This window comes from Dendropsophus ebraccatus, chromosome 12 (assembly GCF_027789765.1).
Source record: "Dendropsophus ebraccatus isolate aDenEbr1 chromosome 12, aDenEbr1.pat, whole genome shotgun sequence".
NCBI lineage: Eukaryota > Metazoa > Chordata > Amphibia > Anura > Hylidae > Dendropsophus > Dendropsophus ebraccatus.
In genome coordinates, this window is record NC_091465.1 from 16314491 (window position 1) to 16386579 (window position 72089).

At 46.0% G+C, this 72089-nt stretch overlaps 1 protein-coding gene across 2 annotated transcripts; it reads right to left on the reverse strand.

The window, feature by feature from the left end:
* Window positions 1-21894: 21894 nt before the first annotated feature.
* On the reverse strand, window positions 21895-42922 carry ETS1 (ETS proto-oncogene 1, transcription factor). Of its 2 annotated transcripts, none has more exons than XM_069947794.1 (8): window positions 42789-42922; window positions 30995-31114; window positions 30516-30716; window positions 29887-29961; window positions 28959-29207; window positions 27751-28011; window positions 23485-23603; window positions 21895-23003 (listed from the first exon to the last, which is right to left on the reverse strand). In XM_069947794.1, the coding sequence occupies exons 1-8, from the start codon at window positions 42868-42870 to the stop codon at window positions 22788-22790; spliced, it is 1323 nt and encodes a 440-aa protein (XP_069803895.1). In that variant the 5' UTR covers window positions 42871-42922; the 3' UTR covers window positions 21895-22787. The 2 variants fall into 2 exon arrangements, with proteins under 2 accessions (XP_069803895.1, XP_069803894.1); XM_069947793.1 differs by having other exon boundaries at window positions 29887-29964.
* Window positions 42923-72089: the final 29167 nt, after the last annotated feature.

Below are 72089 nucleotides of genomic sequence, written 5' to 3' on the forward strand. Positions count from 1 at the left end.
CCCACAGGAGTGGTGCAGTTTCTGCTAGAAAGCGGACATTTTTTTTTCAAGCCTGAATAACCCCTTTAAGTATTGTGGCACTATCTGTGTCACTAGGTCTCCTCCACCATAACATGCCATCTGGCACACGTCAGCGGCGTCCCCCTCTCTCGCCTCGTGTTTGCCGTCTGCTTCTTGCTGGATTGTCATTTGGAGCTGGATCAGAAGCTTTGCAGATGTTTCCTCCTCATGTGGTGGAGACAGTCAGCAGTAATGTTACATAACTTTCTCTACATCCTGACATCTCCAGCACTGGACGGGGAGCCGCAGCCCTCGCTCACGAAGCGCCCAGCTAAATAAACATTGTGCGCAGAGAAGGCGGCCACAGGTGCTCGCCTCTGCTTCATCTGCACCGTGATCTCATCTGAACCGTCAGCAGATGAAGCAGCAAATATTTCCCTCCCATTCATTCTGTCACCATTCTTTATCTCTTATTGACCTTTTAGTGGGCACAAAAGAACGAAATCCGTAGGTGAAAATGGTTTCTGTGTCAATGAAAAGTTCAGTTTTCTGATGGACTCAAGTCAAGAGGCTTTTGCACCTTATACATCTTAGGGTCCTATTACATGGGCTGACTACGGCCTGATCATTGTAGTAAACGAGCGCCAATCTGCACTCGTTTACTAGACCTATTAGACGGCCTGGTAATTGGGTAGTAAGGGCTGCATGGACATTGTTAGCGATGTCCATGAAGCCCTTGCCCAAACACCTGATACCTTACCTCTCCCCGCTTCTGGTCTTCGGTCCTGTGCTCTGCAGTCCCCCGGTCCTGGTGTCAGCAGCGTCTGAGCAGCCTGTCAGCTGACAGCGGACTGCCGCTCAGGTGCTGCACAGGAGAGATCGGGGAGAGGTAAGGTGTAAGGCGTTTGGGCAATTGTCATCCGTGCCGGCGATTTTAAATCCAGACCTAAACCAACGATCAGCTGATGATCATTTGATCGGTTGATCATTGTATCTATTACAAGGAGCGATAATCCTCCTGATTTGACTGATTATCACTCCGTGATTTATATATAATTTATATGCTGATCCCTCTTCTATCTCCCTCCCATGATGAGTTTCTTCAAGGATAGTAGGGTAGCAGTGGTAACCTTTGCCCTCATATCCGCCGTCGCCCCGTCCTCTACAGGGTGAGCTTTGGCTATTGTTGCTGTAGTTTGGATCCATTATATACAATATAATTCTGCAGCCGCAGTGAAAAGAGAAGTGAGAGTTTCACATAAGAGAGAAATGAGAAGCGGTCACATCCCATAGGCAAATTGTCATTTTCTGGAAGTGGGTGTGGAGCAGCGTGTGAGCAGTTTTATCCTCACTTTCCAGCTCCACCACAGACACCAAACACATCAAATCTGATTCCGTCACCGTCAGGGGTTTATATGTTATATAATGTGCAGAGATTTATACTTTATAACAAGGGTAGGGAACCTTGGCTCTGCAGCTGTTGCAAAACTACAACTCCCATCATGCCTTGACAGCCAAAGCCTTAGCTTTTAATGTAACAAGCAGTGGGGCGATGATATCAACATGTTATAGTGTTTCTAGCAAAATATGGTTGCTGCAGATTTTCCAGTGAAAAAAAAAAAACAGAAGCAGGATACATTGAAGTGTGAACTGTAATAATGTAAGGTTGATGTTAACGGAGGTTCTTTTGGAAACCTGGATTCAAGGTGAGATACGGCGAGGCATGGTAGATACAGATTTTATATTGTATCCCGCAGCACATTTGCTCACAAATGTTACTGCCGGGTCAGTAGGTCCTGCACATTTTGTAGGTTGCCAAAGCTGGTGCGTCATCTAGTCCTGTTCACGCTGCCGGCATATGCACATGCCATGGCCAAGGTTGCTGGAACTGATATTGGGCCTGCTGGTGGGTTCTGGTGTTTTGGAGGCTACTTGTCACAGTGGCCAGGAGCGGTAACACCCAGCCCCAGACACACGGCAACCAAACTTTGGTAAGCACTATGGCGAGGTGTAGGTGCAAGTACGAGAGCAGAGTCCCATTTTAAGCAACTTTCAAACTTTACGTAGAAGTCAAAAATGGCCACAAACAGTGCTCAGGTACTTAGTGCATAAATAATCAGCAACAATACTCCAACAGGTAGATAGGTGGGCCCTTGCCTAGTGTATTCTGCCGGGATGTGGTGAAGTGTCTTTAGAGTGTTTAAAAAATCCTCAGAAGTTATCCGTCCTTTTTCTCTAAGGTGGTCGACTGTCCTGTTTTAGCTGTATGTCCTCGGCTTAGGCAAGGGTAAAGACTCCCTTGTCTCCAGTTTCCCTAGGGGTCTTGTCTAGTGACCCTGAGTGATTGGGTAACTAGTGGCAGGAACAACTATTTACACTTCCTGCCTGGCCTATAGCCAGGCACAAACTAACTAACTACTAAAGGTAAAGGTAAAGGTCGTCACTATAAAGGAAGTGTGTAGCTAGACCTAAGGTTAGCTGCAGCTGTGAGAGTGCGACATCTAATGGTTGGAGTAAGGAACAGCGGTCACCTGTCCTAACCTGTGACACTAAAGAGATACACACTAAGGTGTAAAAAGAAAAGAAAACAGGCAGTGGGACACTACATACTCCCCCACTTAGGAAAAAGCTGTCCCTAGCGTAATAACTGGGAAAAAGTGGAGAAAGACAGTGACACAACAAAGGTTAGCATACACAATAATAGACCTATAAATAAACAAAAAGGCAATAGTACAATCGTCCATAATGCAGGTAGTAACACCACTAGCCAATGGTTTGATCGTCCATAGTAGGGCAGAAACTTGAAAAAAAGACAACAATACTAGGCAATAGTTAGATCGTCTATAGTAGGGCACATACTTGAATAGAGGAAAAACAACAATAGTACATCATGCTGTAGGTGCAGGTAGAGTCTCTCTTTATTACGATGGAGGCAATCAACACCATCCCATGAAGGCTCTGGTAGTACACAGTTTTCATGAGGTGAAGAACTTGGCACCTGGAGACACCCATGGTAGAGTCCGTCTCCAGCAGTACAGTGACCCACAACACTGCACAGTGGAGGCTCTGGTGTAGGGGCTGCAGCAAAAAAAACAAAAAGGAAAACTGTGGTTGTAGAGTCCTTTCAGAGATGGCTATAGCTAGGTGAGAGTCTAATCCTCATTGATGCAGTGCCCACTATATAAAACCAGGGCTTTTCTTTAACAGACCTAGTCCTTTCTGAGATCCATGCAACACAGAGTCCATAGCATTGGAGCAACTAGATGCATCAGTCCATTTGTGTCCTTGAGGAAACTGTGATGCGTTAGTCCCTTTAAAAAGCCAAGCGTGAGGTAGCTCCTTCCTCACAAGAAAGTGGTGGAAAGGGAAGTTGAAGTTCTCAGCAGAGCTGGGCGCAGGATTCTTGAACCTTTTGCAGTGATGAACTGGGGAAACATAGCACAAAAATGGCCAACGGGGCTTAGCTCCAGAAGACCTTTGTGTTAGTAAAGACAGCAACAGTGACAGCTTTACTTAGCTCCGGTCAGCTAAATGAGACCTCTCCTGCGAGGTTTATCTCTTCTGAAGGACACCAAATGTGACGGTCTTGCAGCCCCACACCCATAACAGGTCACGCCATAGCCGCCGCATGCTGTCTCTCCTCCGCCATCTTACATGTGAGTGGGGGCAGTCACTTCCAGTAGGCGGCTTCTAACAACTCTCATGTGTTCCTATGGGGCTGGTCTTCAGCAAGATGGCTGCCAACGGTGACGTCAGCATAGAGGGGAGCAACTTACTCAGGGTTCCCATGAGGAACTTTTCTTGGCTTTTTGGTTCTGCCTGTGTCGCAGTTTGGTAGATTGGCGGGGATGCTGTATTTTATTGGGCACTTTTGTAGCTTAGCGGGAACTTTTTCCGCTTTTCCCACGTTTGTTTTCCCGGGTGATCTGTTAACTCTTGGTGTCATGGCAAAGTCTCTGTGACGCAGCAACTTTTGCAGAGCAAAGCCTCTTTAGGAACAAAAGGTTCCTCCACTTTAGAGAATCTCACTTGGGTATTGGATAAGTTGAATCCAGTCTTCTGTACAGCAGTCAGCTCTGCGGTACCGCGCTTGGGATTAAACACCGTAGAATGTATACTTTCTTGCATTGTTACAGGCGTCTTCACACTAGTACAAAAATAACGCACTGAATAGGCACAAAAAACGCCCTTCAGCAAAAAAATTGCAAGTGTCCTACAGTCTACATGACAGCAGAGCCTTCAGTCTTACCACACGTCTTGGTTGGAATCATAGAATTTGGCTGGACATGAGTGGCTCAGTGCACATTGTCATAGACTTTGGTCTGTCTGTGGGCCATGGATGTTCTCTATGCAGCTTCCTGTAGACAGTAGATGGCGGTTGAACTTGCTCCATTTTGTCCTTAATTTAATGGAGCAAAGGCTGATCCTCATTTACCTTAATACATATTAATAATTGGCATAAATGGTGGGTTGTAGACATTCTATCCTCAGCTTCCTATAGACATTGGATGGAGGTCGAATGTTCCCGTGGACCATAGATCTTCCATCGATCAATCAGGGTTCAGTCGGCTTCTCGTCTTCTGTAGCCGCCAACACATTGGACATATCTGACTTCTCTTTAGTTTTTCTTGGCTCACATTTGTCATGGACTTGTAGACCTGAAGACTTTGTCTGGAACCCCATTTACCAGAAGGCTGTGAATGAGGCAGCAGAGCTGTGATGGCTTCCTCTCTGCTGCTCTGCAGATGTTCTGGGAGGGTGAAGTTATCTATATATAGCTGGACGCAGCCGAATGTGACAAACCCCAGCTGTGAGACATCACCCTGCCCGCTGCCTTGTATTTATACGTTCAGAAGGTTTCACAAGTTCTTATCTCTGATTTATGTTAAAATATTGAGAAGTCGGGGAGCGGGACATGATGCAGATTACAGCCCAGAACAATGTCCACAAGCCATATACCCTCAACTCACACAAGATGCATTAAATTACCCTAAGACTAGGACCATAAAGTGTGTCGGCTATTATAAGCCCAGCATGAGGACCCCAGAGATATGGCCTGTACCCCCTAGAGTACACCTACTATAGGGTGTGAACCAGGACACAATAGATAGACCCCCCAGTTACATGGCCAATACCCCTGGGGTGCACATACCATAGTGTGAGAACCAGGAAAAACCATAAGGCTACCCAGAGACATGACCTGTACCCCTGAAGTACCATACCAGTATATGCATTGTAGTTAAAGGGGTTATTCAGCAAAAAATGTTTTCTTTCAAATCAGTTTGTGTCAGAAAGTTATATAGATATGTAATTTACTTCTGTTTAAAAATCTTCAGTCTTCCAGTACTTATCAGCTGCTGCAGGAAGTGGTGTATTCTTTTCAGTCTAAGGTGGGTTCAGACTACGGAACTCTCGTGGATAAATTCTGCGGAATTCCGTCGCCTGTACTCGCTCACGGCCGCGTGCCTTTCCACCGGCTCCATAGACACCATTCTATGGGCCGGCTGATTCCGCATTCCGCCGAAAGCATTGACGTGACAATTCTTTCGGCGGAATGCGGAATCAGCCGGCCCATATAATGGTGTTGAGGGAGCCGGCAAAAAGGCGCGGCCGTGAGCGTGTACAGGTGACGGAATTCCACGGAATTTATCCGCGAGAATTCCGTAGTCTGAACCCGTCCTAACACACAGTGCTCTCTGCTGCCACCTCTGTCCATGTCAGGAACTGTCCAGATCAGTAGAGGTTTTCTATGGGGATTTTCTGCTGCTCTGGACAGTTCCTGACATGGACAGAGGTGGCAGCAGAGAACACTGTGTCAGACTGGAAAGAATACACCACTTCCTGCAGGACATACAGCAGCTGATAAGTACTGGAAGAAGTAAGATTTTTAAATAGAAGTAAATTCCAAATTTATATAACTTTATGAAACCAGTTGATTTACCCTTAACCCTAAACCCCATATATTGCCATATTCTACACTGCTGATGTATATACCTTACAGGGTATGTGGAAAGCTGGGTGCCCATCCCTGTGGGCTCTGGAATGGGAACAATTAGTGAGTTTTCATTTAACATCTGTTCCCTATTTTGAAGATCAAGGGGATGACAGAATGCAAAATTCAAGGACCTTACATGAGACGGCCACTCCTGGACTGATGTCCGTATCTACACGATCAGTGCTGGTAAATGTGTCACTCTTAGAGTCCAGACTATCGAGCTTACAGAGGATTGTCTAGACTGGATGTAATGATAACAAACCCTCAGCTGTGAGAAGTATTGTGTCAGGTTTCCATATGTGAATGTCCATTAGAAAGTTCCCGATTACTGACTCCAGGAAGAGATGTTGGAAATGGTGAGGAACTAAACATTAAGTCTACTAGAAATCTGCATAACATTTCATTTTATTTTGATGACCATGGCCCCTTAATGGGCACCATCATTACAAACACCTTCCCTCCATGCCATAACCTATGTGATTCCTGATCTTTAAAAAATTTCATTAACCAAAATTGACACCTCACCACTGAAAAAAAACAAAACACACTCTAAAGTCTTGACCACTAGATGTCTCACTTGTCTGCAATCTGCTGTCCACTGTCTGTTGTCAGGAGAAATTTGTCTCTAGTAACAGATAGATCAGGACAAATTATAGGAAGTAGGGGCAAGATTTTCAGTGTTCTACCGTGTGTCTCCAAAAATAAGACCGACCCTAAAAATTGGACATAGATTAATTTTGTGGGATTTTTAAAAAGGCCCTACTCAAAAAGCAAGCCCTATCTAAAGCTGAGCAGATCCCTGACACTGGGTGCTGGGCATCAGCCAATCAGACTTGTTATGCCCCCTCCCCCCCCCCCCCCCCCCCCCCCCCCACCTGCTCAACACAAGCTGCAGGCAGGAGGTGCACAATAGGAGACATTGAATATGGCGGGGGGCAGGACGGAGGGTACATGGGCCAACTACAGGGGGGGCGGGGGGGCACTACCTGCAAGAGAGGGATGTATACAGTATGGAGGCCTAACATATAGAGTAGGGCCATAAGCATAACTAGAAATGGCTGGAAAAACTTTTACCATGTTACTACTATTAAGAATTGATCCAACAAAACCATGCAGATTTTAAAACTACATGTATGCTTTAACAGGCATGGCTCATGTACAGCTGCAGCCCCGGCCTCCTCCTTGCAGTTATCCTGTTATCCAGCAGCGGCCATGTTATAGGGGTTGACACCTTATTAGAGACTTTTCTCATTAGCCCAAAGTAGAGAATGGCTACAAAGAGTGTCTTTCTCTCTGGAGGACCAGTCCTGTCCAATATTACACTGATGACACTGTGTAATGCTTTATTTCCCCTGTGGTGGCGCTGGAGAAATATAGGACACTTACTGCCATCACTGCCCTACATAGATTGCAGCTGACTGCGGGGGTCCCACTAAAAGAAGACTTTGTGATCAGCTTATTGTCAGGGGACCCTTCTAACAATTGCCAAAAGTGGACGGTACCATTAATGCTCTTAGGTCCTGCTTCTGCTTGCAGTTCACCTGATCCTGCACCTAGAGGCCCGGAGGCTGATCCTGCACCTGGAGGCCCGGGGGCTGATCCTGCACCTGGAGGCCCGGGGGCTGATCCTGCACCTGGAGGCCCGGGGGCTGATCCTGCACCTGGAGGCCCGGGGGCTGATCCTGCACCTGGAGGCCCGGAGGCTGATCCTGCACCTGGAGGCCCGGAGGCTGATCCTGCACCTGGAGGCCCGGGGGCTGATCCTGCACCTGGAGGCCCGGAGGCTGATCCTGCACCTGGAGGCCCGGAGGCTGATCCTGCACCTGGAGGCCCGGGGGCTGATCCTGCACCTGGAGGCCCGGGGGCTGATCCTGCACCTGGAGGCCCGGGGGCTGATCCTGCACCTGGAGGCCCGGGGGCTGATCCTGCACCTGGAGGCCCGGAGGCTGATCCTGCACCTGGAGGCCCGGAGGCTGATCCTGCACCTAGAGGCCCGGAGGCTGATCCTGCACCTGGAGGCCCGGGGGCTGATCCTGCACCTGGAGGCCCGGGGGCTGATCCTGCACCTGGAGGCCCGGGGGCTGATCCTGCACCTGGAGGCCCGGAGGCTGATCCTGCACCTGGAGGCCCGGGGGCTGATCCTGCACCTGGAGGCCCGGAGGCTGATCCTGCACCTGGAGGCCCGGGGGCTGATCCTGCACCTGGAGGCCCGGGGGCTGATCCTGCACCTGGAGGCCCGGGGGCTGATCCTGCACCTGGAGGCCCGGGGGCTGATCCTGCACCTGGAGGCCCGGGGGCTGATCCTGCACCTGGAGGCCCGGGGGCTGATCCTGCACCTGGAGGCCCGGGGGCTGATCCTGCACCTGGAGGCCCGGGGGCTGATCCTGATGGATGACGCTGATGATTGGTGTGGTCGGGGCCTTTGATTCTGTTCCCCATGTGTTATAGATGATAGATGAGAGGCTGCTGTGGAGAGTTGGCGTTCCGGCCCTGTCCGCAGCCTTCCAGGGTCCTGCACACGGCAGAGACCCCCACTGCAGCAGCGATATCTGTGTTAGAGGCCTGGTATACTTTCAGGACCAGCTATGGTGGGACTACCCCTTTATAAAAGTGGGTTCCCTCCATAATTCTCCATAGACATGAATGGGAAAGTTACTGGGGATCAGCAGTGCTGGGTTTCGTCTCTTCTGTCTTGTCATTTTACTAAATCTGTCTGGTAGGGAGTGACATAGAGCTCCTTCACCCCAGCGGCCTGTGTCCAGCCTCTGACCATGTGTTTCACTTGACCTCTGGCTCCAGATTCCCTCCTGAGTTTTGTGTCTCCCCAGGGATCCCCTTTTGTGCGGCTCCAGCTCAGACTTCTGTGTCACATCTGCTTTTACTTGTTGCTTCTGGGTCAGTTCTGCAGCAAACACTGGCCTCTAACCTCCCCTCCTCATTGGCAGGTCATGGCCTCCTCCCTCCCCAGACTTCTCCTCCTCATCATGTAAAGATACAGGATCCTCCTGCCTCTCTGTACCCTGATGCCTGACCCTGTGTATATCTGTACAGTCACGTGATATAGAAGAGACTGTGCCTGTGTATTATAGGTGTGTAGGCCCAAAACAGTCCGCAGAATAGTGAGTGCAGCTCTGGAGTGTAATACAGGATGTAATAAAAACAATACATATAATTTTATTATTTTATTTTTTTATAGTTGTAGGTTATTATTTTTGTATAATGTTTAGTTTTAGTTTATTTGTGTAATGATGTCTTGTTTAGTTGGTGTTGGTTTGTATAGAATTGTTTCTGTGATATTAGGTTGTGCACAATGCAACTGGGCCAGGGGGTTCACATTTAGTTATTCATATAGGTGTATAGTATATAGTGGTGTATTGTATATAGGTTTGTATATAGTAGTGTATATAGGTGTGTTGTTTATATATAGTAGTGTATATAGTTTATTAATATGTTTAGCTAAAATTGTTCATATTGTGTATATATTGTATATAGGTTTATGGGTTGTCTGTGTGGGGATGGACCAGTGGTTTATGTTATGGTTATTTATTTTGTTTTGGTAATTTTTCTATTTATTGTATTGTTCTGGTCAGATATGGTGTGTTATTTCTGTATTTATTTATTGTTATGTTTAAAATTTTAATAAAAGAAATACAGGATGTAACTCCGGATCAGTAATGTAATGTATGTGCACAGTGACCCCACCAGCAGAATAGTAAGCGCAGCTCTGGAGTATAATACAGAATGTAACTCAGGATCAGTACAGGATAAGTAATGTAATGTATATACACAGTGACCCCACCAGCAGAATAGTGAGTGCAGCTCTGGAGTATAATACAGGATGTAACTCAGGATCAGTAATGTAATGTATATACAAAGTGACTCAATAAGAATATTCATAAGTAAAAGATTTAGTCTATGTCCTAGTGCTGTATCTAAATTACTTTATGGCGCCTCCTATTGGTACACATCACCTGGGGCCCCCTGTTCCCTCCTCTTTTCTCCCTAGTATTGGGTTCATGTTCCATCTGTTTGTTCTTTATTTATTTATTATCCTTAATTTTTGGGAATATTTCACTTTTATCCAGAAATTCCCTTTCCGTCATATTTCAGCTTCTAATTATCGTTATTATTTTTCCATAATACATAACTAACTGGAAATTACTTCAGGTTCTTAGATTTAAGTCATTTTGGGTTTCTTTTTTAGTTTCCAGTCCTCCCTCAGCGTCTCCTCCTCCTTGGCTTTACCCATTCATGACTTTTCGCCGCCACATTGCTGAGCTTGGCCTTTACTCAATGAAATCCTGGTGTGAAATGCAAAAAAAGGAATTCTCATGGAAAAATTGTAAACTCCCCTTATTTAACCCGTTCAGGTCTGGACGGCCATTGGATTGTTTCCAGTCTTCACCGCTGATCTACATATGGATCTCATTACCCTAAGTCATTGCTGCGGCTCATTAACATCGCTGAGATTATGAATCCTGATCATGGAGAACACAGAACCTCTGCCGTCTCCTGTCTGGTACCTGGGCCGGGACTCTTAGAGGATTTCCATGATAACTGTGTATCATTAGAGGAAAGGTTACATGTCCACATGGCGCTACAGGTGCTACAGGTGCTAGATGCTGGTGAGATATAGGTACCCAGGGTCCACACTGTCACGTCCTTCTTCTTTGTGTCCATAAGATCCTCATGTTCTGAATGGATAGTTCTGGACCTCTGTGTCCTGTGGAGATGTTCCTAAACCTTTGTGTTGTGTAGGGACTATTGTGGATATCAGTGTTTAGATGGTTTTAGACCTCTGGTATACTGTTGGGATTTTACTAGACCACCATGTTGAGTAGGGATGGTTATGGAGCTCTGTAGTCTGTAGGGACAGTTATGGAGCTCTGTATTCTGTAGGGATGGTTATGGAGCTCTGTATTCTGTAGGGATGGTTATGGAGCTCTGTATTCTGTAGGGAAGGTTATGGGGCTCTGTATTCTGTAGGGATGGTTATGGGGCTCTGTATTCTGTAGGGATGGTTATGGAGCTCTGTATTCTGTAGGGATGGTTATGGAGCTCTGTATTCTGTAGGGACGGTTATGGAGCTCTGTATTCTGTAGGGACGGTTATGGAGCTCTGTATTCTGTAGGGATGGTTATGGAGCTCTGTATTCTGTAGGGACGGTTATGGAGCTCTGTATTCTGTAGGGACGGTTATGGAGCTCTGTATTCTGTAGGGACGGTTATGGAGCTCTGTATTCTGTAGGGACGGTTATGGAGCTCTGTATTCTGTAGGGACGGTTATGGAGCTCTGTATTCTGTAGGGATGGTTATGGAGCTCTGTGCTTAATGGAGCACTACGTTCACACATCATTACCCCAGCGTTCCGTGCCGCAAGAAAACGGTCTGCATTACAACATGACGGTTTTTTTTGGCGGCGCGGATCGCGGCCCCGTATACACGTACGGATGTGTGAACGGGGTCATAGGATAACATTGGTTTCATGTTCTGTCTGAAATTGTGTGCCCGCAATTGCGGACAGAACAATGGATGTGTGAATTAGGCCTTAGATTTGAGCTGATGTTTCGTGAACAACACCATTGTGTTACGTACCCTGTTCAAAATTCCTTAGTTCTATGTAAGTGTTCTGGACCTCTGTGTTCTGCATGGATGTGACCCCTGTTTTCTATAGGGTTGGTTTAAGCGTCTTTTTTTCTGGGTTTCTTTTTTCTTTGTTCTGTATGGATGTTCTAGACCTCTGTGTTCTGTAGGGATGTTCTAGACCTCTGCGTTCTGTAGGGATGTTATAGACCTCTGCGTTCTGTATGGATGTTCTAGACCTCTGCGTTCTGTAAGGATGTTATAGACCTCTGCGTTCTGTATGGATGTTCTAGACCTCTGCATTCTGTATGGATGTTCTAGACCTCTGTGTTCTGTAGGGATGTTATAGACCTGTGTGTTCTGTAGGGATGTTCCAGACCTCTGTGTTCTGTAGGGATGTTCTAGACCTCTGTGTTCTGTATGGATGTTATAGACCTGTGTGTTCTGTATGGATGTTATAGACCTGTGTGTTCTGTAGGGATGTTCTAGACCTCTGTGTTCTGTATGGATGTTCCCAGACTTCTTTGTTCTGTATCGATGTTCTCTGGGCCGTTTTGCTTGTCTTGGACACAGCCAGTAATCCATTATACAGCAGTTGGCACCACATTGTGTTTTCAGCCCTTTCACTGGCAGATAAAGACCCCCCAGAATCCAGACTTGTGCAATTTCTTTTTTTGTTTAATTTTTTTCATTATTATGATTTTTATTGTCATTTTCCTGGCAGAACCCCCCCCCCCCCCCCCCCCCCCGACAAGTGATGGAGCCGGGAGCTGAGGGTAAATATTTGTTTTGTTTGTAGTGGGCACTGGAGGGAGATGGGCACGCTGGTCAGGACCTGGAATCGCTGGCACTCAGGGAAAGTTCTTGGCTGCAGTTATAATTAGAGGGTTTGGCAGAGGCGAGCGCTGACGGAGGCTGGAATAGGAACAATTTGTGATACAGATGCCCTCACAGTACAAGCTTTATATATACACCCAGGGTTTGGTCGGGGACAGTGGCTGCACTGATGTCTGACTATAATACAGGGTCTCTGGATGGGACTTGGCATCCAGAGCTCCCGTGTAGGGATGAATATTATATTCGGCATATTACAGCTGCACTGAGTGACCATCATTGGTTCAGGCTTTTTGCGAAGCTGCTGCAGCCGGATCAGGGGACAAATCTCTCCCAGCTTCTCAAAACTGAGGAGAGGCGTCTTACAGATCACATTGTGTAATGCAAAAAAGGAGAGTTATAACCCTAACCTAACCCTAAGGAGAGTTATAACCCTAACCTAACCCTAAGGAGAGTTATAACCCTAACCTAACCCTAAGGAGAGTTATAACCCTAACCTAACCCTAAGGAGAGTTATAACCCTAACCCTAAGGAGAGTTATAACCCTAACCTAACCCTAAGGAGAGTTATAACCCTAACCCTAAGGAGAGTTATAACCCTAACCTAACCCTAAGGAGAGTTATAACTAGAAATGAGCGAACCGGTTAGGTACGTTAGGAACGTTCGGTATTTGATTAGTTGGGGCTGCTGAACTTGGATAAGGGTATATTCACACGGACGGGCTCGCAGCGAGATTCTCGCTGCGAGCCCGGCAGGTCCTGGCAGTTCCCATACACTACATACTTGCTGCGGTCTAAACGACTGCAGCGAGTATGTAATTATACCTCCCTTAACCCCTTCTGCTCCCCCGCTGTAAGCATACTTTACCTGTCCTTGCTGCACAGGTCCGGCGTCCTGCTCTCCCGCCCGGCCAATCGGTGGCTGCGGCTGAGCAACACACTGATTGGCCGGACAGGAGAGCAGGACGCCGGACCCGTGCAGCAAGGACAGGTAAAGTATGCTTACAGCAGGGGAGCAGAAGGGGTTAAGGGAGGTATAATTACATACTCGCTGCAGTCGTTTAGACCGCAGCAAGTATGTAGTGTATGGGAACTGCCAGGACCTGCCGGGCTCGCAGCGAGAATCTCGCTGCGAGCCCGTCCGTGTGAATATACCCTAAAGCTCTAAGGTTGTCTGGAAAACATGGATACTGCCAATGACTATATCCTTGTCTTCCACATAGCCTTAGGGCTTTATCCAACTTCAGCAGCCACCGCTACTCAAATGCCGAAAGTTCGGGTTCGGATCGACTCGAGCATGCTCCAGGTTCGCTCATCTTTAGTTATAACCCAAACGAAAATGCTGCACTTAGAGGATGTCACCAGCTTTATTACATCATAGCTAACCCATAAACCCCTGGTATAATAATGAAACTGTAATGGCTGAACATTCTGCTTCATAAGACAAGTCATTTACAGCTGGGAGATCAGCACCGGATGGACATTAATCCACTGGATCCCATTCATGTATGACTTCACACAGCAGGAAAAGGTGTGGAAGTCCTACCAGTCACAGTGCAGCCCTTGAAACTTCTGTGTACAGACACAGCTGACGATGGTCATTCAGGTTGCTATGGAAATGTTCCAGGTGTCAGCAGGTTCCGTGCATGAGCCCTTTGAGGGCACAGAACCCCCTAGGACATTTCTACAGCAACCCAACCTTCCGCCTGCACGTGTGCGTTTCACGGGGGACAGGTAGGTATTACGTTTTTTGAAAGACATTGAAAGTCTAAAGTTGTACTGGCGACCCCTTGGTGCACATTAGTGACGCTTTCTGAACCAAATTTTTCTTCAGGACCATAAATAACCTGGCTTTTAGATTTGAAATGCATGACTGATGTGCACCCTGGGGTCTCCAGTATGATTTTATGTCTGGTCCGCACCTTCCTGCTGCCAGCTGAGATCTCATCCATGCACCGTGGACGATTACTACAGCCAACTGCACTTTGGTGAGTGATTACTTCATTTTCTTCTATATATGGCCAGTGCAGGACCCATATGTATAGAGGAGGTGGTGGGAGGCTGAGTATAGCTGTGGAGTGTGGCACTGTGGGCTTCTGTGCTTACCTCTATGACACATTGTGTGTGCTGACAAGGTGCTGTGTCAGGCTCCAGCTCTGCTGACTTCTGCAGTTCTCCTGCATCTATAAACCCATATTCTGGTTTGCAGCGGAGCAGCGGGGGTCAGTGACTCATAGCAGCCGCATGTCTAGGCCCTGAGTGAAGCACAATGAACACTAGAGAAATAAATACAAAGAGACACTTAGAAAAGTGAGCAGCTCAGGGCATGAGAGGAACATCCAGCGGAGGGACGGCAGGGAGGAAACCACATGCTGCAAGTGTTTGGCCTGGAGCTACCCTGGCATAGTCATAGAAGCATCAGAACCCAGACAGTCAGGGCCAGAGGTGAGGTCAGGGCACAGGCTACTGGTATAGGTATCATGGTGTCTGCCTCTGCCGCCTCCTCAGGTTCCACCAGTGAGGCCTCCATCATGGACGGCTACACTGACTTTATCATCATAGTAAACATGTTGGCAATAACCAAGTGCACCTTGCCTTGTCTCCACTCTAGATTAGATGTGTAGGCCTTAGCTGGTTCATGACTAGGGATGATCGAACATCGTGATTTTTCAAGTTCGTTCGAACTCAAATCATCAACTACCCATTAAAAGTGAATGGGAAGCCAATGGTTCGAGTAGGAACGAACCTGAAAAATCCCGATGTTCGATCATCTGTATTCATGACTTCAGCCACAACTGGAGATGCAACTCAGGAATGTATATCAGAGGATGTTCCTTTAAGATGACCCCTGTATGTATACCCATCTGAGATTACATGGGCATTGATGGGCTCCCTATGATGACCCAGAGAAGAGAGTCAACAGAAGAACATGATCTGTGGCCATTAAGTAATATAATGTTAGTGTACACTGACAGCTGATCAATGGCAGTCTCTCTGGGGATCACAGGGGTGGTGATGGTTGGATATTTAGTCTCACTTTACATGTAATTCATTATATTTGTCATTTAGATATATAAATGTTTGAGGCTTTTTTTATCAGGTTCCTAAATCTTTGTTGTAGTGAAAAATTCAGGATGATCAGTAGATGTTAGAAGATGATGGATACGTGGAGCATATATTCTTGTTGTCTAGAGTCTAATTTTTTGTTTTGCACATTGCTTTTATGGCCCCTGGTGTCCATAGTGGTGTAGGAGCAGGGGCGGCTTCATACACTTCTGTAATCCTTATGGTTATGTGATTGGACGACTTATAGGACTTCAGCCCCTGATTGTGAAGGATAATGCTGCGTTTACACGGAGCGATAATTCGCCCAATCGTACGATTAACAATTTCGAAAGAACAATGTGTTGTTTAGAACGATCAGCGTTAAGACAGAACAAATCGTATTGAAAAATTGTATTGCGATCGTTTTACGATCGCTTAAGCCTATGTCACACATAGCGTGAATTGGCGAAAGACTGTTTACATGGAACGATCTGCGAATTTTTTGCGAACGACGATTTAAGAACATGTTGTAAGATCAAAATGAACGATTTTTCGCTCGTCGCTTGATCGTTCGCTGTGTTTACACGGAACGATTATCGCTCAAATGCGATTGTTATCGTGTAAATTCACACGATAATCGTTCTGTGTAAACGCAGCATAATTCTGTATTGTAACTAAAACGTGAGCATGGTGTGATTGTGACTCATTGGATGGTTCTGTATTACGACACCTTTAATAAATGTAAGACCTTTAAGCAACTGTATTCACACAGCATTTTGAGCCTTTGGCCTGAAAATTAGCGATTTGTTTTTTGAAGTCGCCATTGAGTCTTTACACATTTGTATGATCATAATCAGTCCCACCCGACATCAAGGACCCACCCCCACCGCCGTCACATCATTGTGCGACATCTCTGACGCTCTGACCTCCCCCAACCTCACCCCAATTTCCTTATCAATGTATTGTCCATTGTCCGACAACTTCCTTCAAGATTCTGCTGGAGGAACTCAAAGGACTTATCTGTGAAATGCATCCATCTGAAGCAGCAAATCCTCCTCATTCCGCAGCTCGGCTCCTTTGTCCTAAATATTTTCTGTGTTTACATTATTAATTACCAGTCACTTTTATGTGAGAAAATAGGAAAACTCCATCATGGAGTTGAAGAAACGCAGCAGGATTTGTGGTCGAAGCTATTGTTCTGCGGTGTCTCTTAGATCTTTATATGATGAGACTCAGCACTTTCAGCACTTGACTTTATTAACTACCAAGAGTTTTATATAAAAGCATCTTTTGTATTAATGAAAAAAAGACTCCAATGTCCCTATGTCAACACTTACCAATTGGAAGTCAAAATATAACATGTCCTATCATTCCCTCCCCTGACATCTACCATCAGGAAGGAGCAAGGGCGCCACTTTGCACATTAGATGGTTGGCTGATCCTATTAAAATTGGCAGGTTTGCCGTCCTTTAAAGGGGTATTCCACTCAAACATTACTTTTGATATGTTGCTGCCCATGGTGAGACTAACAATTTCTTACATACGCTGTGTGATCATCTCTAGCCACGTACCCGTACCCGAGAATACAGGAATGCTCGGCTGTACCAAATGCTTGTGTGTGCGTAGGATGGAAGAGATTACCGACGGCTGATCAATCGTTTGTTCGCCCGTCAGTTATTGAAGGTGTATGCCCACCTTTAGGCAGGGAAGGGGAACTTGTGGTCCTCCAGCTGTTATAAAACTACTCCATGCCTAGAAAGCCAAAGCTTTTAGTTATACAACAGCTGGAGGGCTGCAGGTTTTTCTTCCATGCAGGAAGGGGAAACTATCTTCCATAGGTGGCGTCAGTGAGCAAGCTCTGTGCTTAAAGGGTACTCCAGCGAGGGGGCACTTTTTTTGCTGGGACCAGGCAGGAGGTGGCGCATCGCGGTGCTCTGGTGCCCGGCCGCTTCCTGGTGTCTGACGTGGGCCCGAGACGTGATAGTCCGCTCGGCCAGTCAGTGATGGAGGCGGGATCCGTTTCAAGTCTGCGCAGATCCCGCCTCCACCACTGACTGGCTGAGCGGACCTGAGATGTCACGTCTCGGGCCCACGTCAAGACACCAGGAACAGGCCGGGAACCGGGCACCGAAGCGCCGCAATGCGGGACCCGCTGCTGGAACCAGGGAGGTGAGTGGACGTCTTTTCCCTCAGCCACCTCCTCCCCAGTCTCAGCAAAAAAAGTCCCTCCCCCCCCCCACTGGAGTACCCCTTTAATATCAAAAAGCTGCTTTGCTCCCTACACCATTATGGCGGTCTCCCCAATGAGACGCACTACCCCTTTGCTCTTGCTGTACATATTTGGTTCAGGTCCTCCCCCCAACCTTACACTTACAGATAACAGCTCTGTTGTAATCTGCCTCAGTCATGTGATATCTATAATGTGATCTTTATGATCATCTGGCATCAGCTGACAATCACCACATAATGTCCACAATCAATAGACAAGTTCTTTATTCATAGACAAGAGACGTCACAGTTCAGCATGAGAGAAAAGGTTTTCATGCTTTAATGATGAGAACCGTAACAATGTATCAGTGCAGCTCTGAGAATGTTGCCTCTACATAAACTTTTCTACTACTGCGTTTTTTGCAAAATAAAGGATGAAAAAAACCGATGCATTTGTGTGCATCAGTTTTTCCATTGACTTCCATTGTAAAAAAAAAAAACGGATCAAAACGGATCCGTTTTTTTTTTTTTTTTTTTTTTTGACGAACACAAAACCGTAGCTGACACTACTTTTGTGTCAGTCAAAAAAACTGATCCGTTTTGATCCGTTTTTTTTTTACAATGGAAATCAATGGAAAAACGGATCAAAACTGATGCACACAAATGCATCCATTTAAAAAAAAAAAAAAAACGGATTGCAAAAACGCAGTGTGAACCTAGCCTTACCGTAAATTATCTTTCCTGTAGCTTAGAGCACAAGGGAAACATTACTTATCCTGTACTGTGTAATACTCCAGAGCTGTACTCACTATTCTGCCGGTGGAAACATTTTACTCCACATGAGTTATATGAAACATATAATATTTCAGAACTTCTTGAATGCAAGGAGAATTATGACTGTACTGGAAGTTGTAGTTCTTAACATATAAACTATAATAGAATTATCATGTCCAGTGGTTTGGGGTTGTAGTGCCTTGTGGTCAGCTATGTATAGCTATGTTCGTACAGGGGTGTGAGCTATTTGTGGTGATGTTTCGATTTCTGCTCCGGATACATTGTTGCACGGTTCTCTGTAAGTTTGATGTTTATCAGTTTCCATAGCGACAAGGAAACAGTTTACTCTGAATGTAGCACTTTGCAGGTTGGTTGTTGGCGGGTGGCCTAACATGAGCATACAAGGGGCTGCCGATAAGGGGATCTTATTTACTGGATACAACCCTCATGGTGATGTGCACATAAATACTGTTTATTCTATGTGGATTCTTCCCATTACGTCCATACATTCTGCCCTGACGTCAGCGCTTAGAAACGGATTTCTATGCTTAGAAAACATTCAGTGTGAGAGCCCGTCATCAGCAGGAAATAAGATATCAGCAACTAAAAATAAAATATCAGAGATTTGTAGTTCTAGGCCAGGGAAAGGGGAACCTTCAGCTCCCCAGCTGTTGCAAAACTACAATTCCCATCATGCCTGGTGAACACCAAAGGCAATGTTCACACTGTGCAGTAAAGTACTACTAAATAAGAAGCCTCTGCAAACCTTAACATTAAGGGCCCTTATGCTACATTTACACAGAGCGATAATTCGCCCAAACGTTTAACGATTTTGAAGCAATGATTTGGTGTTTATAACGATCAGCGTTTACACGAATAAATCGTTAGAAAAATCGTTTGAAAACTCGTAAGAAAAATCGTTTTTAAGATCGCTTAAGCCCATCTTTTACATAGGGTAAATTGGTGAAAGACTGTTTACACGAAGCGATCTGCAAATTTTCATCGAACGACGATTTGAGAACATGAACGATTTCTCGCTCGTCGTTTGATCGTTTGCTGTGTTTACATGGTACGATTATCGCTCAAATGCGATCGTTTATGCGAAAATTCGAAAGATAATCGTTCCGTGTAAACGCAGCATTACACGGAGCGATAATCTGCCGAATCGCTCCGTGTAATAGAGACAACGATCATCCGCCAATTGTTGGTTTAAGTTTGGACCTAAAATCACCAAACACTGTTGCCGCCGGGACCGGGAAGCTGCGGAACACAGGAGAGAAGAATGGGAGCGGGGAGAGGTAAGGTATCAGGTGTTTGTTAGTGATGTCCATACAGCCCTTGCCCAATGTCCATGCAGCCCTTAGTGCTTAATTATCGGGCCGTCTAATAGGTTCAGACCTATCTAGCAGATCTGCACTAGTTTACTAAAATGATCGGGTCTTATGGTCCATTTACACAAAGCAATAATTCTCCCAATCAATCGTTTAATGATTTTGAAGCAACGATTTGGTTTTTATAACGATATCGTTTATAACGAATAAATTAGAAAAATCGTTATTGCGATAGTTTTTAAGATCTCTTAAGCCCATCTCACACATAGGGTGAATCTTTGAAAGACTGTTTACACAAAGCGATCTGCAAATCTTTAGCGAATGACCAACGTTGATTTGAGAGCATGTTGAAAGATCACAAAGAACGATTTCTCGCTCGTCGCTTGATCGTTTGCTGTGCTTATCGCTCAAATGTGATCGTTATTGCGAAAATTCGAACGATAATCGTTCCGTGTAAACGCACCATTAGTCAGCCTGTGTAATAGTACCCTTAGACTTATGCAGCACTCATGCTTTTTGTGCAAATGTTTGACTTTTCCAGAAAACCGGCATGTTTGCCATAACCCCACACCCCCCCCCCTCCCCCAATCTGTATTTGTGGCCACAGGCCTCTTGCGCCCCCTCCCCCATATAGACCAAAAAGAAAGAGCCAGCCTTTGTATAAATGCTTCATTTAATTAAAACATTTTTAACAGTAAGAAATGGAATTGCTGAATATAGATTCACATATATAGAAAAATATTTATCAGCATTGATGGTCCTGCATCAGTAAAAACTACAGGGAAATAATAAAAAAAAAACAAAACAAAAAAAAACTGAAAAAACAAATACCTCTCATCTCTGGGCCATGCTCCACCAGGATCGGGACCCTTTACATCAATTTTATACCAGAACATATAACAGTACATGAAATGCTACATTGTCAGTATAGAGACCCCGCAGAAGCCTCATAAATTACGAAAGAAAGAGAGAGAAACCGGCTCAACCGACGTATTGACTGCGGCGGCAGCAAGATACAGCACAGGAATGTGTATACGGGGAAGGGGAAGCCGGTCAGACATCCACAAATGTGTGCATCCCTATGTCTGGCATAGGGATCTATCTGTATATTACCTAAACACGGGATGTCTGGGAGACTGAGGCACTCACCTGCCGTTGGTCACTGCTGAAATGTATTCACCCATCGCCGAGGAGCCTTCACTTTACCCAGTAGCCACGAGGACCCCATATCTACCTGCAATACCCTTGTAGTCTCTACAGGCAGGAGATTTGCATGGAGCAGGGGGACAGCTGAATCCCCTCTGTCTTCACCATCTCATGGACACCAGGCTCTGCCCAGACCTGGCTTGTTTATGGGCTGTATGGGATCTCTAGTAGGACACTTACGACCTGTCACAAGATAACTGGGATCTTTGAAGTTGATGCTTCTGATAATCCTTCAAATGAACCAGCCCTGATGTAACTAATAAGATGTCTGGATAGAGTAGAGTTACAACCCTTACCCCCTAATAGCACTAAAAAAAAAAAGGCACAGAAACTCCTCACCACTCCACCCACAATGCTTAACAACCACAAGTAAGGTCCTGTTGTCCCCTATGGAGACAGATCTGGTTTGTCCTGCACTTATGTAAATGTTCTATATGATTGAGCTGAGTAACACTTGTGTTGTATAAACAGCGATTGTCCCTAATTCTGCAGTCTCAGGTTACTCCATCACTTGTAACACCTGACTAAGCAATCTTTCCTATAGAATCCCCGCAGATTGTCCATGTGCCCCCTTCCCGCCTTTGATCAGTCTCTTTTCCTTCGCTCTCCACACGGATGCTGACGTCTTAATAAATCCCCTTTAAAGCACCAGTTTACTCTCATCCCGACACCGACGCTCTGGCCAAACAGACTAAAGAATCTAACGTAGGGAGGGAAAAACATTCGGATGTCTGGACGTGGAGTGTGTTCATCATCCCCTGGAGTCATAAGAGAAACTGGTGCTTTAAAATTATCATTTTTATTTTTCATGTATAATAATAAAAATAAAAAAAATTTACAAACTCAAGTATCCTTGATGCCTGTCAGTCTGTGTGGAATGTATTGTGCTGCCCCTACCATCTGACACCATTGCAACCATTGCAGAGGCAGTTCCACGATGGAGCGGCACATTCACCTCGGATAGTCGCCTCCGGTGGAGTGTACCCCAGTACTCCCCACATTACACAACGCATCTCATGGACCTGGCTGTCCAGACAGTGAATGACTGAGTAAGGGCTGAACCCTTATGGACTGGCAGTGTCCTTGCTGCATCTATCAGCTTCTGCACCCCGGATTGTCCTAGCACGATCACACATATTAACCCTCTTTGGCACATTTTAAAAACCAAAGCTGTACAATAACCTTTTACAAAAATTTTTTTTTTCTTTATAAAATATATACATATATTTTTCTTTTTCTATAAAAATACAATCTGGGTATATGCAAGATGGCAGGCAGGATGTGGGTGCAGCCCTAGTCTCAGAGGCTCAGCATAAGAAGGCATAAGTTAGCAGAGAGCGAGAGTTTTGCGGAGGAAGGGCTGCGTTTGGTCGCTACAGTTATGAATTGTGTCCTGAGAAAAGATTGGTTATGTTTCTGTAACCTGAAACACTCAGCTTCATGATCAAAAACAAATATAAAAAACTTAAATATAAAATCTACCCCTTGTATGGCAGCGCCGCGCTTCTGGACAGAACCCTCCTCCACCTATAGCTGCTCACTGTCCCTCCACAGCCGATAGGAGGAGAAATACTGGCACAATGTCTGGAATGAATCTGCTCGCTCATAGAAGCTATCATGTTGCTCTTCTTCCATTTTAGCCTTAAAATGAGAAACGACTGTCTGAGACCTTCAGTAACCAAGTCTCGTAGTCAGCGTCCACCTCTTCCCAGAATCCTTTGCGTCCAACTTATATAAACAGTTCTGGGCATGGAGGGTGGAGTTTGGGTCCAAAGGGTTTGTCTTTGATATTCACCATCCCCCACCCATGTCCTTATTCATCAGAGTCCGGCTTCACATCCAACATTGCATGAAGCTCTTCCGGCACATATCCCAGGAGACTTTGCAAATCACATACAAAGCGGTAGACGTATCGCTTTCCAGCTGTCTTGTGAATGATATTCTTGTCGTAGTAATACCGCAGACCGCGACTCAACTTCTCGTAGTTCATTTTCGGCTTGTTTTTCCTTTTGCCCCAACGTCTGGCAACCTGTAAGAAAGAAGATGGTTGTGACCCATCTGGCAACGCTTAAAGGAGACTGACCAGAAGAAGTGTACCCAAAAAAAAAATCTCTTTACTAAAAATCCTCACAGGTCAGGATTAGTGATGATGGAACAGCGAGAATTTTCAGGTTCGTTCGAACTCTAATCCTTCGATTTTGAATGAAAAGCCGATGGTTCGAGTTGGAATAAACCCTAAAAATTCACGCTGTTTGATCATCCCTAGTGAGGATTAATGATGAGTGAACTTGCCAAACCAGAACCCAAATGCTCGCCATTGCACTCCACGGGCCAGGAGACTTTGGATGCAGCCCTAGGGAGTTCTGGAAAACATGGATACAGCCATAGGCATCCAACTTCCCCAGCTACTGGGAGTCAAATGCTGAGCAGCTAGTTTCCGACGTACCCGAACGTTTGGTAAATTGGCTCATCACTAGTCATGATGTAATGCTAAAGTTTTGGCGACTTACCTCATCTGGGTCAGAGAGTTTGAACTCCCAGCCATCGCCTGTCCAGCTGATAAATGATTGGCACGACTTGTCTGTTAGAAGCTCTAAGAGGAACTGCCAGAGCTGGATGGGTCCACTGCCTGGAGGAAGGAGATAGGGAGACATGAATGTTGTGAACCTGACGAAGAGGCACGTAACAGCAGCTAGAAACTAAATACAAATTTCCGGAAGTGACAGCAGGAAGTGGTGGCTGTTCCTGCCCCTCTAGTGGTCATCACCTGTGTCCCGCCATGATTAATAGTATTTATCAGTCAAAAGTATCAAATTCAAACACAATTCTGTTGTCAGTTTTGGAGAAATGTAAAAAAATAAAAAAAAGGTTCGCTTTTTGTGGGTGGAAACAATTGAATTTGGTCATCTTCAGGGATGCGGAACCTTCGTCCCTCCAGCTGTTGCAAAACTACAGTTCCCATCATGCCTGTACGGCCAAAGGAATGGACTTAAGGGGTTTTCCAGGCAAAACATAATGATCAGCGCCTTACCAAGTGAACAGAGCCGATAGTAGATGTCTCTGTTCACTATGTGATGACTGGACCTGGTGCACAAAAGGTACCAAAATGTCACCACACAGTGAATGGAGCCAACTGCTTCTAGCCCCGGTGACTACGTAGTGCAGTAAGAGGATAGCGCATTATTTAAAAAAGACCTGTCGCCACCTTTGTCTGTTTTAGCAAATATTATATAATTATATATATACGTGTATATATATATATATAATGCCCATGAACTAACAATTCTGCATCAGCAATTTTTGTAACTCTTTGATGTGGCGTTCACTATTCTTACTAGAAATGTATGACTAAGTTGCCAACTGGGCGTTTTTTAGTTGGGGGGGGAGGGGCAAGAGATTAAAATAAGATGTCAGCACCACCGTCAGTGACTCGACTCCCTATGTTAAAACAAAGGGAAGAACCTAACATGTTTATTGCTGAACAGAGGTCAACCGAGTGTCCTCATAGGCAAAGACAACTTCTCCAGGCATCTGGAAGTAAGGGATTGAACGCTGCATATAATCCATGATTGTGAGCGGCTGCGGCATGGTGACATCACACCTTACCCCTGAAGGGATACGGTCTATTCCATTTGGCCAGAACAATGCATCTACTGAGACTTGTGGCCATTAGCATCTCCCCTCTTCATTACTTAAACATGTGACTGCTCCGAGGACGGGCCTGGATTCCTGAGCCCTGGTGGTGGTAACTGGCTGGAAAGTCCCCGAGCAACCACTGGTTGATAACAGCGTGCTTGTGTCCCCTGCTACAACCCAATGACCCCTAACCTGAAAAGGGTTCAAACACTACACACAGTCAATGGGACTCACATGCTATCCCTAGGCACAATGCAGCCTCTGTTACTGACCACAGCCGGGCATGGCGGCCTGATCGATTCAGTCACATGATAGGAATGCACTAGCCTCACCGGGAAAAAATGTCTCCCCATTCTGTAACTGGGGGGGAAAGGGAACCCTGATTCTAAAAATAAAGCATTACTAGACAGACCCCTCTTCTGTCCCCTTCTCAGGACACTGTCTGGACTGCAGCTACATAATGGCTGCCTTATCACTGCACTAAACACAGCGAGCTTTAATAGAGAGGCTGGAGATGGGGAAGAGACAGCAACAATTCTGCATCTACAATTATTCACAATGCGGAGGCCAATGCACTAAGAAGGGACTGAAATGAATTGTGACCTGTGCACACTTTTGGCTCAGGCCTTTAGGCCACAGCTGTGAGCCCAGCGACCGCAAGTCCCAGGGGCGCTCGGAGGAAGGAACGTTCCCAGGCTCACAAGAGCATTTTCTGTTTAAATAAGAAAAATATTTCTTTAGATATCAAGTGGCCGACGTACGGTCTTATCCTTCCGCTTCTACGGCGCCTCTTACCCCGGACTCCATGTTGAGTCGTCTATGTTTTAACAGCATATTGTAATTTTAATTGGGAATGTATTATAATCTTCTGCCATCTACATTAGATAACCCATGTCGTTCAGGGATCGGGGGGTTAAACCCAAAAATGTTGATCACTCTCATCTGCAATGACTGTTCCAGGGACAGCGGCCTCTGATACAAGCCACCTACCCCCAGGCACAGCCAGATTGCCTGCGTCAGGATCTATGTAAACACAATGTCCAAACCTTCTCCTCCATCTGGTGAGAAGACTTGCAGAGCTGCCGCCCGGGAATTACATCCTCATCCCCACTGTGTACATATTTGTGGCCTGGGAGAGTATATGGATGTATAGTTTGTGTATCTCTGTTGAAATTGTTTAGGAAAAGATTGGTAACTTGTGTGGTCAGACCCTGGGGAAGAGGGGGGGGGGGGGGGGGGCGGGGCGCTCCACACTTATTGCTGCAGAGTCTATAATGAACGGCTCATGTGACGGTGGATAAGGGCATCCTACGTGTAATACTGCAACCCCTCAATAAAAGGTAGAATGTGGCAAGTGATGCATTACAGAAAGGGGCCATGGCTGTGCAGAAACAAGCGGAGAGGGCACAACGATACAGCAACAAGAGGTACTATGCCAATGCAGTAATGAGGGGTGCCCTGTCAATATAGTAATAGGGGAGGCATGGTTATACAGGTAGGTGTGTGAATGGTTACAAAACAACAATACATTTACAAGTCACAGTTTCTTATATTAGTGATGAGTAGAGATGATCGAACATCGGAGAATCCTAGGTTCGATCGAACTCGAACATACTCTAGGTAATAGGCTGAATCCCAGAGTTCCAGGCGGTCCGCGGACACTCTCCTACTTCCCCACGGACCGGGAAGGCATCAGCAGTCTAATGCGGAAGGTTGGGGTATGCTCGAGTTCGATCGAACCTAGGATTTCCCGATGTTCGATCATCTCTAGTGATGAGCAACATCTGACCATAAGATGACCACTTTTACAATGACAGCAACTAGTAATACAGGACAATAGAAAAGTTTGAGAACACCACATTTTCAAGATAAACTTTAGAGGTGACCGAAGTTACAGTAAGTTTGGGTTTCATGACTATCTTCTCCAGCCACCAGGAGTCAAGTGCTGAGCAAACCTGAACTTACTGTAAGGGCCCTATTCCACCAGACGATTATCGTTCAATCGTTCGAATCTAAACGATAATCGTTCGGTTGAAATGCAGTTAACGATTAACGACTGAACGAGAAATCATTGATCGCTTTATAAGACCTGGACCTATTTTTGTCGTTGCTTGTTCGCAAAACGTTCGCATTGAATAAGACGTCGTTCGCAGTAAATACGAACGCAATAGCAAAGAAAAAACTATCGCAAATACGATCATAAGTAACAATTATCGTTCCATGGAAATGAGTGAACGTTTTCAGGTCTTTCGCTATAGCGGTCGTTTGAGATCGTTAATTGTTAACGATTATGCGAACGATAATCGTCCGGTGGAATAGGTTAACTCATCTCCAATAAACTTCTATAACAGGATCACTTGAAATGGTTCTCAGGGAGACAACAGCTGCCAGTGTAGATGTAACAATGGCTGAATATAAGAGTACCGCATCGCCCTTCACAGCAGCTGATCAGATGTTGGTTCACATTGTGGAATCTAGTTGCTATGACAGACTTCTCTCTGCAGGGGTAGGGAACCTTGGCTTTCCAGCTGATGCAAAGCTACAACTTCCATCATGCCTGGACAGCCAAAGCTAAAGGCATGATGGGAGTTGTAGCTTTGCATCAGCTGGAGAGCCAAGGTTCCCTACCCCTGCTTTATCGAATGACCTAGAATAGCACAGGCCCACACTGTCATCGTCTGGGGCTATATTTCGTGACATTCTGTAATCACGCGTTCTCCATGGCTAACACCTCTCAGCTATGCTTAGTGAGCTCCACTAGGGTCCCAGCGCCTCAGATACTATCACCTCAGTCACACACATGAAGGTGTGAAAGTGACTTATAACGGAAAAATAAGAACCTAAAAGCTGCTTTTGATGTTGTTTCAGGCGCAGCTTCAGGTTTATTATCAGAAGCAGAAATCATGACCCAATTTAAGAAGCTGCAGCGAGGAGTGTCAGGCGCCCCCCTCCACCCACTCACTACCAGGCAGTTTGCAGCCTCCAGTTCATGTCTTCCATACCAGCTGCAGCTGGAATTTCAGGCATTTAAGCACCACGCAGAAGAAGCAGGTTGCTGTGTATCAGCCCCACGCCCTGGCACCTCACAGGATTTCCTCTGCCTCACTGCACAGAAAACTCTTACAATGTAAGAACGTTACCTGTGTATCCGGCCAGAGCAGCGGCAGGGATGACCGGCTTGTCTTTATTCAGCTCAGCTCGGTCTCTCACATAGTCCTTGAAGGTTCCTTTAGGTTTGTGGTTGGGTAGTGCAGGCTGGTAGTCCTCAGAGTCAAAGCTGTCGTAGGAGGGAACGCGCTGAAGGCTGTTATAGGAAGACTGACTGCTCCAGGATTGGGTGAGACGGTCACAGCTGTCATGACTCTCAATGCTTTCAAAGGACTCCTGTCCTCCGAGCTTACCTGTCCGGAGGGAGGGAAGACATCATAGTATAAGCATCAATCTGCACATCCATGATAATTATGTCTAGGCATAAGGCTCTTTTTAAAAATGGACATTGCAAGAGATCCATACAGGGAATGTATCAGTCCCTGCACCAGTGCTAAGGAGCATTTGTGCATATAATGTCCTTCAATCTCCTGCTATGTGTAAACTTGGCGCAGAAAATGATAAATCCCCCACAGTCCTGTGTGCACGCACCTTCTGTGTAGATCTATTTGTTATGTAGCTATTCCCCATTACGTTTTTCATTCAGTTCTATAGGACTCAGGGATTTAAGCAAACATTCCTTACCCTGACTATACATTACTAGGAGGATTGACACAATACTCATTTATTAAATATTTTTGGATCGAATTTGTCCTGGCGGCTGACAGGATCTGCTCACAGGGTCATGTGAGAGTCACTTTCTATACCTAGGGTCTCAGCAGCTGATCTATATTTTGCACGCAAGCGGCTAGTTGTCAGGTCTTAAAGCAGTGCAAACGTCCAAACATTTACGTGCAGATGACACTGGAAATTCTGTACACATGCCCTAGTAAGTTAGAATAGGGCTGATGCATGGGACATTTCCAAGTCTAGACTGTGACAGGTACGCTTTAAAGGGATATTTCTGCTGATATTTCTCTTCTGTGGATGGGATGCACAGAAGGGAAACCTTCATCCTTAAGGCTATCTCCGTGTATTTAGTAGTTATATCCAGAGGCTAATCAGACCCCCCCCCCCCCCACACACACATGAGTACCGTTCTGGCCCACTCCTTTGATATTCATTGGGAGGGACGGGCTGGCAGGGGGCAGATCGGTGCTCTGGGGGGCAGTAGGCCCACCCTCAGTGCTCCAAAGCCCCAGATATGTGTGTTTGTAATATTGCTGCCCAAAATCCCGCTGCACGCCGCTCCACATCTTACCTCGGCTGATCCGTCCCACACACATGTTATCTGGTGACACAACCTCCTGCTTGATAGTGAAGTAGTCTCCCTGGAGTGAGTCTGGCGGTAAGGGGTCTCGCAGGAGCGGAGAAGGGTATTCAGTCTCATATTTCAGGGACAAGAGCTCCTCTGAGCTGATGGGGTGCAGGGTCTGGTAGGATTCTGTAATGAAGCTGGGCTCAGAGAACTCAGATGGTGGTACACACTGTGGATGTTCTATGCCGTAACCTGCAACACATGACATAACTTATATGAGTTACATCCCAGGACAGAGGTCAGGGGTAGGGAATAGAGATGAGTGAACCTGGAGCATGCTCGAGTCCATCCAAACCTGATCATTTGGCATTTGAGTAGCGGTGGATGCTGAAGTTGGATAAAGCCCTAAGGCTATGTAGAAAACATGGATATAGTCATTGGCTGTATCATGTTTTCCAGACAACCTTAGAGCTTTATCCAACTTCAGCAGCCCCCGCTAATCACATGGCGAACGATCAGGTTCGGAAGGACTCGAGCATGCTCCAGGTTCGCTCATCTCTAGTAGGGACCCTTAGCCCTCCAGCTGCTGCAAAACTACAACTCCCATCATGCCCTGGCAGTCAAAGATAAAGCTTTGGCTGTCCAGGCATGATCGGAGTTGTAGTTTTGCAACAGCTAGAAAGCTAAGCTTCCCTACCCCTGCCCTAGGGTGTTGCTGCTGCATCACTTTGGTGGCTGAAGTGAATGGAGTGAGTGCTCAGAATACATGCAAACCTACGGTGCTCAATACCACACAGCAAGAGATACATGTAAAGTTACACAACTTTCTTCAAGCTGCGAAGTCTGTAGCAGGTGACTTCTGACTGCAGCAACTAACATGGCCCCATGTGAGCAATCCTGTAACTTTCAGTTGGACTTGTGTAATACTCACTGATGAAGTAGTCAGAGGTATATCTGGACTCGGGGTACGCTGGAGCCAGCTCACTGGTTTGGTACAGTTTGGAATCTTCTGGGCCAAATGGTGAAAAAGAAGATAAAAAGAAAAAAAAAATTAATTATTGAGAGCTATGGAAGGATGCAGTAAAATACAACCTCACCACCATCATTACATTTGCAGGGTTGTGGACCGGATTATATGAGGCCATGTTCTCCTGATGCAGTTGATATGGTTTTTGATGCATTTTTTATTGCCTAACATATAAACAGACTAAACCATTAAAACAAGAGTGGTCAGTGTATTTCCTGGGGCGATTACCGGCAGACTATGCTAATTGTTACAATGTTGCATCATTATTAGCAAAAAACACGAAATACAATTCCTTTTTTTGCATGTGAAACACGGTTTTTCTAACACATTTCACTGTATACTTGTGTATACATTTATCATCTGTTCCTGGCTTTGTTTCCCATAACTGCAATGTAAATCCTAAGTGTGTGAACACAGCCTCAGAGTTTTTATTTCATTAGATTGTGAACTTTAGATTCTCTGTTTAATAAAAGCACAAGAGAATCAGTCATAGAGGATAAGATGCCCCACACATGACAACGCATATACATTACCTTTCTGTAAGATTTCTAAGTGTTCCCATAAGATGTCTCCTACAAAATCTGGTGCCAATTCCAGGAAACAATCCTTGCCAAGAGCGCACAGCGCAGCCCCGCTCAGGTGAAACTTCTGGAAGTCTACACCCTTCAAGGTGAACTCGTTCACTGCCCACGACACCCAGTCCCTGACGTGAGCGTCCGTCCATTCTCGAGGATCTGGTGGAAGGACAGCAGTAACAGTATTTATATACAGCTGTATACAATGAACGGCATTAAATCATACTCCAGAATCTCTTCTATTAATCTGATCTGACTGCACCCCCTGTATAGGCTGGAACAATTAATGGCCCATCCACTATGCTTCCAGCCCTGTTCCCTGTATAGTAAGGGTACCATGGCTCTTCAGAACTGTTCAGCCACCAATCATTTCAGCCCAGAAAACACACTATATGTAACACACTTATCTATAATATAAAATCCTTTAGAAGTCTCACCTATAGGAATGCCAAGGCGTTGCTGCTCCTTGGAGAAGCCGCTGAAGGTGGCCCGGAGAGCCTGAGACATCATCTCCTTACTGCTGGGTGTCAGGAGAGGCACGTCCGCGCACTCCATGTCTGCAATAGAGACAAAAGAAGACATCAGGGATATTCAATATCATTTGTTCCCTATGTCACATTTATCACTCGTCTCTTACACCAAAGCCGGCTACAATATCGGCTAAAACATACTATCCCTGCCACTTAAAACCTGATACTATATTGTCAGTGCAGGTAAAGTATATTAGTCTAGACCAGGGGTGGGGAACCTCCGGCCCGCGGGCCGCATCAGGCCCCTGAGACCTCCCGATGCGGCCCGCGGCCCGCAGCTCCCCTGTGATGCTCGCCGCTCTGCTGGGGAAGAAGCCGGCATACACCGCATCCTCCGGTGTCTGTGACAGCTGGCGGACACCGGAGGATGCTGTCTGTGCCGGCTCCTTCCCCAGCAGAGCGGCGCGTGTCTTCAGTCTCCTGCGGGCCGCGCGCGATGACGTCATTTCATCGCGCGCCGCCTGCAGGAGAAGACCGGCACAGAGGACCTGGGAGAGAAGAGGACCTGGACTGCGTGGGAGCGGAGGTAAGGTGAGTGGGATGTTTATTTTTTTATTTGGGGGTTAACTAGGATCCCAGGGACATGACTGATGGGGGGGGGACAACTAGGCTACCAGGGACATGACTGATGGGGGGGGGACAACTAGGCTACCAGGGACATGACTGATGGGGGGGGGACAACTAGGCTACCAGGGACATGACTGATGGGGGGGGGACAACTAGGCTACCAGGGACATGACTGATGGGGGGACAACTAGGCTACCAGGGACATGACTGATGGGGGGACAACTAGGCTACCAGGGACATGACTGATGGGGGGACAACTAGGCTACCAGAGACATGACTGATGGGGGGGGAATAACTAGGCTACCAGGGACATGCCTGATGGGGGTTAACTAGGCTACCAGGGACATGACTTGGGGGTTAAGTAGACTACAAGGGGCATCACTGGGGGTTAACTACAATAGCAGGGGCACTAGGGGAACAATACTTTGCCTTGTCCTGGGTGCTGCAAACCCACGCTACTAACTGCCGCGCACGGTATGCGGCCCTCAAATGATTTTATTAATGCCCGACCGGCCCTCGACATGGAAAAGGTTCCCCACCCCTGGTCTAGACAGAGCAGTTTGTAACAAACCCTCAGCTGTGTGAGTTATAAGCGCTGTACAGATTTTCAGCCTTTGGCTTTACATAAAAATGTTTCTATTCTCTGACAGCGAGAAGAAATCTTAGAAATGAGGAATTAAAACCCAAATCCTATTACTGTGTTGTCTAATATTTATTATAGAGGACTGGCCCCTTTAATGGTAGATGAGAAGGCTTTGTACCCCACATAACAGAACGGCCTGTAGCGCTCACAGCTTCACCCCATCCCACCGGGTCACTGATCACATCGTCTGGCGCACCATGTGAGAACGTTTTATGAAGAGATGGTATCGCGGCCTCGGTGATGCTTCTAATAATAATAATAATGGAGACTCCTTCCAGGAACAGTTTGCTGTGTCATACAGCGCTCCCGGCTGCCAAATGTCGAGCGCTTCTACACAGAACATGACAAACCCAGATTTACCTCTAGGAACAAATAAGTTGCCAAATCTCAGAGCCAAAGCTGTAGCTGCATATCCTGACGCCCCGGGCTGTGCCAAGTACACAGCCCCCCACCCAGCAGAAGAGCCCCCCCATCTCTAGTGCATTCACATACGGCAGGGTTTATCCAGGCTCCATGTTTATGGGGGTGTATTAATCTACACTGACTCCCAACGTAGCGTCCTGACAGTCAGATTATTGTCCAGGCCGTGTGAGAGCAATGAACCAGTCAATGATTATCTACATGTATAACTAGAACAATAGAAATCAGCTGGTGACATTGCACAGTGACAAAAAGCCCCGGATGTGCATGAGCTGGGCCTACCTTAAAGGGGTTATCCAGCGCTACAAAAACATGGCCACTTTTGCCCCACTCTTGTCTCCAGCTCCATTTACTTCAATGGAACAGAGTTTCAAACCCCACCCAATCTGGAGACAAGTTTGGGGCAAAAGTGGCCATGTTTCTGTATTACTGGATAACCCCTTTAATAAAGGACAATCGCCCCCATCATTGCAGATGGCTGCCCCTTCAGAGTACAGGGAGACTTGGCTGGATATCCAGTGTGTGGCTTATAATGCAAACAACAACTTAGGATGTCTTCCAGAAAAAAGGAGGAAAGAACCCCCCATCCTTCCATGTATGAACAGTATATTACACTGGACATCTGTAAAGAACACAGGAGATGGTTTATTAAGCAGAATGCTCACAGATTCTGGTTAAATGATGGACATCAGATATGGTGCACGCTCTGGTGTAGTGTTACTAATCAATACTTTACATGGGTCGTATCACCCACAACTGGAGACACTGCAACTAATCTCCAACCTGGGTGAAACTACAACTCCCATGATACCTTCCTTCCAAAACTGGCTGGGAGTATTCACCTGTCTTATGGGTCAGCCCATCCCTGGCTCATAGTAGCCGCTCAGGATCTCAGTGACTCAGCGTCTGTGACGCCTCCAGGGGCTGCATTTCAGCAGCATGAATGTGGCCCTGCGAGCTGCTCCAGGAATCTTCCTTTGTCCTTACTTAGCCTTTAAAGCGTTTTAGAGGAGGCTCCAGGACACCGACCCAGCATTGTGCACAGGGTAATAAAGATCTGAGCAACCTGACTGCAGGGGATGGGATTCTACCACCCTATAAACCAGAGATGGGGAATCTTCGGCCCTCCAGCTGTTGCAAAACTACAACTCCCATCAAGCTAAAACTTTGGCTGTCCAGGCATGATGGGAATTGTAGTTTTGCAACAGCTGGAGAGCCAAAGGTTCCCTACCCCTGCTATAAACCATATAGACATAGGAGATCAGCAGTGTGAGTGGCGGCTCCTTGTCCACCAACCAACCTCTTCACGTCCCTGACCATGGTGACCACTGCAAGGCAGCAGGACTAGGTAAATGTTGCTCATCTTTGTGACATGATCTATTGCATATCCATATAGAGTGAGGATTTTACTGGCCTATGCAGCACTACACATGTCGCATAGTAAGAATGTATCTGACAAGCCCCGGGCCGCTCTCTCCGCTCTTCTGTGGATGGGGATTTCCAGTTATTGCATAATGAAAAGGTTTGTAATTTTCTACCTTACTCTCAGTTTCATATTCACACCATTTATAGGATCTCTGCTTGCTGTCAGTGAAAAGTAATGCTGTTACATCAGTGCAAAACTGACAGCTGCATGGCTCCCTGTGAAAGAGAAAGCACTGATACACATATGCAACGTGATGTGAAAATAGCCTAAGGGTATGTTCACACTGAGTAAACCAGGAATAGGGAACCTTCAGCTCTCCAGGCATGATGGGAATTGTAGTTGTGCAACAGCTGGAGCGCTGGAGTAAACAGGCAAAACATACATCAAAATTCTGATCGGAGTGAATTTGAATTTCAATGGCGTAAATCCACCTCGAATCCCTGTCAAGAATTTACATGTTAAGCATGTGTTGACACTGAGGATACCGGGCAGAGAAGTTGCAGCGGATTCCGACGCTCGCCCCCGCTTGCATCTATGCCCGTCCAAAAGGCTCCATGCTATGGTCAGGTGGATTCCACAGTCTGCCCAAAGACTATACAAGTCCAGACGGCGGAATCCATCTGACCATAGCAAGGAGTCTATGGGATGGGCGTAGATGCAAATGGGAATAAGCGGTAGAATCCGCGGGAACGTCTCTGTGCGGATTCCTCAGTGTAGACGCACCCTAATTCCTGAAGCAGAATCGCACACGATTGCAGATTCCCCCATTAAATTCCATGGGGCTTGGTTATCGAGCAGATTTTTAATCTGTGTGTAGAATCTGCCTTGTTGCAAAGCTACAATTCCAATCATGCCGTGAGTTTGACAACCCTGCCCTAAATGATCCACTGAGCTGTGGTACCAGGATCACATCATAACCCAGCTCTTGTAAATATATAATACTGGCGCCATTGTAAAGTGAGTGCCCCCCCCCCCTCCTCTGCTCCACAATGGTCAATGAAGGGTCATTGTACTGTGTATCATTGACTGCCGCTTCTCCTATGTCACCGCACTGTGACTAACACGGGCCCACGGCTCATATTCCAGGCCCGCCTCGGCTGGTGGGCTCCTCTCACGAAGCTCACATGGGATTAGAGGAGATTATTGGGGATTATCACAGTAGTCAGGGCCTCGCACAAAGAAAAGCCGCCACTTGATGCGAGGAAGCACTTCAGATAACACACAATGGGTAAGACATTGTTACAAGCGGCACACGTGGACTCCATGTACCCAACCTAATCCCCGGCTCAGCGCCGAGCGGTCACATATCCCTCCATTAGGCCGGGCCTTGCCTACCACACAGCTATGAAAGAACCTGCCTCTATATACAGGAAGGTGGGCCGCTACTCAACGCATGAACATAAGGGATGAGAAGAGAGATCTAACATAAAACGAAAACTATATAAAACCAATGCCATATACTGCAATGAGTGTTGAATCTTTACTCCGGCGGGATACACAAACACCATTCTTATCAGGTAGACAGTAACATGTAGTAATAATAGGGGCCCTGGGTCTCACAGTGAGAGTCTGGAGTCTCAGAGTCACCGGGAGTCTGCACATAAGATATGTTGTGAGCGCCGTTGGTCTATCCAGATGTGTCAGGGTTAATTTCCGCTCTCCCCACCTCCTATGATTGAGTCATACCCATGTAACGTGAGACCACCAGTCTGTCGTCACAGCGTTCATGGGAGCTCAGTCACTGCTCCCTCTTCTGCAGCCAGATTGACTGTACTTCCCAAATATTCCCACACTACCCCATTAACCCCCTCCCAGCCGGCAGTCCTCACGCACGGCACACATGACATTTACACCCTCGTAATGTGGGAACCAGATTGGAAAGAAGCACATAGCTGCGCCGGAGCAGCTGAAGAAAGGGTTAAAGGGTCTTGCTGGCTCCCCTCTCACATGTGGCTTCAGAGGAGGCAGATTGCAGCACCCACTGATTCCACTCCCAAGGACAAATTTCTCACACCCCCAGCGGTGCCCCCTTTCATATGGAAGTCATTTCAGTCATAAGAGCGGCCCCCTTACAGGAATTTCTTCTCACAGTCTTGTTGTGCAGCTCCCTCAGGGAACCAGGGTAAATCTTCTCACCCCCCCAGATAGGGGCTGAATGTCTGCCCCACCTCACGCTCACAAGATGTCAGGACGCCATTATCACAACATCCCATCACCCAGACATGTGGGAAAAATTCCAAACAAACCAGAATATGTGCAGCCCCTCGCTGACAGGCCCGGCCGCCATCACACAGGACTCGCTGGGCCTCAAACTCGGCCATAAAGATGTGGAATATATGTGCGGGGCCTGTGACTATTGGGGGGTTCTCTGGTCATTTACCTCCACATCTGACCATAAGGACTGTGGTCCACACAAAGGTCCTGAACACTGGAGCAAGTGGAGAGAGGCAGAGACTCCATACTGCTTGGTTACAAGGAAAGAGGGGGACGACACCACTGAACAACAGTGCAGAACTATTATAGTGATCTGGCAGTGGTAGTCACCTGGCTATTATATTGATCTGGCTATGGTAGTCACCTGGCTATTATATTGATCTGGTTGTGGTAGTAACCTGGCTATTATATTGATCTGGTTGTGGTAGTAACCTGGCTATTATATTGATCTGGTTGTGGTAGTAACCTGGCTATTATATTGATCTGGCTATGGTAGTCACCTGGCTGTTATAGTGATCTGGCTGTGGTAGTCACCTGGCTATTATAGTGATCTGGCTGTGGTAGTAACCTGGCTATTATATTGATCTGGTTGTGGTAGTAACCTGGCTATTATATTGATCTGGCTATGGTAGTCACCTGGCTGTTATAGTGATCTGGCTGTGGTAGTCAACTGGCTATTATAGTGATCTGGCTGTGGTAGTCACCTGGCTATTATAGTGATCTGGCTGTGGTAGTAACCTGGCTATTATAGTGATCTGGCTATGTTAGTCACCTGGCTATTATAGTGATCTGGCTGTGGTAGTCGCCTGGCTATTATAGTGATCTGGCTGTGGTAGTAACCTGGCTATTATAGTGATCTGGCTATGGTAGTCACCTGGCTATTATAGTGATCTGGCTATGGTAGTCACCTGGCTATTGTATCAACAGAAACTGCCCATAAATATTGAGTACGCAGCTCCTATTATGAGGCAGCCATCCTCCCCGATTCCTAATTCACACTACCATCCTCTCCTGACTGACCATGTAGCATCTCCTCTTCTGCACCAGGATACACAGGGTTAAAACCGAGAAGCAGTCCTCCATGTGCTCCACACATCAGAGCCTAATGCTGGGTTTACACGTAGCGATAATCGTACGATTAACAATTTCGAAGTAACAATTTTTTTAATAATGCGTCAGCGTTTAGACGGAACGATATATCAGACAGAAAAATCGTTTTGCGATCACTTAAGCCTATCTCACACATTGGTTAAATCGGTGAACGAATGTTTACACAGAACAATCTGCAAATTTTTTGCGAACGACCAACGACGATTTGAGAACATGTTCAAAAATCAAAATGAACAATTTCTCGCTCGTCGCTTGATCGTTCGCTGCGTTTACATGTACGATTATTATTCGAATTTATTATCGTGCAAATTCGCATGATCGTTCCGTGTAAACGCAGCATTAACCCTTTCTACATATACTGGAACTGAGGGCCTCCCTGCTCACACACCACACAGGGCACCTGACATGTCAGACGTCACACGTGTAATGGGGTCCACAACAAACACCTGGGAGGGGGCAACTAAGAAGGCACGAGCTTTATAGTAAGGACTCCTTCACACTTATTACAGATCCACATTATACATATATGTCTGTGTGTGTTTTAATGTATTTGACGCTTCTTTTAATACTTATGTTCTGACAGATTCAATTTCTACACAAGTCGGCTGGATGGAAACTGCATAATCTACAATGTTTGCATAAATCATACATACAGTTTTTTATGCAGTTTTGATGTTGCTGGAATATGGATGTGGTAATTGTAACTACATGTTCATATTGGATGTATATTTTTTATACAAAAGTGTGAATGATGCCTAAGATTAAAAAAAGAGACTTGTTTCAGTCACCGGTAATAAAATGCTGAACCATTGGACTCAAGTGTGCTCCAGCTCCGCTCATCTCTAGTGACCATGTACTATAGACAATTGCTTTATAATGGGGTTTTCTAGAACATGGTATTATTCTTCCAGTAAAAGCACCACACTTCTCCATAGGTCGTGTCTGGTATTGCAGCTCAGAATTAGAAGGGCTGTGTTGATATACCAGACATGACCTATGGACCAGTTTGGTGCAGTCTATGGAAACATAATCACTGCATTCTTGGTACATGGTTTCTAAAAATACAAAGCTGTGCCAGCGCTTTAAACCATGGATCATTCAGGCATCAAAATATGACTGTAACATGTCATTAGTAATGAATAAGCCAAAAAAAAAAAAAAAAACAGTAACCTCCAATCTTTTCTCTTGGAGACTCCAAGTGTCAGTATCAGTGGTCTGTCCACCAGCCTTGATGTTTATAGATATAGGTCACATATATAACAGCTGGGAGCCAGGCTGTCCCCTTTGGCCGTGAGTTGGGTGGTGGTATAAGGTGGAGCACTCCTCTTACCAGCATGATGAGGACGGTGTGGAGCGCACTTCTGTCACTGACAGAGTTCTGACAAGAGGTGTAAAACCGCAGCAGGGCCGGCTCCTGTCCCCTCACCCTGACCATGTAGAGCCTGCGTGCCGGGACTCTTCTGAGTCTCAGCCCAATAACCCCGATCAAACACCCACACAAAGACTCTCAGAGCCCTTTATACTGGCTGAGTGCACTTTATTGCACTGAGTAAAAGAGATGAACCAGGATTCGGGGAAGAGACACAAAGCAGGTTTTAAGACCCCATGCATGAAGACTTAGTCATGTCAACTAGGAGAGTCATTTAGGGGAATGTGTTAACTATATTACACTGTGCAAATTGTTACAAGGTGGTCGCTGTCTCATGGACTCTACAATAGACAGCAAATACTTACTGAGGCCACTCCTGCCCACAGAGACAACATGTAGGGTGTGTGAGAGAGGGGGATCCTAGCATATATAACACGGACTGGATGGTTCTGCTCAGAAACTAAAATATTTGTGTGTGTGTATATTATATACATATATATATATATACATATATATATATATACATATACATACATATACACACACAATATACCAGAAATATACCTATGTATACTGACATTTGTTGTTTTCCATTGTTAGCCATCCACAAGCAGGGGCTTATTACACACATACCCAGCACATGTACGGAGGTCGCTGTCCTGACCCCAGAGACGTGCGGCGTTGAGCAATCCCTGATCGGGAAGATAGTGATGACGTCATCGGATTCCTAGATTCCAGTACAGAGAAATGTGCCCAGTGTTTCCCAATCATCATCTGCTCCAGCCGCACAGACAGATCAGCATGAATGAGGGGCTTATACTAGACATAGACCGGAATATCTACAACCGGTAATAAATAGTGAGACCTCTGAAGGGCCACAATCCCTACATCATCCATACTACAACTGGACAATCACAGCCCCTACATCATCCATACTACAGCCCCAAGACTGGACAATCACAGCCCCTACATCATCCATACTACAGCCCCAGACTGGACAATCACAGCCCCTACATCATCCATACTACAGCCCAAAGACTGGAAAATCACAGCCCCTATATCATCCATACTACAGCCACAAGACTGGAAAATCACAGCCCCTACATCATCCATACTACAGCCCCAAGACTGGACAATCACAGCCCCTACATCATCCATACTACAGCCACAAGACTGGAAAATCACAGCCCCTACATCATCCATACTACAGCCCCAAGACTGGACAATCACAGCCCCTACATCATCCATACTACAGCCACAAGACTGGAAAATCACAGCCCCTACATCATCCATACTACAGCCCCAAGACTGGACAATCACAGCCCCTACATCATCCATACTACAGCCCCAAGACTGGACAATCACAGCCCCTACATCATCCATACTACAGCCCCAAGACTGGACAATCACAGCCCCTACATCATCCATACTACAGCCACAAGACTGGAAAATCACAGCCCCTACATCATCCATACTACAGCCCCAAGACTGGAAAATCACAGCCCCTACATCATCCATACTACAGCTCCAAGATTGGAAAATCATAATCCCCACATCATCCATACTACAGCTCCAAGACTGGACAATCACAGCCCCTACATCATCCATACTACAGCTCTAAGAACGGACAATCACAATCCCTACATCATCCATACTACAGCTCCAAGACTGGACAATCACAATCCCTATATCATCCATACTACAGCTCTAAGAACGGACAATCACAATCCCTACATCATCCATACTACAGCTCTAAGAACGGACAATCACAATCCCTACATCACCCATACTACAGCTCCAAGACTGGACAATCACAACCCCTACATCATCCATACTACAGCTCTAAGAACGGACAATCACAATCCCTACATCATCCATACTACAGCTGGACAATCACAATCCCTTCATCATCCATACAAGTGCTTGTGGTCTGTAGACCAGAGTTGTCCTCCTAGATGACTCCTGACATTGGCGCAGGTCACCATATCCTGCCTCAGACTGATAATGTCCAAGTTCTATAAATAGGGCCACAGCCCTGACACCAGACAATCAGATCCTCCTGAGGAGTTTATACTGTATTCAGTATTGGTTTGAAGGGGGGTCAAATTATCTGGCACTCAATCTGACTTGTAATGAAGACAAAGAGAAGCAATGAGCCCTGTCATCACGTCTTATCTGTCCCAGGACCACAGACCAGGCGGACGGGCGAGGCCCTGACCAGCTCTGATCTGCAGACTGTTTACACCTCCCCAGCCCCCGCCATATGGACAAAAGACTAAATTCAAATGACGCTGATTTTCAGTGCCGGCTACAATGTAACGTCTGTGAGGTGTAAAAAGTCATAGAAACAATCAGTGCACAGAATTCATATAATGCTAAGAGATTCCATAATATACTGACACCTATGGAGAGAAGAGCTGCAGATCCTCACTCCTCTAATGTCACATAGACTCTGGAGGGATAGAGACAGGTGACAGCCCCAAACACAAGGGCGGCGATGGCTCACCCATAAATCCATCCATCTATCTAGAGCAGGGGTAGGGAACCTTGGCTCTCCAGCTGTTGCAAAACTACAAGTCCCATCATGCCTGGACAGCCAAAGCTTTAGCATGATGGGAGTTGTAGTTCTGCAACAGCTGGAGAGCCAAGGTTCCCTCCTCCCCCTGATCTAGGTTCATGTCTTCAGAATTTATCAATGAATAAAGTATCACTCCCTAATCTGTTGCTCTATAGCTGCTGCTGCTGCAACACTACTACTCTCAGCATGCCCTGGCGGCTGAATCCTGAAGTTGTAGTTTGGTAACAGGTTGGAAAACACTGAGATGGAGAATAATGTGAAAAGTCAGAAGGAATGAGGAGAGGCCCAAGAGATCAGTCCCCATCCATCCCAGAGCAGCTGACGCTGGAGCCAGGACTCTACTACTGAGTGCTGCAATGGCCACCATGTTTCTAACCAGGACTGGTCTCACATACATAAGAATCTGTGCCTAAGAGGTGTGGCAGCAGCTGCAGCCATCAGTGACTCCAGGGCCTGGTGTATCCATGACTTGTAACATTCAGCCGATCAGAGAGAACTAATCAGATTACTGTAATCTCCTTATCTGCTGCCTGAGATTCATGACCCGGCTCCCCCCCCCGCCCGCAGGTCAGCAGCAGCTGGAACCACATTCATTACATCCAATTACTGCACAGCCCTCAATGGCGGAGCCCAGGCGGGGGGTGCCCGGCCCCTGAACTGCCCATCAATGGACCAGGATATCGTCAGTGCAGTAATGAGTTAACAATGTCAGATTGTGGCACCATATGGGCAGTAATGGGCTTATGATGCCCAGTGGTGGTAACATCAGTGTGGTAAAGGGTTACTGGTGACCAGTGGTGGTAACATCAGGGTAGTAAAGGGTTACTGGTGCCCAGTGGTGGTAACATCAGGATAGTAAAGGGTTACTGGTGCCCAGTGGTGGTAACATCAGGGTAATAAAGGGTTACTGGTGCCCAGTGGTGGTAACATCAGTGTGGTAAAGGGTTACTGGTGCCCAGTGGTGGTAACATCAGGATAGTAAAGGGTTACTGGTGCCCAGTGGTGGTAACATCAGGATAGTAAAGGGTTACTGGTGCCCAGTGGTGGTAACATCAGGATAGTAAAGGGTTACTGGTGCCCAGTGGTGGTAACATCAGGGTAGTAAAGGGTTACTGGTGCCCAGTGGTGGTAACATCAGGATAGTAAAGGGTTACTGGTGCCCAGTGGTGGTAACATCAGGAAAGTAAAGGGTTACTGGTGCTCAGTGGTAGTAACATCAGGGCAATACTGGGTTAACTATGGGCAGTGATGGCATCATGAGGACAGTGCGGGGTCACTGATGTCGGGCAGTGCGGGGTCACTGATGTCGGGCAGTGCGGGGTCACTGATGTCGGGCACTATGGGGGGCCCGCCCGGGGGCACGGCGTCACTCACCGGCACAGGAGTAGGACTCATACTCCGGCTTCTCGGTCTTGATGATGGTCAGGGTGGGCTTGATGTCTAGCGCCGCTTTCATGGCTCCGGTATGTGCGCCCGCCCGTCTCTCTATTGTGATCCGCTCTTCTGAGCTCCGTCCCGCCCGAGAGAGAGAGAGAGGGAGAGCCGGGCGGAGAGAGGGCGGGGCGGAGCCTGACACCGGGGCGGGGCGGACACTGCGCGGACCAATGGGAGAGCGCGGGCAGCACGAGACCGCCCACAAAACTTCTCCCGTACAGGACTGTAACAGTGTGTAACGTTCCATGTAATAACATAGTATCACATAGTCACCCCCTACCCTGTATAACAATAGTCACCCCCTACCCTGTATAATATATCAATAGTCACCCCCTACCCTGTATAATATATCACATAGTCACCCCCTACCCTGTATAATATATCAATAGTCACCCCCTACCCTGTATAATATATCACATAGTCACCCCCTACCCTGTATAATATATCAATAGTCACCCCCTACCCAGTATAACAATAGTCACCCCCTACCCTGTATAATATAATAGTCACCCCCTACCCTGTATAATATAATAGTCACCCCCTACCCTGTATAATATATCAATAGTCACCCCCTACCCAGTATAATATATCAATAGTCACCCCCTACCCTGTATAATATAATAGTCACCCCCTACCCTGTATAATATATCACATAGTCACCCCCTACCCTGTATAACAATAGTCACCCCCTACCCTGTATAATATAATAGTCACCCCCTACCCTGTATAATATAATAGTCACCCCCTACCCAGTATAACAATAGTCACCCCCTACCCTGTATAATATAATAGTCACCCCCTACCCTGTATAATATAATAGTCACCCCCTACCCTGTATAATATAATAGTCACCCCCTACCCTGTATAATATATCAATAGTCACCCCCTACCCAGTATAATATATCAATAGTCACCCCCTACCCTGTATAATATAATAGTCACCCCCTACCCTGTATAATATATCAATAGTCACCACCTACCCTGTATAATATAATAGTCACCCCCTACCCTGTATAATATATTATACAGGGTAGGGGGTGACTATTATATTATACAGGGTAGGGGGTGACTATTATATTATACAGGGTAGGTGGGGACTATTAAATGGAGTATTATATTATACAGTGTAGGGGTGACTATTATATTATACAGTGTAGGGGTGACTATTGTTATATTTTACAGGGTATAATATTTTTCAGACTATTGTTATACAGGGTAGGTGGTGACTATTATATTATACAGGGTAGGGGGTGACTATTATACAGGGTAGGGGGTGACTATTATATTATACAGGGTAGGTGGTGACTATTGATATATTATACAGGGTAGGTGGTGACTATTATATTATACAGGGTAGGGGGTGACTATTATACAGGGTAGGGGGTGACTATTATATTATACAGGGTAGGGGGTGACTATTATATTATACAGGGTAGGTGGTGACTATTGATATATTATACAGGGTAGGGGGTGACTATTATATCAATAGTCACCACCTACCCTGTATAATATAATAGTCACCCCCTACCCTGTATAATATAATAGTCACCCCCTACCCTGTATAATATAATAGTCACCCCTACACTGTATAATATAATAGTCACCCCCTACCCTGTATAATATAATAGTCACCCCCTACCCTGTATAATAGTCACCCCCTACCCTGTATAATATAATAGTCACCACCTACCCTGTATAATATATCAATAGTCACCACCTACCCTGTATAATATAATAGTCACCCCCTACCCTGTATAATAGTCACCCCCTACCCTGTATAATATAATAGTCACCACCTACCCTGTATAACAATAGTCACCCCCTACCCTGTAAAATATAACAATAGTCACCCCTACACTGTATAATATAATACTCCATATAATAGTCCCCACCTACCCTGTATAATATAACTCTCCATATCATAATAGTCATCCCTAACACTCCATATAATAACAAACTATACAGTACAGTCAGAACAGTCATGTCAAACTCTGTCCCGCCAGGCAATTCAGAGTTTTAATTACATCTGGCCCGCCATGGCTACTTTATAAGAGACTATAGGGAAGGGCTGGCTACTATATGAGACTATGGGGAGGGCTGGCTACTATATAAGAGACTATGGGGGAGGGCTGGCTACTATATAAGAGACTATGGGGGAGGGCTGGCTACTATATGAGACTATGGGGAGGGCTGGCTACTATATAAGAGACTATGGGGGAGGGCTGGCTACTATATAAGAGACTATGGGGGAGGGCTGGCTACTATATGAGACTACAGGGGAGGGCTGGCTACTATATAAGAGACTATGGGGGAGGGCTGGCTACTATATAAGAGACTATTGGGAAGGGCTGGCTACTATATAAGAGACTATGGGGGGGGCTGGCTACTATATAAGAGACTATTGGGGAGGGCTGGCTACTATATAAGAGACTATTGGGGAGGGCTGGCTACTATATAAGAGACTATGGGGGAGGGCTGGCTACTATATAAGAGACTATGGGGGAGGGCTGGCTACTATATAAGAGACTATGGGGGAGGGCTGGCTACTATATGAGACTATGGGGAGGGCTGGCTACTATATAAGAGACTATTGGGGAGGGCTGGCTACTATATGAGACTATGGGGAGGGCTGGCTACTATATAAGAGACTATGGGGAAGGGCTGGCTACTATATGAGACTATGGGGAGGGCTGGCTACTATATAAAAGAGACTATGGGGGAGGGCTGGCTACTATATAAGAGACTATGGGGGAGGGCTGGCTAATATATGAGACTATTGGGGAGGGCTGGCTACTATATAAGAGACTATAGGGAAGGGCTGGCTACTATATAAGAGACACAGTGTGATGCAGAGTTATTGTAGGTTGTAGCCAACTTTGAAGAGATGGGTTTTCAGGTTACTTTTAAAGGACTTGATGGGGGCTTGCTACTATTTGGGCACTATTGGAAGGGCTGGCTAATATGTGGGTAATGTAAGGAGAAGGATATGTTTAAAATATAACTTTTAATTCATATCAAAGGTATAAAATTGATTTGATACAAATTAAAAGTTATATTTTAAACATACCCTTCTCCTTACGTTATCCTTGCTCTGACAGTGCCAGGCAGCATCAATAATTATCATGGTTGGCCTGCGACTTTGTCCAATTTTTTAATTTTTGCCCACTGTGTATTTGAGTTTGACACCCCTGACTTAGAATATCATTATTATAGTCCCTACCAACCCTCTATAAGAATATAACACTCCATATAATAGTCACCCCTGCACTCTGTGTAATCACTTATCGTATAATAACATATTATACAGTCCACCCTACACATTCTACATCCACCATGGTCAGTCTCCTATAATATTATACACTCCCCCCCCCCCCCCCCCCCCCCAACCACATGTAATAATAATACAGGCTGTGTGTCACATCTGATACACCTTGTTCACAGCTCACAGACCACTGATACATGTGATAAATGGACAAATCAGAAAACCAAACTGAACAATTAATCTGATGAGCACCATCACAGTATCCTGCCCCCATACCTGACAGTCACCCAAGAAAGCCTCCTGACCCCCTCTGACCCCCTGCATCCTCCTCTAGGTGGCGCTCCCTATATCCTATTTCCAGTGTTCTGTGTGTAACGTTTGCAGTTTGCTCCAGAGCTCCCTCTAGTGGTGACTGCAGGTGGGAAGAATGATTTTATTTATTGAGGTGTGTCTTTAACCCCTTCAAGACAGAGCCCTTTGATGGCGGGATGTCCGGGCCAAATTAATGCAATGTTCCTCCCCGCCTTCTAAGAGTCATAGCGCTTTTATTTTTCCACCTACAGGGCTAATTGAGTTGTCATTTTTTGCGCCATGATATCTAGTTTTTATTCATATTTATTAATTTATAATTTAATAAAATCATCAATCCTGGTGTTTTTTTATTTTATTTTCATTTACGCCGTTCACCGGCTATATTTTAATAGATCGGACAATTCCGCACGCTTTGATATGTAGTATGTTTATTTTTTAATATTTTTATTTTATAATGGGCAAGGGGGGTATTTTAAACAACTTTTATTGGGAGGGTGTTTATAAGGGTTTTTTTCATACTTTTAAAAACGTATTTTTTTTACACTTTTTTTTCACAGTATAACATGCAATCATTAGATTGCATATACTGATCTCTGCTATGCCATAGCATAGCATAGATCAGTGTTATTGGCGATCTATACATAGAGCTTGCCTGAGAGCAGGCTCTATCCATAGATGGCTTACCCCCGCCTGTCGGTAAATGCGATCAGGACCCCCGCAGCATGGCTCACTCAGTGACAGTATCTTAAACGAGATTGCGGCGTTTAAGGGGTTAATGAGATGCAGCTGCCTCTTATTACCTCCAGCCCTGGACACACTGATGTGTGTGGGACCGCTCTCACTGCAGCGGTCCCACACACATCAGTAAGCCCCTCAGTCAGGAACATATATGTACATTCCTACTGCACGGGTAATGTGCAGTAGGAACATGTATATACGTATTACTGACGGGAAGGGGTTAAAAAAAATCCCCTCGGTACTCATAACTCAATGTGGCTCTTCAACCATTACGCCTGTGTTCTGGCTCATGGAGGGGGCACTGGAACAGGGGTCAAATGGAGAGGGGTCATCTTCATGAGATACATCTCCTAACTTTATGTCCATGTTAAAATCATCATAGTGACCATTCACTTGAATAGCTCTGAAAATAAGATGCATGTATATTGGGCAGAATGGATCATAAGATGAATGGCGCCAAGAGGTAAGAAGGGCAAGCAGGAGCAGCATTTCCCCCGCCATGTAAGGGGCTGAAGCCGTCTATTTACAGCGGGGGCTTACAGGGGGAAGGGGGTGATATCCATCATATCTATTACCCCAGCACGGGGCAGGTCTGCCGCACTGCTCAGCCTTTTAAGTGAGAAGCTAATGCTGAGCAAGGCAGCACGGGGCTCGGGTCACTGTTTTCCTTCTCCTAAAAAATCCACTAAATAAGCAGATGGGGAAAAATGTTCTGTGAAGTTTGGCAACTGGAACGGCACAAGAGAAAACTTTTCATTTAGTGCCAAGTCTTATAGCCAGATGCTGAGTACGAGGGAAGTCAGGGCAACACTCCGACCATCTTCACGGACTAAAATAGAACGTATGGATTACCATAGGCAGGCCAGTGACTGCCACTACTGTGCCCTGACAGGAGGGGGCGCTGTAGAGTGCAGCTATGGAAGTAACCTTAGGGATCTTAGCATATCCAGGAGGTACAACTAAGTAAACTATCCATGTGTGAATGACTATTAAAGGGGTACTCCATTGAATTTCTCTTTCAAATCAACTGATTTCAGAAAGTTACATTGATTCATCTCTAGTCTTCCAGTACTTATCAGCTGCTGTATGTCCTGCAGGAAGTGGTGTATTCTTTCCAGTCTGACACAGTGCTCTCTGCTGCCACCTCTGTCCATGTCAGGAACTGTCCAGAGCAGCAGCAAATCCCCATAGAAAATCTCTCCTGCCCTGGACAGTTACTGACTCTAACCCCCCCCCCCCCCCCCAACACACATACACACGCACACACTGTCCTTCACTTTGGCTCGTTTCTGGGTTGTGGGTGGAGGGACCTTTAAATCTTTGCATCCAGCAGTGTAAACCAGTACAAAACTAACAGTGGATGTGAAGAAAATGTTGCAGGATCAGCTCAAATCCCAGCTGCCCGGGCATTTCATGTAAACTCTACACTAGCCACAGAATGCAAAACACTGATGTATCCCAGAGGGTGCGCCTCCACATGGTCACCCCCACAGAGGGCAGATGGAGGGGGATGTAGAGACTGAGCTCTTCACAGTCAGAGGGATATTGGGCAAGAACCAGAGAATGACGCCCCTTGACGCCCCTTGATAAAGCGATTTAAAGGCGAAACGTGCGTCGGGGTTGCGGTTACCAGACACCACGATGGGTAAGCGTCTCATTACACTATCATTTATATTGCGGATATAGGCTGACATTGTTTTCAGCGATCCGAGGCTGTGTAGATACACTGCAGGGCTATATGAATATTGATTGTGACGTTTATATGATATAGTGATATATGTTAGAGTCATCATTAGAAATATGGTGGTCTGGTGACCAATTACTGCTGGATTCCCTTTTGCACTAGAAACAGATCAATGGTTTTACTGATTTTTTAATCATGTTTAATAAAAATTAATATATTTTAAAATTAGCTTTGTGTGGTATAATTTTTAAGAACCAGAGAATATAGTTTTTATTTTATTGCTACAAACTATTGTTAAAGGGGTATTCCACTATAACTTTTGATATGTTGTTGCCTATAGTGAGACTAATAATTCACTTAATACTTCTTATTATCTATTCTGTCTCCTCCCCAAGTACTGAGCTGCTGCTTTCTGCTGAAAGCACAAAAATCTGTGTGTGAGCGCTATTCTCTCTGTCTCCCCCTCCCTTGTGAGACAGCTTATGTAAACAAGTCCCTGGCAGGCTTTATATGCAACACTGTAGCTTCCTTGTAATGCTGGGAGGGATAATCACAGATAAAAACAGACTTGTTTACATCAGCCGTCTCAGAGGGGAGGGGGGGCAGAGAGAAAAGCTCACACATAGATTTTTGTGTCTTCAGCAGAAAGCAGCAGCTCAGAACTGGGGGAAGGAGACAGAATAGAAAACAACATGTATGGAAGGAATTGTTAGTCTTACTATGGGCAGCAACATATAAAAAGTTATGTTTGAGCAGAATACCCCTTTAATTATATGATTAAGTAACAACACTTGTGGTGAGACGGCCTGGTGGCAACCAAACTGAACCAGGGGGCTAAAAGATGTGCTTCACCCTGCACAAAGTCTAAGGGTCCCATAAGATGGGCCAATAGCGGCCCGATCAATAATGAAGACGAGAGTTGATCTGCCAGATAGGCGCTCGTTTACTAAGTCTATTACACAGCTTGATGGTTGTTTTAGTTAGGGCTGCACGGACATAGTTTGCGATGTCCGTGCAGCCCTTGGCCTAACCTGTTATACACTACCTCTCCATGCTCTCGGTCTTGTCCTGCCATCTGCTTTCACTCCTGGGGCCTCATGTAACGATGCACGCCCGGTGGCCAATGATTTTGTCTCTATTACACAGAGTGATATTGGGCTGAATCAGGGCCCTAACACAAGAGTTCAGTGAACATTACGGTGTATGGGGCTCCGAAGCAGACGGATGGTCACTGTACATGCACTAATGAAGCTGCATTGGAGGAAAGGACTTTCATTTTCATGGCAGTATCTCTATTGGACCTCCAGTGGTTGGCAGAGGGTCGATTCCTCCGACGAGTCACATTTTCTGCTTTGTTAGGGTGTGAGGCAAGAAACATCAGAGAGGTGGGGAATTTTCAGGGCATTCTTACATAATTTAGGTACGAATCCAGCCTTGCAGATCACATACACCCCCACATGCTGATCTTCCAGCAAGAACCACGGCTGAAAAGGTCCGACATTGGATGGAAGAGCATGACAAGACTTCCAAGTTCTAATACTGCAGACGTGACCCCATTAAGCATCTGTGGGACCACCTCAATCACAGTGTTCACCTCCCCTGCGCACCCTCCAGCATTTGCAGTCATGGCTCCAAATACCTGAACAACCTCCTAGACCCTTAGGGTACTATTACATGAAATAATAATCGGCCGAATCGGCCCGATTCGTCCGATTATCGTTCTTTGTAATAAAGACAACGATCAACCAATGATTGTTTTCATCAGCTGATCGTTGATATAGGTTCTGACCTATAATTGTCGTGCGCCGACCACGCACCGCTACGTGTAATAGCGGTGCGCGGCCGGCGACTGACGATATGCATTACCTATCCAGGCGTCTGGGCTCCTCTGTGCTTCTCCCCGGGTCCTGCGCGCTCCAGCTTCAGAGCGGCCTGTCTCAGCTGACAGGCCGCTCAGCCAATCACTGGCACAGGCCACTCTGAAGCTGGAGCACGCGGACCCCGGGAAAAGCACAGAGGAAGAGGAGCCCTGCAACCTGGACAGGTAATGTATAACGTTTAAACAAGGGCTGCAAGGACATCAGTAACGATGTCCCTGCAGCCCTTGTTAAACGATTATCGGGCCGTGTAATAGGCCCAGTAAACGAGCGCTGATCTAGAAGATCGGCGCTCGTTTACATTTATTATCGGGCCCCCATCGGCCCATCTAATACCACCCTTACTGAGTCAGCCCCAACCAGTCTAGCTGCTGTCCATGCTGTACACGGTGGGTACTCTGGATATTGGCTAATGGTCATAATAACTCGACTGTGTACTGTTTGCAGTTGTAGTGTTGGTCCCCAACCAGAGGCTCATAAGCCTTGAGTTGTTTGGTTTATGATAGAAGCCCAGATTTATGATCCACAAACAGCGCCAGTCTGGATGATACTATAGTTATACATATATTATAGCAACTGAAGCCCTGGAGCTATCGGAGCCTGCACACATGAAGAATGCCAAATGTTACCTTAAAATAAGTATCTGTAAATGTTTAATTTCATATTTTTCTTGTTTCTTCATGTATATTACATCTGTACCTGGAATGTGACTTCTGATCATCGCTCACATATAAATGCCACTCATATACTCGCCAACAGTCTTGATGTTTCAGAAGTGGACATGGTAGGGGCGGTCCTTTGGGGCATGGTAGGGGCAGTCCCATGGGGCATGGTAAGGGCAGTCCCATGGGACATGGTAGGGGCAGTGCCATGGGGCATGGTAGGGGTAGTCCTATGGGGCATGGTAGGGGCAGTCCCATGGGTCACGGTAGGGGTAGTCCTATGGGGCATTGTAGGGGCAGTCCCATGGGGGCATGGTAGGGGCAGCCCCATGGGGGCATGGTAGGGGTAGTGATATGGGGCATGGAAGGGGCAGTCCCATCAAGCAGTTCCTTGCCCCAATGGCCTTGAATGATCGATCTTTGCCCTATGCTGGGGGTAACAGCAATGACTCTTTGCTCAGGCAGCATAAAAAAAGATCACAGGCTATGATCATTGTAGTGAGTGTCAAACAACGGTTTTTGTTGCATTGCATATTGCATTGATTTCAATGCACAACAGCCGGAAATTATTGACAATTATTTCCACGCCCATTGTTCAATACACTGTTTGAACCGGGGCTGTTGTTTACATGGACTTGAATGCAAGAATTTTTCTTTGACAACTACGGCCTTTGTTTTAATTGCAAACAACGGCCATTCTTGTCATAAAAAAATACGTTGTGTGAACATAACCTAAGGGTACCTATAGTAAGAAAAAGTCCCACTTTAGATCTCTCAGCAGATTCTTTTCCCGTTTTCCCTAACCTGTGGCTCTCTAGCTGACAGATCCCAACACCTGAAGGCTATACGGGCATGATGAGTATTGTAGTTTTGCAACAGATGGAGAGCTACGGGTTGGAGAACACTGTATAAAATCAAGGTGGATTCATCACCTACGTGCCCATACACATTAGGTAAATGATGGCTTGATGCAAATCTATAACTACAAGCATGCCTTGACAGCTAGAGTATATCAGGGCATGCTGGGAGTTGTAGTTTTGCAATAGCCGAGAGCCACAGGTTGGAGATCACTGATCTAATGTATATGGCAGCCAACCCTCTCTCCCTCTGACAGCAGATGTTTGAAGTAAGGGTATGTTCCCACTATGGAACTTGCATGAAGATTTCAAGCGGAGGCCGCCAAGCGGCCTCCGCTTGAAATTTTCGTACAAGTACCATAGCAGGAACATGTATGGGCAGCTTAATGGGGTGTTCCCACCTCAGACACACATTGCTTATCCACAGCTGGCAGTGCTATGCAGTTTACGCAACCGACATTATCAGTAAAAGAAGTTACGCAAACTGCTTGAAAAAAGCCCACCCTGCCTGCTTTCCACATCCCAGACACCAGCAGGGGGGTCCTTGTTTTTCAAATAGATGCAGGTTCCATCTATAGAACCTATCAGACATGAATGAGATGGAAATGCCCCTTTAAGTGTGTATTAATGTTAGAAGAGTTGCTGTTGTTACAGGAGAGCTCAGCATCTTTGGGTGCAGTAGTAGTATTACAGCCTCCGCCAGCAGCAGGGTCATGCCCCCCTCTTCTATACATGCTTGTTACATTACTGAAAGCAGCCCCCAGAAAAGGTCACTAGCGACCCCTTCTCCCTTCACTCCCCATCATCTGTTTCTTTGCTGCAGGCTATTTAAACATATGGAGGAGGGATGGTTTTGTAGAGAGCAATCAGCAACCAGGGGGTTAAACAAGATTCCTCAGATACAACCCCCTGCAGGGCAGGTGATTAATAGCACTGAGGGCCAGGGTCTGATGGGAGGCAGCAGGGAAGGCAGCCCTCCAGCTAATCTAGTTAAACCACCACCAGAAAGAGCCATAAAATCCTCCATGTGTCCCTCATTCCCATTGTGGTCAGGAGCAATAAACTGGAGGAGGAGAACTGCTGCAAAAGCTGCACACACAGGCTGCATTATGTCGCCGTGCAAAAGCAGGGTATGATTGTGAGCCTGACAACCGAGCATGACTATGTGCGAGCTTGACAACTGAGCATGACTGTGTGCAAGCCTGACAACTGAGCGTGACTGTGTGCAAGCCTGACAACTGAGTGTGAGCCTAACAAGTAAGCGCAAGTGTGAGCAAGCCTGACAACTGAACATGAGTGTGCGTGCCTGACAACTGAGCGCCAGTGTGCGTGAGCCTGACAACTGAGCACGAGTATGCATGAGCAAGACAACTGAGCGAGCGTGTGCATGAGCAAGACAACTGAGAGAGAGTGTGCATAAGCCTGACAACTAAGCATGACTGTGTGCAAGCCTGACAACTGAGTGTGAGCCTGACAAGTAAGCGCAAGTGTGAGCAAGCCTGACAACTGAGCATGAATGTGTGCGCCTGACAACTGAGCGCCAGTGTGCGGGAGCCTGACAACTGAGCACAAGTATGCATGAGCGAGACAACTGAGCGAGAGTGTGCATGAGCCTGACAACTGAGTGTTAGCCTGACAAGTAAACACAATTGTGAGCAAGCCTGACAACTGACCTCAAATCTGCAAGCCTGACAACTGAGCGTGACAACTGAGCTCAAGTCTGCATGCCTGACAACTGAGCACGAGTATGCATGAGTAAGACAACTGAGCATGACTGTGAGCGAGCCTGACAACTAAGTGTGAGTGTGCGTGAGCCTGACCGCTGAGCGTGAGTGTGTTTGGTGGAGGTTTCTACAGTATGGGTAGCAGTATATGGAATAGGACTTACATGGCTGCAACGGGTGTAAGTTCACGTAAAACGCATCTTCCTTTCTGCAAATGGAAAGTGAATGGGTCACAGCTGATGTCACAACTACGACAATGGAACTGGCCTAGCAACTCCAAATCTGTGATAAGATGGAAACCACGCCTGGCGATGCAGGCGAAAATGACAATGCTGCCAACAGAAACACTCATGCAACTGCAGTATGGATAACCATTGACTCCGTGTGATATAAGTGTGCCTGACTACTTTCCCAGGGCCCAGACGGTAATCCCTTGTAGGGTCAGGGCTAGAGAGGAGTGAACTTACAATAAGTTTGGGTTCGCGTGAACCTGAACGCTCGGTAGTTTAATCCCGGTGACTGGAGAAGATGGATGCAGCCTATGGTCGTGTCCATGTTGTCATACAGCCCTAGGGCTGCATCCCTCTTTTCCAGCCACCAGAAATTCAAAACCAATCACGTGACCCTGAACTGCAAATTCCCTAATCTCTAGTCAGGGCGTCTGCACGCCGTCTGATCTTCATTTTGGATTTTGCTGTAGATATGTTCTGTGAACCGCACAAGAGATGCGCATGGACGACATCCCAAAGCAGTGCTAGTATTTCCCTCTTTCTTTACAGGAAAGCTGAAAAGCATCTAACCTCCTGATATGTCCCTACAGTGTATAGGAAGCTGAGGATGCAGGCCAGTTTCTTACTTCCATCCTCTGTGCCGTTTTTGTGTACTTTGTAGTTTAATATATATATATTAATGAGGCGGTTTGGTGCACCGGAGGCGAAACCACTGCCCTTAGTGCACCAATCCACCCTGGCCGGCCCGTCCCTTCTAATGAATATTCATCCAGCCCTGTGCAGTGATGAGCACTATAGTGACATCACTGCAGAACGCTGCCGCAATATTCATGAGAAGGTGCGGATCGGTGCACTGATGGGGTAGTCTTGCCTCCAGTGCACCAAACAACCTTATTACTATATATAATATACAAAGTACACGAAAAGTACGGCGCGGAGGATAAAGGCAAGAAACAGTAGCTATAAGGACATATTAGCAGGTTAGATGCTTCTTACCTGCTGATAATGATACTTTCCCTTTAACCTTGCTAAATATGGATTTTAATTTGTTGTCTTTCATTAATTTGGCGCATGGCGGTATAAAGATCTGGTGCGTGTCAAGCAAACTCGTAAAGGTCTTATAGCAGGAATGGGAAACCTTCGGCCCTCCAGCTGTTGCAAAACTACAATTCCCAGCCGTTGGCTGTCCAGGCATGATGGGAATTGTAGTTTTGCAGCAGCTGAAGGGCCGAAGGTTCCCCATCCTTGTTGTACAGCCTCTACACAGCCATGCCCTTTTAATAAAGCATCAAAGTGATTGAGTGTGTTGCATTACATCTGTTCCTTTTGGCCCAAATTAGTAATAATATACATTAAAGTACACCAACATGGTGCAAAGAGGAGCAAAAACCAGGCCTAAACCAGACAGTTCAGTAAATCTGTCCCTTACGTGCTTACAGATACAGCTCAGGCCATAGAACCGATCTATAGTCTGTCTAGAGCGTCTCCTCAGACAATAATTGGGGAATTATTCTTGGCTATTAGCTCGTCTCTGTCATAGCCCATAGTTATGCAGAAGGAACGCAGAAGCGGCTATAGAGCACATATAGAAATAATAAATAGGAGGATGAAAGATCCCCCTGTTCATCACATTATAGCCCCTCAGCCAGGAGGCAAACAATGGCGCACACACAGGCTGAGTCTATTCTTGTTCCATGTCCCAGGGCGGTGGGGTCTGTGCCCCCTCCTTTACCAGGCATACAATGCATCCCACCCAGACACAGATCACAGACACCCCACCAGGCGGAGAGAAAAGGCTCCGCTCTGCCCAGACAATTACAGCGGCTGAAAGGACATTTGTTGGTGCCCTCAGCGGCGGCGGCAGCACGTGCCTCCCCGGCAGCTCATCCTCCAGTTAATTAAATAACACGTTCGCCCTAATTACCCCACCCCCGTGTCAAACGCAGCATTTATCCCACTTAGGGAAGGCTCCTGGGGGACAGCAGAGGTGGAGATAGTCCAATCCGCCCAATGTGACTATACGGCAGTGTGCGCCATGTTTACGTCTTCTGAACAGAATTGTAACGTGCTGTGGAATATGTTGGCGCCATATAAGTAAATAAATAAATATTATTATTGTAGGAGTATGTAAGTTGCTCTGGAATATGTTGGCGCCATATAAGTAAATAAATAAATAAATATTATTATTGTAGAAGTATGTAAGTTGTTCTGGAATATGTTGGCGCCATATAAGCAAATAAATAAATAAATAAATATATATTATTATTGTAGAAGTATGTAAGTTGCTGTGGAATATGTTGGCGCCATATAAGTAAATAAATATTATTATTGTAGGAGTATGTAAGTTGCTGTGGAATATGTTGGCGCCATATAAGTAAATAAATAAATAAATATTATTATTGTAGAAGTATGTAAGTTGCTGTGGAATATGTTGGCGCCATATAAGTAAATAAATAAATAAATATTATTATTGTAGAAGTATGTAAGTTGCTGTAGAATATGTTGGCGCCATATAAGTAAATAAATAAATAAATATTATTATTGTAGGAGTATGTAAGTTGCTGTAGAATATGTTGGCGCCATATAAGTAAATAAATAAATAAATATTATTATTGTAGAAGTATGTAAGTTGCTGTAGAATATGTTGGCACCATATAAGTAAATAAATAAATAAATAAATATATATTATTATTGTAGAAGTATGTAAGTTGCTGTGGAATATGTTGGCGCCATATAAGTAAATAAATATTATTTTTGTAGAAGTATGTAAGTTGCTGTGGAATATGTTGGCGCCATATAAGTAAATAAATAAATATTATTATTGTAGGAGTATGTAAGTTGCTGTGGAATATGTTGGCGCCATATAAGTAAATAAATAAATATTATTATTGTAGGAGTATGTAAGTTGCTGTGGAATATGTTGGCGCCATATAAGTAAATAAATAAATAAATATTATTATTGTAGAAGTGGTGTATTCTTTCCAGTCTTACAGTGATCTCTGCTGCCACCTCTGTCCATGTCAGGAACTGTCCAGAGCAATAGCAAATCCCATAGAAATCCTCTCCTGCTCTCCAGACTGAAACAAATACACCACTTCCTGCAAGACATACAGCAGCTGATAAGTACTTAAAGACTGGAGATTTTTTAATAAAAGTAAATTACAAATCTCTGGCACTTGCTGGAACCAGTTGATTTGAAAGCAAAAAATATTTGGTGAACAACCCCTTTAAGGAAGTGATAACTACATCATATACGATCAACCAACTAACTACATCAAAATGACACCTGTGAGATACAGATCCTATCCGGTGTTTGACGGACGATTATACTGATGTCTGTGTCCAGCTGTTATCACTTTCATGCTGCCTGAACTATGAGTCACTCTGACGGTTCCTGCCAGCTTGCCCTTGCCCCACCAGTCTTGATTCACATATCTTTCACTGTTCAAGTAAAAATGGATCATGGCTGGTGGCATAGATAGAAGCCAGTGGAGACTGATCCAATGACCGTTCATAGTGGTTTGAGCAGCATGAACACATTGACAGGTTCCCATTAAGGAGGCCAACCCATCAGGACCCCATTCCGACATTAAAGGGGTTATCCAGCCTCATAAAGTTGATGGCCTATCTTCAGGACAGGCTATGAGTATTAGATCAGTGGGGGTCCGACTCCTGCCTTTCAGTTTTTTAAAGTGGCCGTGCATTCAAGTGATCACTGTTTCTGCTCATCCTTCCATTGCCTTATTATTTATAGCAGCAGTAGGTGTAAGCTACAGCAGTATTATCCTGTTCCCTTAAATAGGACAACGCCGAACAAACAGCAAAGTGATGGAGGTACGAGCGCTGGGAAACACCAAGAGGCTGCAGTCAGCTGATCAGCGGGGGTTGTAGGGTATGACACTGCCACCAATCTAATACTGATTGCCTATCCTTATGGTCCGTTTACATGGAGCGATAATTTGCCCAATCGAACGATTGACAATTTTGAAGCAACAATTTGTTTTTTATAACAATGAGCGTTTAGACGGAACGATATATAGTTTGAAAAATCGTTATTGTGATCGTTTTACGTTCGCTTAAGCCCATCCGTGAATCGGTGAAAGACTGTTTAGACTAAGCGATCTGCAAATTTTCAGTGAACGACCAACGACGATTTAAGAACATGTTGAAAGATCACGATGCACGATTTATCGCTCGTCACGTGATCGTTCGCTGTGTTTACAGGAGCCGATTATCGATCAAATTTGTTCGTTATCGCAAAAATCCGAACTATAATCGTTTTGTGTAAACGCACCATTAGAGTAGACCATCAATTTTATAAGGCTGGATAACCCTTTAAAATTGCTAATAAGAGCTGCCGTCATCCACACAATCATCAAATAGATGGTGTCATTTATCTCTGGCTTTAGTAGGGGACTCAAGAGTGGTGCACTCCTGCCCTATAAGACATTATAGGGGATATTTAAAGGGGTTATCCACTTTCTTCTAGAAACAGCTGCAATCTTGTCTGTAGTCTGGGTGTAGGTTTTACAATTAGGCTCCATTCGCTTCAGTACTTTGTTGCAAACCGCATCCAAAGTGGGAGACAAGAGTGTTGCTGTTTCTGGTAAGTGGTGCTGTTTGCTGTTTTTTAAGCCTGGATAACCCCTTTAAATGCCTATGCCTTCAGTGCCCTATAGCTGGCTCCTAGAACATTGCACCTTTTTGGGTTGTATTAGTGCCCTATTACTGTGCTATATTAAACATGAAAGATGGGAACCACACTGCAGCAAAATATGAAGGAAAGCGGAAGGTGTATGGGAAAAATTCACAAGCATGATCTACCGGGATGTGGAGACTCTTTATTTTCCATACTGTGCCCCATTAGCGGATGTGACCATTACTGTAATCCCATGATGCTATAGGAAGGTATTGATCCTGTCTGTGAAGTTACTTAGTGTACAAGCATTGACGCGGGCGGTCTCCGGAGACCCTGAGATTTATACCAGGCTTTCAGACTAATGGAGTCCTGGCCTCCTGGTTACAAAGCGTATCCATATAATGCACATGACTACCTGATATCACCGTATGATGAGGTTATACGCCAAATGACATCACTGGTGGTGACCTCCCATCCAGATACAGTCTCTGACTCGCAGACAGAGTAGGGGGGGGGGGCATAATATCAATGCTAAATCTAATCATCAATAAAGGAGTCTGTGTCTTTTTTGCGTTTCCTCCATCTCATCCCAAGGGAAGAAGTTATAACATCTTAGTAGCTAAGTATACCTATATCATCAGTATGCTTGGTATAGTGTTATGGCAGTGATGTGGCACACACATACTCAGTAGGGTTGTACGCTTGGGTTTGCAGGCACAGAATGATGGTGACGGGCTGCCAAGTGGCGCCGTGTGTGAGACGCTGGACGAGCTCTCTCAATCTGAACCACAGCTCGCCAAGAATCACAATTTGTACATTCCTGGGGAACAGTGCCAGGATCTTGTCTGACATGAGGCCCGGCGGCTGCTGTGTGAGGTGTGACAGCTGCTCCTCAGGCGTCCTGTGCAGGTATCTCCGCCGTCACACTGGGCGCTCTACACATTATATGGGAAATCCATCTATAGGAACAGATTCCTCCATGGGAACAGCAGCAGTGGGCACTGCACACACATAACAGTCAGCGGTGGGGTGGATAAGGAACAAACAATAGTTATACCCACCAGTCAGTAGGGGGCGCCACCATTTCCTCAGTGGCACATGCTGTATAATAAATTTGGCACTTCTTTAAAATCAAGGGACTATAGGTTAGGCTTTCACCAACATTTTAGCATTTAGTATTTTAGTATATGGCTGGGTACACATTAAGTTTTTGCAAACTATTTTTGATCCGTTTTTTTGCAAAAAAAAAAAAACGGATGAAAAAAAAACAGATGCAATTGTGTGAATCCGTTTTGATCCGTTTTTCCATTGACTTCCATTATAAAAAAAAAAAAACAGATCAAAACAGATCATTTTTTTTTTTTTCCCGATTCCAAAGAGCTTTATTGAAATATCAGCGTTATACATCAAAGGGTGCGAACAGAGGCGAACAATAAAACAGTAGTCAAAACAACAGGGATGCGCTGCAAGCGCAACACTTGACCAGGATCGTGGTCTAATAAGAGTTGCTGTACACCATGCAATACAGTGTAAAACAATAAGCCATATGTAAGTGCTAAATCAGAAAGCGCCAAATCGTTGGCTCGCTAATTGTGTCACTGAAGATCATAACTATAAAGGCAGGGTAGCAGACTGCAGTGGGGAGCAGAAGTGGGGAAAGAGTGGAGGGATAAAGAATAGAAAAGGGAAAGTAGAGGGGGAAGTCTTAGGGAGGGGGGGGGAGGGGTGGTAGGGCCTAGCAGGTGAGGGAGCGGTATTGTGGAGAGAAGAGAAAAGAGAGCCAAGGGCCCCATGTGGCAGTATATTTAGAGGTGTCAGTAGGGGAAAAAGCCAATAAGTCCTCCATGTGTTGTATGTGGGTAACTTCCGCAATCCACTCCCCCAGGGTTGGCGGGTCCACAGACCTCCAGTGTCTGGGGATAATGGTTTTAGCAGCCTGCAGTAAGTGGCGTGCCAGAGACTTTTTGAATTTAGATTGAGTCATGGGGAACATAAAGAGCAAGGCAGCCTCAGGTGTATGGGGTACCTTCACACCGGTGACGTCTGCAATAGTTTTGAGCACCACGGACCAGAGGGGTGCAAGACAGGGGCAACCCCACCAAATGTGTGTCATAGTGCCCTCTCCCACCCCACAGTGCCAGCAGGTATCGGGGACCGAGGGGTACCAACTGTGGAGGGATGTAGGGACCCTATACCACCGAGTCAAGATCTTATAGCAAGTTTCTTGTGCTTTGGTGGCAATTGTAGCTTTGTGGGTTAGGAAGAAGCACTTAGCCCACTGGGGCTCCGTAAACTGCTTCCCTAGCTCTGACTCCCATGCCGTGCAGAAATGGGGTAGAGCTTGCGATCGGGCAGAGACCATCAGCCCATAGATAGTGGAAATGGCATGCGGGGGGCCCGTGTTGGAGAGGCAGAGTTTTTCAAAGTCCGTGGTGGGTCGGTGCAGCTGTTTGCCCCGTGAGACGGTCTGGTGGAAGTGGCGTAGCTGAAGATGCTCAAAGGTAGCGCGTCTGGAGGGGGGCCTCTCCTAGGATAGAAGCAAGGGGTTTTAGAGAGCCGCCAGCGAGGACGTGGCAAAAACGTAGGGGACGGGTTTTGGAGTGGCCAAGGAAAGGGGCAGACGAAGCAGCCGGCGCAAAGAGCGGGTAGTCAGTAATGGGGAGAAGCGGACCGTCCGGTCCACCAAGGATTCCTCCGGGCGTGTTGAAGAGAGAATGGCAAGAGTATGCCGCGAGGAGAAGGAAAGTGTTAGCGGGTCCGACGGGGACCAGGTCCAGGGGAGAGTAGAGAGGGCCCTGGGGCAAATGTCCTGTGGCAGGCACACCCAAAGTTTCGAATTTCTATTGTGCACCACATCAAGCAATCTGGCGTAGGCACATGAGAGGTAATAAAGTCGACAGTCCGGAAGACCCGCGCCCCCTAGGAGCTTGGGTCTGGTAAGCAGTCGCCGATTAAGTCTAGGGCGCCCACCGGCCCAGACAAAGGCCCCAAAGCATCTCTGGATCTGGTGCCAGTAGGAGGCAGGGATCAGGAGGGGGATGGTCTGCAGGAGATAGAGGAGCCTGGGTAGTAGGGTCATTTTAATAATGCTTATACGCCCAAACCAGGAGAATTCATTCCTGTCCCAGGCCGTTAAATCAGTGCGGAACCGGGCGAGGAGGGGCTGAAAGTTAGCAGCGAAGAGAGTTGAACGTTAAGAGCCTCAGACTTGCTAAGATTGATCTTATAGTTGGACCAGGCGCCGAACTCCGACAGCCGCGCCATCAATGAGAGGAGCGAGACCCGAGGGTTAGCTATGTAAACCAACAGGTCATCAGCGAATGCAGAACATTTATATTCCCGATCCCCTATCACAATGCCACGGATGTCGGGGTCGGCACGTATCAGGGCCATAAGATGTTCCATTACCAGGGCATAAAGAAGAGGGGAAAGGGGGCAGCCCTTTCGCGTGCCATTATGGATAGTGAATGGATCCGACAGGGTTGCATTAATTCTAAGACGGGCAGAGGGGGATTTGGAGAGGGCGAGGATCCTGGAGGAGAAGAGGGGGCCAAAACCAGCATGTTGTAGTGTTTGTGCCAGGGAGGACCAGGAGACATGATCAAAGGCCTTTTCGGCGTCCAACGATAATATCATCAGAGGCAGTTTACTAGATATGGCGTGATGAATGATGTCTAAAGTCTTGATCGTGTTGTCCCTGGCTTCCCTCCCCGGCACAAACCCCACCTGGTCCGGGTGGATGAGGGAGGGGAGGAGAGGGTTGAGTCTATTAGCTAGCAATTTAGAGTATATTTTCAAGTCCACGTTGAGCAGGGATATAGGGCGGTAACTGCTGCATACTTGCGGGTCCTTCCCAGGCTTGGGAATGACAACCACGTGGGCTAAGGTAGAGTGGGGTGGGAAGTGAGAGGTGGAGGAGATAGAGTTGAAGGCGGAAAGCATTGGCGGGATAATTAGCGAGGAAAGGTCTTTATAAAATCGGGCCGTGTAGCCATCGGGGCCCAGGCTTTTACCGTTTGGGAGGTCTTTTATTACCGCAGCAATTTCTTGGGCAGAGAAAGGCTCTTCCAGGGCAGAGACCTCGTCGGGTGAGATTGGGGGAAATGGGGAGGGGGCGGGACATGCCGAGGGGGGGAAGAGGGTGTTCCGGCAAGTGGTAAAGGTCTGAGTAGAAAGAGTGGAATAGGGACGTGATTTCACTGGTGGAGTGAACCTTAAGGCCGCTGCGGGTCTTAAGAGCGGAAACGTGTGTTTGGGCCATACGAGATCTTATTGCCCTAGCTAGCATACGGCCGCTCTTGTTCCCATACTCATAAAACCGACTGCGGCAGGACTGCAGGTGGCGACCCCAAGAGGCCTCTAGAAGACGCTTAACCTCCAATCTAGCCAACTGGAGGTCCCTCAGGACGGGGAGGGAGAGTGCCCTCTTATGGGCCAGCTCAAGGGAGGAGACCTTCTGGAGTGCCAGGGCTAGGGAGCGGGCTTTATCCCTTTTCAATCTAGACCCATGCCGAATCAGGACCCCCCGCAGGACACATTTCATGGCCTCCCATTGGGAAAAGGGGGGAGTGGAGTCGTGTTCATGATAGAGGACTTCAGATCCGCAAGGCAGGCAACGTCCGAGAGCAAGGACTCATTCAGTCTCCACGACCAGGACGACCTGGTTAAGTGGGGTAGGTGTAGGGTGCAGAATACAGGGGCATGGTCTGACCAGAGGATGTTACCAATTGAAGACGAGGACACCCAAGGGAGAGCACTGTGCTGAACTTGGATGTAGTCGAGGCGACTGTACGTGCCATGCGGGGGGGGAGAAAAAACTGTAATTCAAAAACAGATCAGTTTTTTTTTTATGTACACAAAAACGTAGTTGACCTCATTTTTGTGTCCGTTAAAAGAAAACAGATCATTTTTTTTTTTATATATATAATGAAAGTCGGGAAAACGGATGCACACAATTGCATCTGTTTTTTTATCCGTTTTCTGCAAAAAAACGGATGAAAAAATGGATTGTAAAAACATAGTGTGAACCCAGCCTTAGCCGTTTTGTAACTGTGGCTAAAAGGTGCTGTGAGGTTTGGCACATATAACATTTCTAATAAAACGTTGTGTTTCAATGAATGGTTTTGACCATTAGTGTGTGTTATCATAAAGAGTGAGAACATGTATACGGCCCCCTGTACACGTGTAACACAGGAGGGATCAGCTCTACGACTGATCGATGTGCGCGCCTGCTCTTATCTAATCTGTATGGGCAGCTTCCAGCTCTCCCCCTGTATGTTCGGATTGCTCCCACACACACCAGTCCCACCAGTATATAAAACTGATAATAATGCAACATACATATTATACAGCATGTTCTTATAGCTACTGTACATACTGTATGCCGCCTGCTTTATAATATAAGACTGAAGTGTTATCCCCCCCCCACACACACACACACTTTTTTTTCCTACTCTCCATCCCATCTTTTTTCTAGTTTCTTTATGGTAGGGCCCCCTGGTATAAACACTGTGCCACAATGCTGCCAGTCTGTTAGCAATATTTTGTTTGATATGTCAACTTTGGTTTGGTTTACGCCTTCCCAGGCAATGGTTGTTACTTTTCTATTTGGAAAACCAATAAAAAAAAAGTGTTATCAGTGTCATGGTGCCAGCGTAACGGTTAGAGCCTGCAAGCACCAGGATAAGTAATGTAATGTATGTACACAGTGATCCCACCAGCAGAATAGTGAGTGCAGCTCTGCAGTATAATGCAGGATGTAACTCAGGAACAGTAATGTAATGCAGCCTGTATAATAATCTCATTATACACTAGACATTAACTTGCATTAGGATAATACTTTGCCATCTGCCTATCCTGTACCTTGCAGGTCTAAGGTGATGGTAGATTTATACGGGCGGGAATAGCTTGTCCTCCAATTGTGGCAGGATACTGTCTCGCTGACTTTGCACCTTATCTGTGTGAATCTTGGGACATACAAAATTAGAAAATAAATTGCAGCAATAATAACAATAAACAGCTGGTAAAAATAATGTCCTTGATAATTTGTACCATTCATAGCCGAGAAGCTGTACAAGATTATGATTGCCATAAATCTGGGCCTGACAGTGCCCCGCTTGGGTTAAAAGGGTTAAACCCCCGTGGGTCAAGCACACATTTCCCACAGTTTATATAACCCCTTTCCCAGCTCCCCCCCTCACGCCCTGTTCCATAGAGGAATCTGCCCTAGCGACCGTGAGCCGGAAACTAAAAATATCTCTGGATTATAAACACATCTTAATGAGAGCAAAGCCGGCCGAGTCGGGAGATGGGGAACGCTGCTCCAACGATAAGATCACTCATACTTCAGAGGGGTGAGGGGTGTTGGATTCTGACACAAGGCCAAAGTGTTGCTGAATATGAGCTCAATGTACAATGAGGACAGGAGGTCCGCCATACTGCCCATGAAACAGGCCAATGACTCCCACTGTGCTCCATTAAACCTAAATAAACGCCAGTATAGGACTGGGAGACCATAAACCACACACCGGCCCCATGGAATTCTCCCGTAAAACTCGGCTTTATGTTCTGTGAAAGAAGAACCTCCCCCCCTCTCTCTTAATTTGGGGATCTGATTCCACAAATGGAGTCTCAGCTGATGAGATGTAAAGACCAGTCATAGAGGTTATCCTGTGATCTGCGTTTTCTTTGCTAACCCTTAAAGGGGTTGTCCAGCGAAAATCTTTTCCTTTCAAATCAACTGGTGTCAGAAAGTTATATAGTTTTGTAATTTACTTCTATTAAAAAATCTCAAGTCTTCCCATACTTATTAGCTGCTGTATGTAAAGCAGAAAATGTTGTTTCATTTTGAGTCTGACACAGTGCTCTCTGCTGCCATCTCTGGCCGAGATAGGAACACTGTCTCGCTTTTCTATGAATCCCCATAGAAAACCACTCCTGCTCTGGACAGTTCCTGTCTCGGCCAGAGATGTCAGCAGAGAGCACTGTGTTAGACTGAAAATAAAACATTTCCTGCAGGACATACAGCAGCTAAGAAGTATGGGAAGACTTGAGATTTATCAATAGAATTAAATTACAAATCTATATAAAACTTTCTGACACCAGTTGATTTGAAAGAAAAAGAATTTCGCTGGACAACCCCTTTAAATGCAGTCTGAATAAAGAAACTGCATTGTGATCTCACAGAGATGAGAGTGATACATTGTGCATCAGATGGGAAGATTAGATTGTGAGCTCCTGGGGACAGGGATGATGGGATTGATACATTGCCTGCTACATAATGAGATTTGATTATGAGCTTCTAGAGGTAGAGATGATGGCAATGATAACCCACACTCCTTCAGTAGATGCACACAGTGCCGGACTGGCCCACCGGAGCACCGGAGGATTCTCTGGTGGGCCTTCAAGGATGAGCAGCCCTAGAACGGTTACGGGAATCTGGGACACTTGATCAGCACTCGTTTACAGCTGTACACTGGCCCATATGATGCTGTGTAAAAGCACCTTTACCTACTGCATGTTAAGTGTGGTGGCTCAAGGGTGGGCCTCAAGAATAATATTCTCCGGTGGGTCCAAGGTACTCCAGTCCGACACTGGACTGCAACTAACACTTGCTTTATGACTATGAAAGAAGAATCCATGTGGGTTATGTATCAACCAGACATTTCCCATCATACTCCAACTACATTCACTGGTTCCTATAGGAAATATCCACAAACCATTCTGCAGAAAAACAGAAACAAATTGTATCTGCTGGGACAGAACCGTAGCATCTATGGCCACCTTTACTTGTCATGTGATCAGGATGGGCAGAGGAGCATCTCTTTCCTTGAAGTCACTGGGCATCAGACCAAACTTTTTAGGTTCCGTTCTCTTAAAGGTGCAGGCCGGCTGCCTGGGCAGAGTGGCGGGGCTCCTGGCAGTGCAGCTGGTTTGGTAAGGAAGGGGTTAGGCCGGAGGTCTGTGTGTTTATACTGTGTGTAATAGCAGAGCAGCTCTTGGCAGGATGATGTGTGTGTGGAGTGCGCACAGCTGCTCCTACACTGTACCTGTTATGAATGGGAGATGCAGCAGAGCTCAGGGGGTGTGAGCCTGTCATGTTACTCTGCACAATGTTACAAACAGACACCTCATTTTGCAGCCATAAAGCTCTAGGATTGTGTCAGTCATAAAGTGGGAAGAAATAGTGAGGGGCAGCAAGAAACCACCATATAGTGGAGACTACGGGTACAATGGGGGAATCCACAGCGATACATGCAGCATACATGGCAAAAGAATCCGCAAGATGTCATACAGCGGCATATGTGTATGTACATCCTTACTAATGGGGTCTCTGCCTTTCACCTCCCACAAGAGCAGCACATTCTCCCCTGAAATACTCTGTGCTGCAGGGCACTCTGTCCCTTATACTGAGCAGCTTAGGGTCCTATTATACAGAGCGATTAACGACTAACGCTAAGCGATAAAATTTATTTATTGTTATGGTACGTTTACACGGAACGATTATCATTCGAATTTTCGCAATAACGATAGCATTTGATCAATAATCGGCTCGTGTAAACACAGCGAACGATCAAGCGTCGAGCGAAAAATCGTTCATTGTGATCTTTTAACATGTTCTCAAATCGTCGTTGATCACTTAAAATTGGCAGATCGCTTCGTGTAACCCATCTTTCACAGATTTACCCTATGTGTTAGATGGGCTTAAGCGATCTTAAAAATGACGATCGTTATAAAAACCAAATCGTTGCTTCAAAATTGTTAAACGATTGACTGGGCGAATTATCTCTCTGGGTAAACAGACCATTAACCTGAAATCGTTCACCATATTAAACAGCACGATGGTCGTTAGTTACAAACGTTACTACGATCGTTTACTCCATCTGATCGCAGCAAAACAGGGAACAATGTGCAATTACACTGAACGATTAGTGAAGAAATGCAGAACTTGAGCGAACAAATGTGGAATTAAAGCAAACGATTAACGATAATTTTAGGTTCAGATCTAAATCAACGATCAACGACATACAAACGATTTTTCGATCGTTGCCTGCAATTACACAGAATGATTATCGTTTAAATTCGAACGATATAACAATTTTTCTCACTATAATTGTCCCGTGTAATAGGGCCCTTAGTCTTTGACCTCCCACAAAATCAGCACACCCTTCTCCTGAAATACTCTGTGCTGCTAAGGGACACTGTTCCCTATACTGTGTAGCTTAGTTTGTGACTCCTTTACTCGGTGTTGCTCAGACTCACAGATATATTCATTGATCATGATCTCCTTGGATCCAGAGCTGCACCTTCACATGGCTATGTATGACGGCCATGTTATAGCTGGTAGCCTCCAGGACAGGCCTCGGTATCCCACCGTCCGGCTAATCCGGGGGTCACAGCTGATAAAACACTGACTATAAAGCAGCAGCTGACACCACAATACGAGCTGATGATTATTATTACTGTGTGTTTATAAAGCGCCCACATATTTTCCTACGATATAGTGGTGGTGGGATCTCAGGATGGGGTCTGATCATCTCGGATATATGACTTGTATTGATACTATAATATAACAGGTCTCATCTGTTGTCATCATTGTTTGTAGGGGTTTAGGGGGGTCCCCTCCCCAGTTTTTACAGAGTTGCCTCACACATGGGGAGAACTGTAATCTGACAGGCGACATCTGGAGGTCATGGTGGCTGCCCGGCTGGTAGATGGTTAACGCTGGGGGGAGCTGAGGCGGTATATGGGCTCTCTGGCTTGTTTCAGCAGGGGAAGTGTGTGCAGGGCAGATTACAGGGAAGGCTTCCTCCGTTCCCATAACCTCCAGACCCCCAGTGGCCTGAATGTTTAAAGCCGCCTGCCATGTTTTTCCTTTTATTTTCTGCAGTTTATTTTTGGGGTGGGGAGGAGACAATAGCTGTCCGCTGCCGCCACTCTCCCACCCGCTCCACGGACCTGAACCTCTTCATTCATGGATCTGTCAGTGTCTACCTGTATCCTCCCAGGCCTCACGTTCTGCCCCAGCCATCCCACTAGCTGTCTTCTTTAGCTGCAGCTCAGTTGCAGGATTTTTGCACTTTATTTTATTGTTTAAAATACGACTAGGTTGCAGCATTGAGACAGAGGTTAGATGGTGGCGTGGTTTCGACCACATTCAGAATCACAGCCTTATGTTCCTTTCACACTTTATACCATGGTTAGTCAAACCCTGCCAGTTGGATTTGTGAAGGACTTTTACTGCCCGAACCCTTTGTTCTTAGAGAGATAAGCCGCTGTCTGCCTACAACTTAACCCTCCCCATAGTAGATAAATGAACATTTGGCCGTGCCGAATAATCCTATTATATCCGATTTGCAAACGATTAACAATAAAAATAGGTCCAAATTCTATCAAACGACCAACAAATCCGAACAATGTAACGATTTTTCGAATGATAATAGTTCCGTGTAATAGGGCCCCAAGAGGTCCCTGGCAGCAGATTTGGGTGTCAATCTAAGGTGTATGGTGCTGTGCTGCACAACCACCAACATGATGTTGGTGGCGAGAGGTATCAGCCATGATGGAAAATGACAGCAGACCCCTTTGTTTAGAGAGAGATAAGCCACAGCAAGAGCGCTCTTCTCACTGTAGCTTAGGGTCCTATTAGACAATGCGATTTTAAACAATTAACGATTGCAAACTAGATTGTTTATCGTTAACCTGAAATCTTTCACCATATTACACAGAACGATGGTCATTAGTTGTGATCATTACTACGGTCATATACTCCATCTGATCCCAGCAAATGAAGGAACGATCTGCAGTAATGCTGCGTTTACACGGAACGATAATTCGCCCGATTGTACGATTAACGATTTCGAAGTAACGTTTTTTTTTTTTAATAACGATCAGCGTTTAGATGGAACGATATATTGTATGGAGAAATCGATTTGTGATCGCTTAAGCCTATCTCGCACATAAGTGAAATCGGTGAACGACTGTTTACGCGGAACGATCTGCAAATTTTTTGCGAGCGATGAACGAACATGTTCAAAGATCAAAATGAACGATTTCTCGTTCGTCGTTTGATCGTTTGCTACGTTTACACGTACGATTATCGTTCGAATTCGATCGTTATCGTGCAAATTCGCACGATAATCATTCCGTGTAAACGCAGCATTACACTGAACGATTAGTGAACGATTAACAATGACTTTGGTGTCATCAGCCCCAAATAAGGGCCCATTTACACAGAAAGATTATCTGACAGATTATCTGCCAAAGATTTGAAGCCAAAGCCAGAAACAGCCAATAAATAGGGAACAGGTCATAAAGGAAAGCCTGAGATTTCTCCTCTTTTCAAATCCATTCCTGGCTTTGGCTTCAAATCTTTTGCAGATAATCTGTCAGATAATCTTTCTGTGTAAATGGACCCTAACCAATTTTTTTCTCGTTGGCCAATTGATCATTGCCTGCATTTACACAAAACACTTATTGTTTAAATTCAAGCGATATAACGATTTGTATGATAATCCTCTTGTGTAATAGGGCCCTTACTCCTGCAGTGCGCACGTACAGATTGTATGTATAGTGGTAAGTGAACACAGCTAAGCAAAGGACTACTCCACTCATCATCAAGTTACCCGGCCATACAAAACTACATATCTGTTTAATGGGTGCCCAGCCTGCTGTATATAAAGCTTTACCTGGGTGCCCAGCCTGCTGTATATAAAGCTCTATAATAAAAAAAAAACCTAATAAAGAGGACCATAGACATCTCAGGACTATACTATGCACTTGCCTCTCGTGAGCCCTAGCCGAATGGTGACAGATTTACTGTAGCTTCATCTTTTGCTAAAAACTTATAGTATTATTGCAAGGCCCAATAACAACTGTAAACTGGGCCTATTACACGGCCCGATAATCGTTTAGCAACGGCTGCATGGAAATCGTTACCAATGTCCTTGCAGTCCTTGCTTACAGGGAACCGGTCGCCCCCCGTGCCGGGATAACAGGCTCCCGACCCCCCGCTAGAGCCCCCTATACTTACCTGATCGTGCCGGGTCCCGCTTCTTGATCCGGTCCGGTGACGGAGATTTCAGCGCCCGAAGCCCGGCATGCACGCTCCTGAGTTGAGTCCGACGCTCATGGAGAATGAATGGAGCGTCGGACTCACCATTCATTCTCTATGGGCATTGGACTCATCGGGATCAGTTAAGTATAGGGGGCTCTAGCGGGGGGTCGGGAGCCTGTCACCCCGGCACGGGGGTGACAGGTCCTCTTTAAACTGCATACATTACCTGTCCATGGTCCAGGGCTCCCATTGTGGTCAGCTTCTCCCCAGGTCCTGCGCGCTGCATCTTTAGAGTGACCTGTCTCAGCTGACAGGCTGCTCAGCCAATCACTGGCTGTGCCGATCCCGGCCTGTGATTGGATGAGCAGCCTGTCAGCTCAGACAGGTCGCTCTGAAGATGCAGCGCGCAGGACCTGGGGAGAAGCTGACCACAATGGGAGCCCTGGACCATGGACAGGCAATGTATACAGTTTGGAAATCGTCAGCCACCATCACAGGTCGGCACCCGTTAGTTATAGGTCCAAACATATGTCAGCGATCAGCTGATGATCATTGTCATCGGCTGATCGTTGTGTTTATTACACAAAGCGATATTCGGCCGATTATCGTTCGGTGTAATAGGGCCCTTAGTGTGACCCAGATATAACACATAAGTGACTTAATCTATCCTTGATGCTTCCCAACACATACGGATATGATGCATGGATTTAACGCCTGTTTCTCAGTATCTTGGTGACCTCTAGGAGCATCTCCTGGACTGCCCCGTCCCTGGGAGCCGCAGCATCTCTCATGTTCTCAGCCCTTCACACGCAGACTTGTAAGTTTCCCCCCAGATCCTTCACATCGCTTCTTTCCCACCAGCATCCCCCACTCCGGCTCTCCTATTCTCCTCACAGCTGCACTGCTCCCAGATGAAGCCTGTAATGGAGCCTGCGTCACTTCTAAACACGGCACATCTGGAGAGGGGGCTCAAGTTGAAATGAATGGGCTGCGTGTAGTGTCATCCCAATGGCTGGGAAAAATCAGTGAGAAGAAGCGGCGGTGGGAGGGGGGGGGGTTACTATCCTTCTACATCGATTTACTCCACCGGAGCTGAAAGGGTCACAGAGAGCCAGCTATACATAAAATGATTCTGCAGAGGTTTACAATTCTCAATCAGCTTAGGCCGAGCAGTAAAATACCTAAGAAGTGACATGTAACC

Coding starts and splice junctions, on each gene's coding strand:
- ETS1 (XM_069947793.1), bottom strand. CDS start 42,870: ATGAAAGCGGCGCTAGACATCAAGCCCACCCTGACCATCATCAAGACC. Junction 31,115..42,788: donor TGAGTCCTACTCCTGTGCCG/GTGAGTGACGCC, acceptor TCTCTATTGCAG/ACATGGAGTGCGCGGACGTG. Junction 30,717..30,994: donor ACGCCTTGGCATTCCTATAG/GTGAGACTTCTA, acceptor TCCTTCCACCAG/ATCCTCGAGAATGGACGGAC.